We start from the raw sequence: 72089 nt of genomic DNA on the forward strand, positions 1-72089 counted from the left end.
TCTCTCTCTTTCTTAGAGTATTTATCTCAATTATACAGATTGCTTCTTTCTCTCTCTCTCTCTCTTCTTTCTTTCTATCTTTCTCCTTCTTTCTCTCTTCTTTATTTTTCTCTTTCTCTCTCTTTCTCTCTTTCTTTCTTTCTTCTTTCTTTCTTACTTTCTTTCTTCTTTTTTTTTTGAGACAGAGTCTCACTCTTGTCTCCCAGGCTGGAGTGAAGTGGCATGATCTTGGCTCACTGAAACCTCCGCCTCCCAGGTTCAAGTGATCCTCTTGCCTCAGCCTCCCAAGTAGCTGGGATTACAGGTGCTGGCCACCATGCCTGGCTAATTTTTGTATTTTTAGTAAAGACGGGGTTTTTCCATGTTGGCCAGGCTGGTCTTGAACTCCTGACCTCAGGTGATCTGCCTGCCTCAGCCTCTCAAACTGCTGGGATTACAGGCATGAGCCATGACACCTGGCCAGATTATTTAATTTCTATGATACCTGTATAGGAGCTTCAGAGCTGGAAGATCCCTAAAAAGGTTAACTTAAGCATTTATATTTAAGATTATCGATCTATGACATAGGATCCTTGCAATATTTTATGGCTATGAAAATGTCTTTATTCTATTTACTATATAATGAGATAATGACAAACTTTTACAATGTTTTTTATATTTTGTCACTTTATCTCCTAATGAATTGCCACAGAGAGGCTTTTATGATTACTTAGCTGAAAAATATACCTTTGAATAAAATGTCTGAAACTCCATCTAATACTAGGATATACTGGAAAATTGCAATAACCCTGGTCATGTAAGAGCTTTCTTGATATAGGGACAAAAGATGTATTTTTATTTTTGTGTTGGAAGTTAATGACTTTATATTTAAGAAGCCATATGTATGTATGTGTATATGTATATATTGCTACAGAAGGACTCCTCACAGACTAGGAACTAGGCTGCCATTTGGGAGATTTCTAAATAGCATGGGTGAGGGTGAGAATGGCATACCTGGAACATCATGTTCTTCTCTTTAGCTTCAGTCTACTCAACATTTTCAGAGTTTTTTGCATACGATGAATACCCTGAAGAGCAGTATGATATCCCGAAGATAATATTTTGAATATCCTGAAGTGCAGGAAACTGCCCAAGATTACTGTGTGAGTTACAGAAAGATTTGAGTGGTGCTAGGGGTTAGCAGGCATGTTTCAAGGACATAGAGCTCCAGGCTTTCTCTTAGTATAATCTGGCTGTAACATCCCCTTTTTCTGATGTTCTCTTTCATAGCAAAATGTATAGTCTTGGCAAATCATTTTAAATGTCCAGTTGATAGCTGGAATTGGTAGCATTATTTTAAGACAAGCAATAGCTTTTTGTATTCCCTTTTGCATTTTCAAGTCTCTCTTTGTTTCCAGGAAAAAAGCCTACTTGATCGTGGTGAATTAACTTATTGATGTGCCGCTGAATTTGGTTTGCTAGTATTGTGTTGAGGATTTTTGCATCTATGTTCATCAGGATATTGGCCTGATGTTTTCTTTCTTTGTTTTGCCTCTGCCAGATTTTGGTATTAGGCTGATGCTAGCTTCATAGAATGAGTTAGGGAGGAGCCCTTCCTTTTCGAGTTTTTTGGGAATAGTTTCAGTAGGATTGGTACCATTTCTTCTTTACATATCTGGTACAATTCAACTGTGAATCCCTCTGGTCCTGGGCTTTTTTTGGTTAGTAGAGTTTTCTTATTTAATTACTGATTCAATTTCAGAGCTTGATATTGACTTATTAAGGGTTACAATCTCTTTCTAATTCAATTTTAGGAGATTGTGTTGTTCCAGGAATTTATCAGTTTCTTCCAGATTTTCTAATTTGTGTGCATAGAGTTGTTCATAGTATTCTCTGAGGATCTTTTGTATTTCTGTGGGATCAGTTTTAATGTCATTTTTGTCCTTTTTGACTGTACTCATTTGGATCTTCTTTTTTATTATTATTTTTTAATCTAACTAGCAGTCTAACAATCTTATTTTTTCAAAGGACTAACTCTTGGTTTCATTGACCTTTTGTATAGATTTTTGCACCTCAATTTCATTCAGTTGTTCTCTAATTTTTGTTATTTCTTTTCTTCTGCTAGCTCTGGAGTTGGTTTGTCCTTTGTTTTCTAATTCCTTGAGGTGCAAAGTGCAGGAAGATGAAGCTAGACCCTTGCTTTTCAGCATATAAGAAAATTAACAGGATAGATTGAAGATTTAAATATAAGACCACAAACTATGAAAATCCTAGACCAAAATCTAGGAGTTACTTTTCTTGACATTGGCCTTGGGAAAAAATTAGCTAAGTCCCCCAAAGAAATTGCAACAAAACCAAAAATTGACAAGTGGGACCTAGGTAAACGAAAGTGCCTCTGTACAGAAAAAGAAACTATCAAGAAGGGAAACAGACAACTTACCGAATGGGAGAAAATATTTGCAAACTATGCATCTGACAAAGGTCTAATATCCCAAATGTAAATAGACTTAAATAATACAACACACAAAAAACAAACAGCCCTATTAATAATGGGAAAAGGACATGAATAGATCCTTTTCAATAAAAAGACATACAAGCAGCCAACAAACATATGAAAAAATGCTTATCATCACTAATCATCAGAGAAATTCATACCGAAACCACAATAAGATACCATCTCATGCCAATCAGAGTGGCTACTATGAAAAAGTCCAAAAACAACAGATACTGGAGAGCCTGTAGAAAAAAGGGAGTGCTTGCACAGAGTTGCTCGGAATGTATATTAGTTCAGCCCCTGTGGGCAGAATTTTGGAGACTTCTCAAATCACTTAGAACAAAGCTACTATTTGATCCAGCAATCCTCTTTCTCTCTCTCTCTCTCTCACTGTATATATATATTTAATATATTTTATATGTATATAAAATATATAAATAAAATATATATTATATAATATATATAATATATTAATAGATATATATATAAAATATATTTTATATATATAATAGATTATTCCAAATAGATTATGCCAAAAAGACCAAAAAGGCACATACACTTGTATGTTCTTCTCAGCACTATTCAGCAAAGACAGAACCATACTATCAGAATCATACTATCAGAATCATACTATCAGAATCATACTATCAGACACTATGCAACCAAAAAAAAAAAATAATGAAATCATGTCTTTTGCAGCAACATGAATGAAGCTTCAGGCAATAATCCTAAGAAAATTAATGCAAGAACAGAAATCCAAATACTACATGTTCTCACTTACCAGTGAGAGCTAAACATTAAGCACACATGGACATGTACATGGGAAAAATAGACACTGGGGACTACAAGAGGTGTGAGGAAGGGTGGGGGGGATGGGTTGGGAAACTACCTGTTGGGTACTATACTTACTACCTTGGTGAAATAAACCCACGTAGCAAACCTGCACATGCACCCTCTGTATCTAAAATAAAAGTCGAAATTAAAAAAAGAATGAAAGGGAGCAAATAAAGCTGATGTTTATAGGCCCTCCCAAAATTTCTGGCTTATCACATGCTTTCAAAGATTTTATAAAATCATTTTTAAATTTAATAATTTTTAAAATTTGGAATGGTTATAGATTTACAGAAATGTTGAATATCGCAGAGTATAATTATACCTCATGCTATTTTCCTTATTGTTATATTACTATGGTACATTTGTCAAACAAATAAACTAATATTGATGCATTATTACTAACTACCTTGCAACTTTAATTCAGATTTCATTAGTTCTTCCTTAATGAAATGGCTTACTCAAGTTGTCTATTTTTTTCATGGCAGTTATTTAATTTATTGCCGTTATGTTCTTTATGTTCCCAAAAAGCTCTTTGTAATTATTCTGTAAATAAATACTTGAAAATACCTGGTGAGCTTCCATTACTTAGAGGAAGTGGTGAAATCTATAACATAAATACAGTGCATTTCTAGTTTTTATCTCTTTAAGTGAATATTGACTCCCCCCCACTCTGTTCACATCTGTGCATGATTTCTTATTTATTTATTTGACATGTAAAACTTGTAAATATTTGTCATGTACAACATGATATTTTGAAATAAATATGTCTACATAGTAAAATGGCTCAGTTGAGTTGATTAGCGTATACATCCGAACCCTACCAGCCTCTCCCTCTTATTTCATTAAACCTATACTTTCTTGTTTGCATGTTCTATCCTACCTCAGATTCTGGTACACATATGAGATTCTGTAGGGGTACAGGGTCTGCATGGTGATAAGAAAATCTAGGATAATAACCAAGATTTCTCATACTACAACCCCACTCTGCGCCTTAGGCCTTGTTCTAGTAGAAAAACTTGTTCCAAGATCAATTATCAATCTTAATTCCAATTTTTGCCCAATCCTGTTCCACTGTTTGAACCTCTGAACCATGTGCAGCTTCCTCATATTTCTATGTCTCTGAACATGCTGCTACTTCTGCTGGAATTATTGACCAACTTTTCACCTTCAATACTCTAATTAAAAGTCTTGTTTTCAGCCAGCTTTCAGCATGGTTTTACAAGGAGTTATTTAGTAGAGACTACACTTGCACTTTCTCTCCCTAATCATATTCTCCAACTGCTTACTCAATCACTTGTCCAGCATTTCCCTCAGGGTTTTGATGATGCATAAAGATTGCTGAGAGTTTCTTCCCTTTGGCAGCCAGGAATGTAGAAATCTTTGTATACCAAGGTTAGAAGCTATGGCGTTGGTGTAAACTCATAAAATACTATCTTTCTGAGGGAGAGAGAGAGAGAGAAAGAAGAGAGAGAAAGAGAAAACAAATTCAAGACTGCTTTTTAGGCTGTACAAGAGGAAATGTGGTATGTAAATAAAAGAAGTATCATTATATAAATCTCGGTCTTTTAGTGTGCATATCTTGTTATCAATCACATTTTTATTTCAAAGGCTTTTCTGATCCAAGATCTCGGATTGTTCAAATACATGCGGTGGGACCACACTCAAGAAAAAGTCCAGGGTAAGCTTTCCATCTAGAATGATACCTTAACCACCAGTGAAAGAGGCAAGGTCAATTTTCATTGATTCAAATTATATTCAAAGGTAAATTATTTACTTCTGTAAATTCTTCACCTGCTTTACAACATCTGTTCTAGTAATTAATTTAAGAAATAGTATATTACAATTTAAAGTGTGTATCAATATAATTTCAATTGGAATTTAGTCCTAGGTTTACTAGGTTTACCACCATCTGTAAACTTAGATAATTTAATTCCCTCTCTGTACCTTATTTGTTTCCCAATGGTTAGATGAGTGTGAAAAAATCAAACAATCTCTAAAATCCTTTATACATAGATAAGTATAGGACTTAACATCAATTATGCTTCAGTCTAAGATGATTTAGGGAGGTCATTTAAAACTACTGCTGTAAAATAAATGGTTTTATGTCAGGAGTTGGGTCGTACTCCTCTTTTTATATTCACAGTGCAGTACCAGACACAGATAATATGTTTAGTAAGTATTAAGTGAAAGGATAAATTAATATTGGTACTTATGAAATATAAATCAAATAGATGATACCTTAAGCAATCTATACATTGTGCTATGCTAACTCATTTGCAGATTTTTTTCAATATTTTTCTTTATCTTTCAGCTCCACAAAGATTAGTAATTGTTTCCCCAATTGGGGCCAATTAGAGGAACAAGAGGGGATTAATAAGTAATAAAATAATGTCAGGTAACAAGAGACATAAAAACATGCACATGTGTTATAATGTCTCTACGAGGGATATTGAAGTCAAGAACACTATTGCACGAAAAGTTTTCCATGAGATAGAACTTGCTGTTAGGAAAGAGATCCAGAATAGTATATGGCTGCCCTTTGTAAATCCCTCATGAGAGGAACTAAGACAATCTCTTTCCCAGAAGATTCCAAGAGTTGCATTCTTTGAAATTGTTCTATTGGAAATAATTTATGTAGGCTCATGGAGTTAAACAAAGGAGGAAACATTTTTCTTTAACTACGCAAATCTTATTTCAACCAATATATATTCTTTAGCATTGTCTTAGAGAGATCAAGTTTAACCTAAGAACCTGGGTAGACCAGTAGAAACAATCCACCCCATAGAGGCTCTGGTTCATAGAGTTGAGATGTCTGATACTGGAGTTCTTGAAATTCTACCCCAAAAATGATCAAGAGTTAGTTTGACAGATTGTTTATTGCTTTTTTGTCCATTATCTAATTTTAGTTTTACCATGGATAGCATTATCTCACAGGGGAGGTTAATAGATGTTAGAAAAGTTATGTTAATGTTACACAGCCTGAAGAGGCAGAGCTGTGAGTTGTTCTATCTTTAAATCCTGTGCTGTTTCTCCCAGCAAAGATAGCAAAAAGATCTTGGGTCCTAGACTTTGATTAATTTGATGAACTCCTCAGGAGGAGTCTAGATAAAGTTGAGTTGTCACCACTCAGGGTGAATAGAGCAGCTGCCCAAACATCTTTGGGCATCCATGCTTGAACTCTTTAATACGTCTATGCAAGGATATAGAATGTACTCTGTTGCTGCTCCAGTCAAAGGAGTATATTTGAGAGGGTAGATGTGAGCAGTAGACACAGTCTAAGATTTGGACAAGCATGAGCATGCATATAGGTGAGAATCAGGAGATTAACATAGTAAGGAGGTTAGTGTTCTAAGACGACTCCTATCCAGGCTTCTGTCTCTCCTTCCAATCAACATTTTCTCTGATAGCTAAGATGCATAATGATAATTATATATTCACTTAAAGTACATTATGCACATAAGTCCTTTACATGTAATATATATTTAATATGTATAACACTCTATATAAATGTACTATTCCTATCCACATTTTACACTTGAGAAAACTGAGGCAAACGGAAGTGAAGTCACTTGCCTAAAGTCATAAAATTAGTAAATGGTGAAGCCGAAATTTGAATGTAGACGAGTTGGGGTTCCAGGCGTCTTCTTTTTCACAACTTCTCTCCCCCACCTTCCATCGCAGCTACTCTCCTCCTGTGACTGGATCTTTCTTTATGGCACCCCAGTTAATTCAGTTGCTAACTTTTAAGCTTAACACACAAGACTCTGTAATCTAGACTTGCCTTCTTTTCAGCCTCATCTCCTGACACTTTCCTATGTGGGTTCTGTGTTGAATCATGTTCAACTTGCTGGCACTCCCCAAAGAGGCTGGTGTAATGATTTTTACCTTCACATATTCTATTTGCTAGGCCTGGAAAGTTCTTCCTGCCCTGTCTATTCTTCTGTGCCCACACCCTGCAATCCTCATCATCATCAGGTTAACTCTAACTCATCTGTCAGAATTCCACTCAGTGACAGAGTTTGAAAAGGCAATCCTGTCTCTGCTGGGCTTCCTTCCTGAGCCCTTTCACGGAGAACTGTCACAGTTTACATGTGGACCTCCTCCACTTGATTGACAGTACTTGCCAAATCAAATAATGACTGAATTAACGATCAGTATCACATCACTTGTTATTACATCTCCACTGTAAATTTAATTTGAGAAAAGTTGGGTACAGACTGTATGCTGTGCTGATCTTGCCAGTTGTAGCTATAGTCTTTGTCTCTAAATAGTGTATATAATTAAAAAAACTTTTCATGATTAGAAGAAAAGGAGTCTTTTGATTAATGTATAAAGTTTAAGGCTTTCAAATGAAAAAGATATTTGGTGGCTTTGATGCCATCAGACCCAGGATATGCATAGTAGTTAGGAAAATAGATCCTGAAGACCCATTGCGTAGGTTCAAATACCAACTCTGCCAATCACTAGATCTATAACCTTGGGCAAGTTACTTACTCTTTCTGTGCTTCAGTTTCCTCATTTCTGAAGTGGTAATAGTAGTGATAGACTACTTTATAAGATCATTATGGGAGTTAAATGAGCTAAATTTAAAACATCTAGAATCAAACTTGGCATACAGTAAGTACAATATGAGTGTTTTTTGTTTACCTAAACATTTTTTCAGCGCTCATGATTTTGCCAACTGGTGATGACTGAGCACAATTTGGCTTTGCTGGTATAGGGCACAGACTATTAAAAGATTTTAGGAATGTGAAACATATTCTCCAATTGAAGGACTTTGCACGATAAGAAAGCAATTGTTTAAATTCAGTTCTTTTTGTGGTGGCAGGTTCCTGTAATTCCAACTACTTGGGGGGCTGAGGCAGCAGAATCACTTGAACCCAGGAGGCGGAGATTGCAGTGGGCCGAGATCGCGCTGTTGCACTCCAGCCTGGGTGACAGAGTGAGACTTCCTCTCCAAAAAATAATATTAATTAAAAAATAATAATAAATTCAGTTTTTTATGGGAAATTTATCTATCTATCTAATCTTTCTATCTACCTATGATTTATTTAAAGATATGTAAGTTATGCGTGTTCTGGAAAAAGAATACCAGAATTATACCAGTCCTTTCGCTGAAAATTATATTGGGCAATTTGCCTCTTTAATCTTTAGTGCTCTGCTCCATAAAATGGAGATAATAAAAATTATGATAGTGTTGTGAAGATGGAATTAAGTAACATATGCAGAGTTTAGCACACGATTCTGTGCATGGTAAAATACTCAGTAAATGTTAGCTACTATTAATGATATTTCTTTCATGGAGATTGGCACATATTTTTATAGCTATTATCTCAGAAATAAAATTGTATATGTTTTTAATATTTTCTAGTAGTTACATTATATAGCTTTTATATAATAACTAAATGCACCAAATTACAAATTGTGCTTACTAGAGAGATTCCACTTGATAGATTCAAATTAAAAGGAAACACCTCATAAATTCAAAACATGTTCTATAGATCTCATTTTAATTCTGAAACACCTTTGTGAGGTAAAAAATTTTATCATTCATCTTCTATAGATGAGAAAACTGAGATCCAGGGAAGATAAATAGATTTACCCAAAGTTATAAAGCTGATGAGGGCACTCAAACTTACACCACTCAGCTTCTGGGCAGTGCTCTTTCTGCTATCCATGCAGAAAAGAGGTATTCTGAGTAAAGACGGAAAATAGCTAGTAATTTTCATATTTCAGAAAAGCCATTTTTATTTCGAGAAACTTCAGATCTTGTCTAATATTAATCTCCTTTAAGAATTTTTTCCTGATTATTTCTATCCTTTATTTTTCTCTGTATGATGCAAGCATTCCTATTACAGTTTATAAAATGGCTTCAGACACTTATTTTTAAACTATCATTTCTAACATTATCTGTATGATAAATTTCATTCCTAGTTTTTCCTGTGATCACAAGGACAGAGAGTTATCTGTGTGTTTTTCAAGGCAAAGGGATTGAGGATGACAGGGACCTGCAAAGGGATTGAGGATGATAGGGAACTCAATGAGAAGTTTTAAATGTTTCAACTCTTCAGAGCAACATAGAAAAAAGTATTTCTCTGTATAAATTGATCACTTCTCATGTATTCCTTATTGGCAAGCACAATGGAATTTTCAACCAGCAGGTCCAGGCATATGATTCAAACTTCCTCAACGTTGATTTATAAGCACTAAAAATGACTTAATTTTTACTTGAATTGAGACTTTTTTTTTCTAATTGAGAAATTGGAAACTGAGTCTTCCTTTCTTGATTAAACAAAATGTTACTTTTCTATAAGTGAGTAGTATATATTATACTTGAAGGATTCTGAAATTTTATACATCAGATCATATACTCTGACTTCATGCTTTTATTTACAGCCTCAAAAAATTAATTAAATAAACAAAGTTTTCACTCCAAAGTAAATTTCTGACAAGAGAAGTTGGAGGTGGGGGGAGGGAGAGCACTGATTAGGTAAAAACATTAAATTCAATAAAAAAGACTCAGATTCTCTAGGTTCTTGTATGGAAGAAAGGAACTATAAGACTAATTATGAAAGAAATTCAAATGTGAGTCAATAATGTGGAAATCAAGCTAATAACAAGAAAAATACTCATGAACTATGTTCAAGAAATATGAAGAACTTTCTCTACCATATTTAACATCATGTAGGTATTTTCACAAGACTCTTACTGATAGGCTTTACCTTGCTTACAATGGTTTATAACATGTGTTTATTTTTGCAGAGAACCAGAGTCACTCCACCAGTCCTGCCTGGGGCCCCATGAAAGTGGCCAACAATGTCACTGAGTTTATATTCCTGGGACTTTCCCAAGATTCTGGAGCGCAATTGATGTTCTTTGTCTTATTTCTCCTCTTCTATGTCGTGATCGTGGTGGGAAATTTGCTCATTTTGCTTATGGTCTTTTCTGACCCCCGACTACACACACCCATGTGTTTCTTCCTCAGTAACCTGTCTTTTGTGGACATTGCCTATTCCTCGGCCGCAGCACCCAAGATGATTGCAGACTTTGTTTCTGAGAAAAAGACTATTTCCTACTGGGGCTGTATAACTCAGATGTTTACCTTCCACTTTTTAGGTTGTGCTGAGATTTTTGTTTTGACTGTCATGGCTTTTGATCGCTATGCTGCTATCTGCCAACCCCTCTGTTACACTGTCATAATGAGTGCTAATGCTTGTACTGTGCTGGCATCACTGTCCTGGTTGGGGGCCCTGGGTCATTCCTTTGTTCAGACCCTCATGACCTTCCAGCTGCCCTTCTGTAATGCTCAGGTTATAGACCATTACTTTTGTGATGTCCACCCAGTCCTAAAACTTGCCTGTGCTGATACAACTCTGGTAAACATGCTGGTAGTTGCCAACAGTGGTCTCATCTCCCTAGGGTGTTTCCTCATTCTTTTGGCCTCCTACACAGTCATTCTGTTTAGTCTTCAAAAACAGTCTGCAGAGAGCCGACACAAAGCTCTCTACCTGTGGATCTCATCTGACTGTAGTAACTTTCTTCTTTGTTGCGTGTATCTTTATTTATCTCCATCCATCCACTACTTTCCCATTGGATAAAGCTGTGTCTGTGTTCTATACCACCATCACCCCAATGTTGAACCCACTCATCTATACTCTGAGGAATGAGGATGTAAAGAATGCCATGAGGCAGCTATGGAGTAGCAAGATCTCCTTGAAGGAAAAGCAGAGAGGATAGTTTGTCAGAATTGCAAAATCAGAGAATTAGTGGATACCTTCAATGATCCCTAATTTATTAATAGTTAAAAAAAAAGTTCCTAAAATGCAGCTTTTGTATTTTGTCTAACAGGAAATAATTTGAGGCTATTTTAGACAGGCTAAACTTAAATCTTTCCATACTTGGCAAGGTTTATCCTCTCTTCTAGAGTAAAAAAGTTAACACTCCTACTCAATATCTCATTTAACCTCGTTAGATCCCTTCTATTCACATCAAACTCTCAAGCTACCATTCAATAATTTAGAGTGGGGTTATAAGAGAAAGATATCCCTGATCATATCTTCTCACCATATCATGTCTCTTCAAAAAAGAAGTCTAATTTACCAGAAGCTGCACCTTGTTCCCTCCTTCTTTCCTTCCTTCTTTTGTTTTCTTTTTCTTCCTTCTCTAGTCTTTTCCTATAAATATTGCAAAATCTAGTCACGGAAACAGATTTGCAAGGAGATAATTATAATGCAATACAACAAATGCAGACATAGAAATATATATTTCCTACAATGAAGTGGGTTAGTATAAATCAACAAATTGCCCAAAGCATGGTTTCTGTGCAGGAGAAAAAATAGAACTTTACATATTTTGAGGTGGATAGCAATTTCTTTAAAGACCCTCTTGGAGAATTTGAATACTCTTCTACCCATTACTATAATACTATCTTTACTGAAAGAAATCTTACTTTTTTTGGCAATAAAAATACAGACTAGATTAAAGCAACTAAAATGAGTTGATATTTGTACCACTGAAATGACTAAGGAGATGTAATTCTATTATAAATTTTTAGTTGAACTTGTCTTCAGTTCCTTAAAACAACAAAATGGAATAGGCACATTTTCTTTTTGTGGTATTCTTAGTAAAGTTGAAAAATAGATAAGTATTCTCAGTATTCTGGAAAACACATTTTTCTTCTGAGAAATTTTCTTAGATCTTGTCTCATGACTCATATTGTTCAAGAATTCTGCCCTGATAATTTTTATTCAACATTTATTTTCTATATGCCTTAAGCAATCCTGTATGCAATTTATAAGATATCACTTACATTTTTCTCTTTTTTAATGGATTTTTATCTGAGATCTACAACTTAGGGGGAATATAAGTGATATATATTCTTTTCTACTCTTCATGTATGGAATAGAGGTGCTTGCACAGTAGGTACTTGTCAAAATCTATTGATTGTAACTCCAATTTCTATTTTTTTTCCTTAGTAATGGGGACCTGACATTATTTATGGTGGCCCAACTAAAATATTGCATTGACTTGCCTCAGGCTCTTTTAAATTTCAATTCAATAATATAGAATGACCTTATAAGAAAAAGATATTCCTTTTGAAGCCAAGTGGACAATCTTATGTTAATAGTAGTTTGTTGGTGGGGCTTTTGAAAAGTCTTTAAAATGGTTTGTCTACTCAAGCCCTCTCATACATGATCACCATTAACATTTTGATGATTAAAATTTCCTTATAGTTATTGCATGTCCTTATAGTTATTTTCATATTACTTTCCCTTTGCAACAGGGTCTTTCTATCTTTTTTTTAACTCCTGATTTTTTAAGATAAACAACAAACACACAAATTATATTAAAAATGATAGAATACATTAGGTTTCCCTTTCCCTCCTAAGAGCAAAGTATTAACAACAACAACAACACTTGCTGTAGGAAAAAAATGGCTTAGACCCACAGGAACAAAGGAACAGGACAGCAGTTAGATGCAGAGAAGAGATTTCAACAAAAGTTTGGAAAAGGTAAGATAAAAAAGTAGCAACTGGTTTAGCAGGGTTGGGAAGGCTAAGTCTGAATTACCAACAAGAGGAATAGTGAGGAAAAGGGGAGAGATTCACTTCCTGGAATCCCTACAATGACTGGGATGCAGGATGCCAGGTCAGGGGGAGGTGAGGTTCAGGGCTGCTAATGAAGATTAAGAGAATGGAGCAGTTCAGTCTTCCATCCTCTTTCTGCTCCCAGATGCTAATGGTAGCCGATGAGTCACAGACAGAATATTGGCACCTTTGTTGAAGAAACTGAATGTTAATGTCACATCTGCCTTCAGAGATTACAAGTGAAATGGCTACTTTTCTACTGCAACCCTGACCGGAAGCCTGCCAATTAGTAAGCTGGCTGAAGAGATCAATCTAAAATTACATAAGGCTTTTGAAAAAAAGAGAAAAGTAAGCCTTTAAAAAAGCCAAAAGGAAACTGGTGGAATTATAGGTAATTCAGGGAAAAAAAAAAAAAAAAACAACTGTAAAAAACTGTATCTTATCATGAATGAAAGAAAATATTTGTAATCTTTAAATAAGAATATGGTGCATTGAAAAAATATAGAAAAATTATTTTTGGAAGGTAAATAAAATCAAAAAGAACAATAAAAATTAAAACAAATTAATACGACATTAAAAGAAATAAAACAAGTAGTCAAAGAAGTCATAAAAGCACTGTCTCTATGAAAGTAGAATGAAAATGTCAAAGAAACAGAAAACATGAAAGATGAAAACAAGAAACACAAGGAATCAAGTTGGGGCAAACCATTCAACTCACACATATTCCAGGAGGACAAATTAAACAGAAGGATGGATTTAAAAGAAACAATGAAATTAAATTTCTTAGAACAGAAAAGCTTAATTTTCTCGATATGAAAGATTTACTGAACGCCCAGCACAAGATTTTAAAAAAATCCCAAGGCAAGTTATTATGAAATTTTATCACCTTAACAATTGAAAATATTGTAAAATCATTAAGAAAAAACCACATAGCTCATAAATGAACAGAAATTCAAATGGCATGAGTGTGCTCTGTAGCAAACTCATCCTTAGAATACAGTGGAAAAGTTTCTCAAGCTGATTTTCAGCCTAGAATTCTATACAGAACAAATCTATCAGGAAGATAGAATAAAGCATGTTTAATCAGGCAAAAATTTATAAAGTTTGCATCATAAGTACTCTTTTTTTTTTGAAAGTGTGGGATAATGTATCCCAGCAAAACAAGAGGAAGAAATGAGATCAATAAATTAATATATGCAATGCAGGGTGGCTAAAGCCACTTTACAAAAATCCCAATCTCTTTTTTCTTTTTTCATGTGAGTCAGGTAATACGTGTATGTCATAAGATTTGAGGGAGCTACGTCTCACACAGGAGTGCAAAAACTCAGTCATCATGCTTATGAACCACAAAGGGATCAAAAGGCACTTTTAAGATGACAGATGTATAGTAGGCATAGGAGACAACAGAAATGGATGAAAGCAGAAGATGGAAGCCCTCCAGGTTCATAAAACAGAAAGGAGAGGGTGAAAATTTATATTATCTCATATATTGAAGCATCTTAGTTGTAAAGCTACAGTCAATAGGATGAAACAAGTTGATACACTCAAGGAAGGATACATTTATAGAAAATTATATCATTTAGAGTTCCAACAGGAAGTTAATGGCACACTTAATATAGGATAATTTGATAAAGATTTATTTAAAGAGATGCTGTCTATGAGTTTATAGGTATAGAGTACCACACAGGCCAGTGCTATAATCAGGGGTAAGATGCGGTGGAGATGTTTACACCATTGTGCCTGAAGGGACTGAGAGAGGGAGGAAATACGGAAAACCCAAAAAGAGGTATTTATCATAGCCATTTGAAAGGAGGAATGACCTTCAGTGGGAGGTCAACCAGCATGTGGCCACAAGTTCTAGCTTATTCTCCTTCATTCCCCTTTTCCAGTTTTATTGAAGTATAATTGACAAATAAGAATCATACATATTTAAGTGTGCAACTTGATGTTTTGAAATATGTATACACTGTGAAATGATCATCACATTTAAGATAATTAACATATCCATTACCTCACAGGGTTATGTTTCTGTGTGTGTGGTGTGAACCCTTAAGATCTACTCCCTTAGTACATTTCATTTGTCCAATACAGTATTGCATTGTAATACAGACACCATGTTGTGCATTAACTCTACAGAACTCATTCATTTTTGCATAACTGAAACTTTGTAACCTTTAGTCCATATCTCCTCATTTCTCTCTTCCCTTTCCACTTCTGGCAACCACCATTCTACCTTCAGTTTGAGTATTTTAGATTCCACATATAAGTGAGATCATGCAGTATTTGTCCTTCTGTATCTTGCTTTTTAAAGGCTGAATAATACTCCATTGCATATATATACTACAATTTTTTTCAGGCTTTATTGAGGTATGATTTACAAATAAAATTTGCATATATTTAGGGTATATGCCTACTTATGAAATGATTACCACAACCAAGCTAATTAACACATTCATCATGTTACATCATTACCATTTGTGTATAATGTGTGTATATGTGTGTGTTAACACTTGAGATCTACTTTCTTAGCAAATTTGAAGCTACTGTACATTTGGTCTCCAGTACTTATCTTGTAGCTGAAGGTTTGTACCCTTTGATGAACATCTTCTTTTTCCTGGAATTTCCCAGCCCCTGCTAACCACCACTCTACTGTCCATTGCTATGAGTTTGATTTTTTTAAATATTCCACCTGTATGGGATATCATGTAGTATTTGTCGTTATGTGTCTGGCTAATTGCACTTAGCATAATGTCCTCCAGGTTTATCCATGTTGCGGCAAATGGCAGGATTTCCTTCTTTTAAAGGCTGAATAATCCATTGTGTGTGTTTGTACCACATTTAAAAAATCTATGCATCTGTAGATGAACACTTAAGTTGTTTCTATATCTTGGCTAGTGTTACAATGCTGCAGTAAATTTGAGACTGCAGATGTGTCTTTAAGATAGTGGTTTTATTTCTTTTGTATACATACCTAGAAGTAGGATTGCTGTATTATATGAGAGATTTATTTATTTATTTATTTTTTGAGGACGCTACATACTGCCTTCAATAATGGTTGCACTGATTTATATCTCTACCAAAAGTTTACAAGGGTTTTGTATTAGTCCGTTCTCACACTGCTAATAAAGACATATCTGAGACTGGGTCATTTATAAAGGAAAGAGGTTTAACTGACCCACATTTCAGCATGGCTGGGAAGGCCTCAGGAAACTTACAGTCACAGTCATGGTGGAAGAGGAAGCAAACATGTCTTTCTTCACATGGCAGCAAGAGAGAGAAGACTGAGAACTGAGTAAAGGATAAAGCCCCACGTAAAGTCATCAGATCTTGTGAGAACTTACTCACTATCACAAGAATAGCATGAGAAAACTGCCCCCATGATTCAATTACCTTTCACTGGGTCTCTCCCATGACATGTGAGGACTACGGGAACTAGAATTCAAGATGGGATTGGGGTGGGGACACAGCCAAACCATATCAGGTTTCCTTTACATCCTTGCCAACACATGTTATCACTGGACTTTTTGATAAAAGGCAATCTAACAGGTCGTTGGTGATATCTCAGTGAGGTTTTGATTTGTCTTGATGATTTCTGATTTTGAGCATTTTTTCCATATACCTGTTGGCCATTTGTGTGTCTTCTTTGGAAAAATATCTATTCAGATCCTTTGCCCATTTTATGAAATCATTTTTAAAATATCTTTTGCCCATTTAGAATCTTGTTTGTTTGCCATTTGGTAGTATGAGTTCTGTATATATTTTGGATATTAACTCCTTATTGGATGTATGGTATACAAATATTTTCTCCCTTTCTGTAGATTTCCCGTTCATCAAACAAATAAGGATGAGACCAATGTCCAGGAACTTTTCCCCATGTTTCCTTCTAGGAGTTTATGGAGCCAGGTCTTATGTTAAGTTTATAATCCACTTTGAATTAACTTTTGTGATTGGAATTAAGAGAAGCATGGATTCTTTGCATGTGGATATCCAATTTCCCAACATCATTTATAGAAGAGTCTGTCCTTTACAGTGTATATTCTTGGTAACTTAGTTGAAAAAATTAGCTGACTGTATGTATGTGAGTTTAATTCTGAGCTTTCAATTCTGTTTTATTGGTCTGTATGTTTTTATGCCAGCAACATCTGTTTTATTACAGTTTTGTAATGGAGTTGAAATCAGGAAGTTTAATACCTCCAGCTTTGTACTTATACTTAAGATTGCTTAAGATTTTCATGCTCTTTTGTGGTTGCATATGAATTTCAGAATTATTTTTTCCATTGCTGTGAAAAATATTCATTGCCATTTTGATAGGGATTGCATTGAATCTACAGATCATTTTCATAGTATGGACTTTTTAACAACATTAATTCTTCCAGTTCATGAATATGGGATATGTTTCACTTATTTGTGTCTTCCACAATTTATTTCATTAATGTTTTATACTTTTCAGTGTACAGATATTCTACCTCTTTAGTTAAATTTATTTGTAAGTATTTTATTCTTTTTGATGTGCTCGTAATAAGTTTTTCTTGACTTTTTCTTTCTATAAATCATTATTGGTGTAAAGAAATGCAACTGAATTTTTCTGTTGATTTTGTAGTCTGCAAAATTACTGAATTTGCTTATTAGTTCTGACAGTTTTTAGTGGAGTCTTCAGGATTCTTTCTACATAGGATCACGCCGTCTTCTAACAGAGACACTAACTTTTTTATTTGGATGCACTTTATTTCTTTTTCCTAATTACTTTGGTTATGACGTCCAGTACTATGTTGAATGGAAGTGGGGAGAGTGGTTTTGTTCTTGATCTTTGAGGGAAACATTTCAATTTCTCATCATTGAGTATAATGTTTATCATAGGCTTCTGATATACAGGCTTTATTGTGTTGAGGTACATTCCTATAATTAATTTGTTGAAAATTATGTATTGTGAAAGAATGTTGAATTTTGTCTAATGATTTTTCTGCATTTGTTTTGATTATCTCATGGTTTTTATTTCTTATTCCGTTAATGTGGTGTAGCACATTTGTTGATTGTGTATGTTGGATAATTCTTACATCACAGGAATAAATCCTACTTTGTCATGATGCAAAATCTTTTTAATGTCCTGGTATGTTTGGTTTGCCAGTAGTTTGTTGAGGATTTTTGGACCTTTGTTCACAAGGGATATTGACCTATAATCTATTTTTCTTGTTGGTGTCCTTATCTGGGTTTGGTATGAAGGCAATGTTGGCTTTGTAAAATGAGTTTTAAAATATCCCCTCCTCTTCAACTTTTTGGAAGGATTTCAGAAGGATAGGTATTAGTTCTTTTCAAAATATTTGGTAGAATTCAACTATGAAGCCATCGGGTCCTAGGATTTTCTTTGATAGGAGATTTTATTATTGATTCAATCTCCTTACTCATTACTGTTAAGATTTTTTATCTCTTCATGATTCAGTCTTGTAGGCTGTATGTGTCTAGGAATTTATCCATTTCTTCTAGGCTATCCAGTTATTGATATTATCTTATGATTCTTTATATTTTTTGTAGTATGAGTTGTAATGTCTCCTTTTTCATTTTGGCTTTTATTTATTTAAGTCTTCTATTTTTTCTCAGTGTAGATCAAGTATTGTTGATTTTATTTATATTTCCAAAAATCAGTCTTAGTTTCATGATCTTTTCTACTGTTTTTCTAGTCCCACTTTCATTGATTTCTTTTCTAATCTTTCTTATTTCCTTTTTTTCTAACTTTGGGCTTAGTTTGTTCCTTTTTTAGTTCATTCAGCTGTAATGTTAGGTTGTTAATTTGAGATCTTTCCTCTTTTTTTTTGTAAACATTTATTACTATACATTTCTCCCTTAAAACTGATTTTGCTGCATCCCATACCTTTTTGTATGTCATGTCCGTTTTCATTTGTCTCAAGATATTTTTACATTTACCTTTTGATTTCTTTTTTTGGCCCATTGGTTGTTGTTTAATTTCCATATGTACATGAATTTTCCAGTTTTCCTGTTATTATTGATTTTACTTTCATACCATTATGGTCAGAAAATATATTTGATATGATTTCAGTCTTCTGAAATTTCTTAAGACTTGTTTGTGGCTTAACATACAATCTGTCCAGGAGAATATTCTGTGTAAGCTTGAGAAGAATGTGTTTTCTGCTGTTGGATCGAAGATTTTGTGTATGTCTATTAGATTCATTTAGTCTGAAGTAGTTCAAGACAATGTTTTCTTAATAATATACTTTCTGGATGATTTAGCCATTGTTGAAAATCAGATATTTAAGTTCTCTATTAATATTGCATTGCAGTCTATCTCTTGCTTTAGATTTGTTAATATTTGCTTTATATATTTAGGTGCTCTGATGTTGGGTATATTCATATTTATAACTGTTCTATTATCTTGATGAATTGACTTTCTTATCAATATCTAGTGACCTTCTTTGTCTCTTGTGACAGTATTTAAAGTCTATTTTGTCTGATACACATGTACCTGCTACTGCTCTTTTTGGTTTTCATTTTCATGGCATATTTTTGTTTTTTCTCCCTTTACTTTTAGTCTATGTGTGTTATTAAAGGTGAAGTGAGTTTCTTGCAGGCAGCGTTTACTTGGATTTTATGTTCATAAATCAATTCAGCCACTCTTTGTCTTTTGATTGACAAAATTTGCTTATTTATAGTTGGTAAGTAAAGATTTATTATTGTCAGTTTATTAATTGTTTTCTGGTTGCTTTGTAGATCCTTTATTCCTTTATCACTCCTTTGTTGTTTTCCTTTGTGATTTGATCATTTTCTTCAGTAGTATGCTTTGATTCTTTTCTGTTTATCTTTTGTGTATTTACTATAGGTTTTTAATTTGTGGTTGCCATGAAGCTTACATAAATATTCTTATTGTTTAACCAATTCATTTAAAAACAATGACATCTTAACTTTGATTGCTAAAGAAGCTCTGTACTTTTACTTCCCTTCTCTTACATTGTGCTTTTGATGCTACAGTTTACATTTTTTGTATGTCTTAAGAATTTATTATAGCTAGTCATTTTTCATACATTCTTCTTATAACTTTATAATGATGGTGTGATTTACACCACCACCATTATAGTGTTTGAATATTCTAAATTTAACCATATATATACTTTACCAGTTTTATATTTTTATATGTTTTAGTGTTACTAATTAGCTGCCTTTTATTTAATCTTAAAAATCCCCCTTTAGCATTTCTTGTAAGGCAAGCAATAGTGAAGACTCACTCAACTTTTTTTTTTTTTTTTCGAAAAAAGTCTTTATCTTCTTCATTTCTGAAGGACAGCTTTGCTGGCAAAATATTGCTGGTTGGCAGTTTTATTTTTCTTCCATCGCTTTGAATATATTATTTCATTCTCTCCTGATCCTCAAAGTTCCTGTTGAGAAATCCACTGATAGCTTTATTTGGGTCCTTCTTTATATGACATGATTCTTTTCTCTTGCTGCTTACAAGCTTCTCTCTTTGTTTTTGATTTTTGCCAGGTGGATGATAATGTATGTTTGTGGATTCTTTTTTTGGTTGAATTGACTGGAGAACTTTAGGCTTCATCCATCTGGATGCTCATTTCTTTCCTGATATTTGCTAAGTTTCCCATGATTATTTCCTTAAATAAGCTTTCTATCTAATGCTCTCTATTTTTCTTCTGAACCTACTATAATTCTAATGTTAGCTCTCTTGATAGTATTCCATGGCTTCTGTAGGTTTCATTCATTTTTTTTTCTTTTATCTCCACTTACTGGATGATTTAAAATGCTCGGTCTTTGAGTTCACTTATTTTTTTATCCTGCTTCATTTCGTCTGATGTTCAAGCCTCTATTACATTTTTTTAGTTTAGCTATTGTATTTTTCAGCTCCAACATTTCTGTTTGGTTCTTTTTAAAATATTTTCTGTCTCTTTATTGAGCTTCTCATTTTCTTCTTGGATTGTCTTCCTGATTTCATTAAACTATTTATTTGTGTTCTCTTGTAGTTCCCCGATTCCTTAGGTAATTATTTTGATTTTTTCCAGGCAATTTATAGATCTCCAATTCTTTGGGGTTGGTTACTAGAAATTAATTTTTTTCCTTTGGTGGTGTCATGTTTTCCTGCTTCTTTGTGATCTTTGGGTGTTGATTTTGTCAGTGATTGAACCTGCTGGAGTCCTCTGTGGAGTTAAGTACTATAGTTTGTGCAGTGATCATTGTGGGTTCCTTGGTAGTGAAAGCAGTGTGGTATGTGCAGCTGATAATGGCAGGAGACAGACAGATTCCTAGGCAGACAGGGATAAGTCCCTGGTGAATCTCAACCTTCAAGCCAAAGACAACCTGAAGCCTGAAAACCAAGCCACCAGTTCAAGGTGGAGTGCATGACCCAAGTGAGAACTTCCTCAGTGCCTTTTAGTCAATTAAACGGTGCTTTTTCCAGGCCTGCCCATGAACCAATCAGCACAGATTCCTCCACTCTGAGCCCATAAAAAGCCCAGACTCAGCCTCACAGATGGCTCTCTGCTTTCAGCCCCACTCTTACACAGAGGGCTACCCACTTTGGCTACTCTCTCGTTGTCAAGAGGTTTTCTGCCACTCAATAAAAATCTCATCAGCCTTGCTCACTCTGTGGTGTCTGCATGCTTCATTCCTGTTGGTTGCAGGACAAGAATCCAGAATCCACTGAATAGTGGGTGTGAAAAGAGCTGTTAAGACACACTCCTGTTCACCAAGCTACAGAAGTGGAAAAAAAAAAAAATGCTGGGTGCCACACATCCCCAATTGCTGAGCTGTGGGCAGCAGGACTGAATGAGCTGTGACACATCCCCGTTTGCTGAAGCGGCCAGCAGTGAGAATGAACAAGAGCTGTAACACTTCCTGGGGGCTCAGACCTTGACTCCCAGAGCAAAAGCTGTAACACCTCTTCGGGCTCCACAGTTGCTGGCATCTCTGAGTTTTTGGGCACTGCTCCATCCCCCTTATCCAGATGTCAGCACTCAAGGCAGAAGTCAGTCATAGCATGCCCAAACCAACCATGGGTGTGCACTGAGCTACGGTGGGTGTCATGGGATCTGGGCAAGTGAGCATGAGTGGAGCATAGCCTGCCAGGCCAAATGAGCAGAACGAGTTCAGAGGGCCTGAGTGAAGCCTCAGCACAGGCTCTGCTGGCCATCGAGATTTCCACTTGGCAAAGTGGCCCTCAAAGAATCCTGTGTTACATCCATGAGGGCTGTTGAGGTCCTCGGTATAGAAGGCTACTGGAATTCTGCTCAGATCAGGCTATTGGGGACTGCATTGATTCCTACCAAATGACTGATACTGATAGACCTCATCATTTCTCTTTGTTACCAGCAGTTTACAGATTTCTCAGCTATGTTGGTCTCCCTAGCAATCTGGGATGGGTGAAACTTAAACTGGTTTTTTGGGCAATGCTCCAGTAGGCTGGGTAAAATGGTTCACTCCACTCTCCTTTTCTCTGCAAGGGGAACTTGCAAGCTGAGCAGTGACCTCTCCATACTGAGCACTGCCAGCCTGAAGGAGATGACACAGGCAAAATGAAACTTTTTTCTACCATTTTTTGTGGTTATTCTTGAAGTTTTTCTGTCTGCTCTATTGTTTTAACTTCTGAAGTAGATTCCTGATCTCTGCTAGTTATTTTCATTTGTGGATATTTGCCCAATTGTTGTTCCTTGTGGGAGGAATAAAGACTGAGATCACCTACTTTGCCATTCTAGCTGATGTCTAACACATTTTCTTTGTTCATCTGTCTATGGACTTTTAGGCTGTTTCCATATCTTGGCTTTTGTGAATAATGTTGTAGTAAACATGGGTGTGAAGGTATCTCTTTGAGGTTCTGATTTCAATTCTTTTGGACATATTCCTAAAAGTGGGATTGCTGAATCATATAATAATTTTGTTTTTAATGTTTTGAGGAACTGACACATTATTTTTCATAGTGACTGCACCATTTTCTATTTCCACCAACAGTGTATAGGAGTTTCAATTCCCTAAATTCTAGCCAACACTTCTTTTGTTTTTTGATAATAGCCGTGCTAATAGGCATGAGGCAATGTCGCATTGGTGTTTGGATATGCATTTCCTTGACAACTAGTGATGCTGACCATATTTGCATATACCTGTTGGCCATTTGTATATTTTATTTAGAGAAATGTCTTCAAGTTTTTCACCCACTTTGAAATTGCATTATTGTCATTATTATTTTTGCCATAGTATGACTGATTTTTAAGTGCTTCTTATATAATGGAGTTATTTAAATTTATTTTTTTGTTTATTATTTTCCTGTTAAATTTGTCTTTATTTTCTAGTAATTTTAAATTGTTTTAATTTCTAACATTTTCCCTTATATTTGTGTTTGCCATTGAAAAGTTTTAAATTTCATTATCAAATATGCTATAACTCTTTTCTTATTGTTTTTCCTTCATGGGGCAGTATATACTTAAAAGTTTTTATTTATTCCAAAATAATTTAAATAGTCTCTCTATATTTCTAGTAATTAAAAAAATTACTCCTTTGCAATTTATGTTAAGTATAAGTTATAAAATATAATTCTTTTTAAAAATCTGGTTAACCATTTGTTCCAGCACAACTTGTTGTGTCCTCTGGGACAATAGAATTGAAAATGCATGTCATACTCTAGAGAACACATATTGTACATCGTAGCATTTTCCACCCCTAATCCTGGGAAATTCACCATTTTTCTTACTTCTTCTGTGAAACTCAAAAGTTGTGTTTCTATGCTCTTTGGATGAAGTGCAAATCGACTTTTAAATTATTCCCTCAGAGCTTATGTTCCTACCTGGCTTCCCCTTGCCTCCAGAGGATTGATTTTTGCAGTTACAGCCCATGCTGCTAGTTAGTTTACTGTTACATCAGGGCAGAAACTGATATATACCAACATGTAGAGGATAAAGTCCTCCACTGTGGGTGGTGGAAGAGGCTTCTTCTACCTCCTCCCCATAGTTCCTGAAGGCACTAAGACTGTCACAGTAATTGTTAGGTGGAATGTTGTTATAACATTTACATAAACCATCCTATTTTTGAGACAGTAGGATAGATATAATGATGGGAATAACTATGTAAAATGCTCAGAGATCAGTGGTAAGAAACAGAAAGCAGCATGTAAGGAAATGTCTTAGGGAAATGTGATGATAGTGTAGAGCAGGTCTTAGCTGTAGAGTGGGTGAAAAATTGTTCTCAGCCTTGATCTCAATAATTACAGCATTTTAAAGTCAGGGTTGAACAGGGCATTGAAGAGACAGCTTGGTCATTTTATACTCATAGGATGAACCATTTGTAAACAAGCTCAGAGAAGGCTTTTTCAATTTATGGGTCTTCAGAGTGTGACAGATTATTAAAATAAACTTCCAAAATTTTGAATCCTTTTACTCCTGGAAGAAAGTCAGGAAAACCTCAAAATCTTTAGTTACTTCTTCTTATAGTTATTCAGCATGATCTCTGTGAAGAGGATGGGAAAGGTGAGGCTTGAAATATTTCATTTCAAAGGGATTAGTGTTAGTAGTAGTAAAAATTTTGAAAATAAGTACAAAAGCAAAAAAGAAACTTAAAAGCAAAGAGACTCTTACTTGAAATAAATGTGGGTGAAATATGTATTTTAACAAAAAGGATTCCAAAAAGCAAAATTAGGAATTATGTAGCAGAGTAGGGAAAGACTAAATGAATTAATAAAAACAATTAGATGTTGTGGTGTTTAATTTTTGTCAAAGTCTATTGATTTATCTATTCAATAAAAAAATCCATGTAATCATCCCATCCATCCATCCATCTATCCATCCATTTAACAAACACATATTGAAGACCATAGCATGCTAGGAACTACTTTAGGCAGTAGATATATAAATGAGACATACTCCATGACCTCAAGGAGCTCAGAGTTTCTGTTATATTTTGCAAAATACAAACTGAAAAATTACAATGTAATGAGTTAAAATTTGTGCTGGAGGTGTAAACAGAGCACTATTATGGGAGCCATAGAAATATGACATTTTTATGGAACTTATATATACAAAATTCATACAAAATTTCAGGCATTTTAGAAAACAAGCTTCTGAGAATAGCTGAAGGATTTAAAAATAGTGATACATCAACAACGTAACAGGACTGTGGGTCTGGGAAAAATGTGGGGAGCATTATATGCATTAATCACTACAATACCTATGAAGTAGGTACTGTTACTATTTCCATTGCACTGATGAGGCACACTGAGGCAGAGGTAAGTGAGTTGTCCAGGGTTACATAGCTAGTAAGTGTTCAGCTGTGGTTAGGATGAAGGCACTGAGAAATAAAATAAAAATGAAACCCTTAGCTCCCCAACCTACTGAATGGACCCTCTCTTGGTCAAGGGCACCCCAGAGTAACCTTAAAAGCTGAGTTTTCATCCATGACAAGATAGGCGGTCAGACGTGCCTGCTTACATCCCCGCCCTCACTTAACTGCCATTAGACTTTCCTACCTAAGTGCAAAATAGAAACAAGCTCTTTTGAAAGACTCCACTGCTGATATCAACCAACCACTGAAGCTCTCCCTGTTTTTTTGTGGTTTTAACTCAGCAACTAACCAGCATTCCTTCCTGATAAGAGACCAACTATATGATACTCATGAAGGTGCATGAAGCACAATTGTGCATGTGCATGGTTGTCCTTTCATAAATATTCATAATTCCTCCTATAGCTTATTGAGCATATGCATTTGGCCACCTCACTCTGTACATATTCCTTTTGACACTGTCTTGAAATATTTGTTTCTGGCTCCTGGCCAGAGGCTATATTTCCCAGCCTGTCATAACAGCCACCCTGCAGGCTGCACTCTATGAGAAATAAAGGTCCTCCTTTCCAAATTTATGAACCTCATCATTCTTCAGTTGACAGCACTAACACCCCATATCTAAGTGTATTAAAAGAGAAATAAGCAGCAAATATATATAATATAATATATATTATAATATAGAAATATGTAATATATGTAAATATGTAGTTATGATTTATAAATATATATAATTTATATTATATATAAAATATATTTTTAATATACTTTAATATATTCAAGTAAATTAAAAGAATATATTAAAATATATATTAGTTGTATATAAAATATTTTCATATACTTTAATAATATATTAATATATATTACTATATATTAATTTTAATATACTTTAACATATTAAAGTATATTATTAAATATAATATAATAATAATAAAGCATATTAAAAGAGAAATAAGCGGCAATGATCTTCAAAATAGTCTAATACTGAGATCAGCTCTTCTCTGATCCTAATGGTTTCTTCTTGCCTTGTTTACTGTGGGCAACAATGCATACAGAAAATCAATGTAATAACTACATCTTGATATTTTCTGCTACTCATTTATTTATGACACTCGAGGTCCCCGGGTTTCCTATACCCATCTATATGGTGAAGATGCTTCTGTATACTCCTTCCTCACCATCCCACAGAATAAGTGAGCTCAATATCCTAAAAATAGGAAAATTAATTCGCATTATTTCTAAGAAGTGTTGTATATATCCACAGTGGTGATTACATCACTGTTTCTCCCTATTGCTACCCAAATCTTTCTTAATATACCTTTCTGAGAATTTTACTCTCAACCTACTTTTACTTTAATGGAATCATAGGATTTTAGAGGTAGAACAATTCTTAAAATTCTAGTTAAAATCCCTCCTTTTGCTATGAAGAAACTGTCATAGAGGAAGATTTCACAACCTCAACATCACGCAGATTCTTGTTTTCCCCCAAAGCATTGCTTCTCTTGAGGAGATTTCACAGTTCCCTCACCTACAGGGAATGCACCTGTACTCCTGGGTATTTCCATAGTCATCCTCTAGGTACTACGTCCCTATAGATTAAGAATGGGAATTTTCTAGATGTTGTTAAAAGAGGAGCAGAAGCTTAGGAAGAGTAGGTGGGTGGATGTAAGATGAAGTAAATCTTCTTAGGCAACTTATCCAACCACTGCTCTAAGAGTAAGCACTGATTTGAAATAGACATCCCCTCCTCAATGGCAACCTTAGAAAAAAATGCCCTAAGTCAATCTTCATGAGTGGCTTATCTCCCCCAAGAATTTCCCATAAACATAATTGCTTTGGGTTTTCTTGGCACAATTCCCAGCCTTTCTTGGGGTGTTACAGAGCATACCCAAGTATGTATAGTTTATTTAGCCCAATTTTATTAAGGACGTGGTATGTGCTGGATGAACCTCATTTTAGACACAGAAGATAGGAAAACAATATTTTTAAATTGCCATTGTGGAGTTCAAATTCCAGCTGCCTTTGGTAGTATGACAATAGCAACCTATGATCCATTGATAAATCCTGCCAGTTGCATCTCCTGAATATTTTCTAAACAAATTATTATTCTCTCCAAATAGTTATTGCTGTATTGTTAGTTTAAGCCATATATATACATATATATATATTTTTATTTTTCCTGTAATGTTGTCTTACTCCAATTTATTCACATAGCAGCCAGGGTGATATTTCTAAATTGCAAATTGTACAGTAAAACTCTCCTGAGTTTTATTGTAAAACATATTGAAAGAAAATTGGAAATCAAATTTTATTATTGTGGGCTACATTACTTGGTCTTTGACTAAATCTTTATTTTGTTCTTACGCTTCTACTAGTTTTGGGTCTTCTACAGTTCTTAGAAACTCTTTCATGACACAAGGCCTTTTCATTTACTATTCTCTATTCCTAAAATGCTTTTCTTCAAACTTTCAAAGTTAGAAAAATGTCACCAATTCAGAACCTTTTCTAAAATACTCTGTCACACACATACCACCCCCATCATCATTTACTCTACCATTGCCTTCTTTTTATATCCTGCTTGTCTTTTAGCACTAGTAGCAATTATTTTATTTTACTTATTTATATTTTATTTTATTTTTATTTGCTTGTTTACTTATTTATTGTCTGTCTATATTTTCAGAATGGAAGTTTGATGAGGCAGAGATTGATTCTTCCTTGTTCATTTTTGCGTCTCAGCAGGTAGCATATAGTAGATACTCTCTAAATATTTGTGGGATAAACAAATGAATAGTTTATAGAAGTGACACAGAAGCTGTACATTTAGGAATTGACTTTTAATATCACATGTAGATAGCTTTGTTTTGACATGCTTTAAATGCAAGTGCTGGACAGAATAAGAATTGTTGCATGATTTATGGTATTTTAGGTAATGGTTATGTTAATGTAGGGAAACTAGGTGTTTGTTCTTCCTTGAGGAAGTGACATGGTGTAGTGGTATATGTGTGTGTGTGTGTGTGTGTGTTATGAGTAGTGGCTGAGCATTACTAGCTTTGGGAGTCGGGGGTTTGATTGGCTGCCTGACTATTGGATTGAGATGCTCCAGCAAAATATTTCTTTTCCACTTGACACTTGTGAAGGGAGGAGGACAGAGACACTCATCAAGGAGTGTGGAGGGATGAATCCTTTGTATTTTTGTCCTAAGGAATAAATGTGGTTGATTTTGGTTCTTAATGAAAAGTATACATCATTAGTTTCTAATTTTATGACATATCTTGAACACTGAGGTACAAAAGAAAATCTCTTTGACACTTTTTTCTGGTAAAATCACCCTTTCGATTCCATAATACCTGATGTATGTTTGTCTTTTCAAGACTTCAACACTAATTCACCTAAATTCTTTCTAGATTAGTGCCATTTTCTACTTCTGTTTTCGTGGAATGGGTATGGAGTAGAGCAGAGGAGGCAGGGGTGTTTTGTGTGACGACACTCAGAATCATTGCATCATGTCCCCATAATAATAAAAAAAAGCATATGGTCTTGTAATGGTATTTACCGCTTTGAAATATTCATTTCCTTTCAATAATAAAGGGACAATTATTTACTTAGGAACAAATAATCACTTCCATCTCGTCAAAAACTACATAGCATAATAGCAAAATATATAAATGAGGTGAGTAATCATAATATTTCAGATGTTTTTGGTAGAAATTTATTTGATTGTTGGAACCTCATAGTTGACTTATCAGTGAATGTAAATGAGTTAGTACACAACTAGCTCATAGCCCTCATAACTAATAACACAGCAAGTATATAATTATAAGCTATACTTGTTGTGTTATTAGTTATGGGGGCTATGAGCTGCCTCCTCCAGGTAAGTACAATAAGATCATTGTTTTTTGGAATCTTAGGAAATGTGTCATTCTGGATAACCTTATTATCTTTCTTTTGATTAAAATCTTCCTAAACCAAATTTTAAATTTTTCAATCTTATTAAATATGCTTAATTAACTCACTGAGGTCCACACTGGGCAATTTATGGACATGGGGAAATTGATCCCTTTTCTAAATAGTCCCACACTACTCAATTTCTGAGTATTTTTACCTTTCTTCCGCTTGCTACCAGATTCCTGGAAAACACTGTTTTTTTGTGTGTGTGTCTGCTTGTAGTAAGCCATCCCTTCTTCAAAATACAATGCTTCTATAAGATACTGAAATTCATTTATCTATGTTTGTTAAATTATGTATAAATTGAGTCAGTAGGTTCCAAAAATGGTGCATTTAATTTCTTTTCTCAGTAGTATACAGAGTGCCCATAAGTGTTTGGACACAGCCACATCTATTTGGTTTTACAGAACCTTAACTTTTTAAAAATTCCTTTTCATATTTAATTTTTTTAAGTAATAGGAGAGGCAATATCATAAAATATCACATCAACAGAAAAGAAACAACTCTTTTGTATTTGATGTTGGTTACAACAAAACTTACTTTGGTGTGGCAGTTTTTAACCTTACTTAAAGAAAAGCATATTTGGTAACGTGAACTCTAATGTCATTTTTATTTGACAAGTTTTGTTCTACTTAGTGGTGTCAGGTTCAATACAGAGCAGTAAGCAAAATTTTAAAAATAATATTATTCCCATTGTCACCTTGAAACAGCAGAGCAGATCAGCTGAGAATCAAATTGGGTAGCAAGCATACTCATTTCTCAGATCACTACACCTACTTATGTTCCTGCAATGGTGAGCAAATTTTATACTCAATGTAGTATCAGGTATTGATGAATCTGGTCACAGCTAGAAGAATTTTTTATATAGGGCCTTGCATAGCTGTATATTGTGGCTGGTTACCTGTTACCAAGGATTAAGCTGTACAGGTTTTGGTTACGGTTATGGAAAAAAATGTCCATTCACTACTTATGAAGCCTTGGGATCTCTTTTCTGTATCACAACTAAAATACTGCTAGATCTGTATGTGTGCTATTAGAATGCAAGCCTAAGTTTCCAGGTTGGCAAGATTTTGCAACAAAAAAAAGATCTAGAAAAAAGAGGCCACACCTCTGATTGCCAGTCTAAAATTTGGCTACACTAAGAAGTACTTTCACATATTGCTTACTAATGTAGATGTTTGGGGGAAGAAGTAGTGCATTGCCGAATTTCAGAAAAAGTAAGATTTTTAACATTAACAAGCTGAGATTTGAGTTTCAAATATATGCCACACTTCATATAGTTTTAATGTTTCCAATTTATAAGTTAATCACATACTCTCTCCCTCTTGGTTTATCAAATATAAAATGGGCAACCAAATGTATCCTCATGTAACCTGTTAGTGACAGGGAACGTATGACAATTTTGAAAGCAGTGATATAACTCTAGGTAAATGCTATGTGGACTAATTATAGTTTCTTTAATTTTCATAGCTATATTATGAAAAGAGTAAATTGAAGAAATGGAAACTGCAAATTACACCAAGGTGACAGAATTTGTTCTCACTGGCCTGTCCCAGACTCGGGATTTCCAACTAGTCCTATTTGTTATATTTCTATCCTTCTATTTGTTCATCCTACCAGGAAATATCCTTATCATTTGCACCATCAGGCTAGACCCTCATCTGACTTCTCCTATGTATTTCCTGTTGGCTAATCTGGCCTTCCTTGATATTTGGTACTCTTCCATTACAGCCCCTAAAATGCTCATAGACTTCTTTGTGGAGAGGAAGATAATTTCCTTTGGTGGATGCATTGCACAGCTCTTCTTCTCACACTTTGTTGGGGCTTCGGAGATGTTCTTGCTCACAGTGATGGCCTTTGACCGCTACGCTGCTATCTGTCGACCCCTCCACTATGCTACCATCATGAATCCACGTCTCTGCTGTATCCTGGTGGCTCTCTCCTGGATGGGGGGCTTCATTCATTCTATAATACAGGTGGCTCTCATTGTTCGACTTCCTTTCTGTGGGCCCAGTGAGTTAGACAGTTACTTCTGTGACATCACACAGGTTGTCCGGATTGCCTGTGCCAACACCTTCCCAGAGGAGTTAGTGATGATCTGTAGTAGTGGTCTGATCTCTGTGGTGTGTTTTATTGCTCTGTTAATGTCCTATGCCTTCCTTCTGGCCTTGCTCAAGAAACATTCAGGCTCAGGTGAGGATACCAACAGGGCCATGTCCACCTGCTATTCCCACATTACCATTGTGGTGCTAATGTTTGGGCCATCCATCTACATTTATGCTCGCCCATTTGACTCATTTTCCCTAGATAAAGTGGTGTCTGTGTTTCTTACTGTAATATTCCCTTTACTTAATCCCATTATTTACACATTGAGAAACAAGGAAGTAAAGGCAGCCATGAGGAAGTTGGTCACCAAATATATTTTGTGTAAAGAGAAGTGAAAGATAGATTATACATTTTATAGTCCTCCTGAGGATCATTGTCCTAAAGCAGGAAGTATTTGCAGTAATAATGCTGCATTCACTTCCTCCTTTCATTTGTGTTCTTAAAATTTTACTATAATTTTTCTCTATTAATTCCTCTTTATATTGAAAAGATAGAGGCATTAAGATGAAAATAAATTTACTCACACCTACCCTGAAATTCCTGACAGATCATTATTAGAATTTGAGATATAATAATAATCTGCTAAAGTACATTTTAACTAATTGTTTATTGAGTAACTACTCTGCAGAGGCTCTGGCTTTGAGGGGAACATGTTGAGAAAAATAAATAAGACATGGAGACGTGTCCATTACAAATATGAAGTAAATGGCAAGCATATGGGTGCAGCTAGCTTCAAGTTAGCAAATAAATATTGTTGTCATGTTTCAGTGTTGGCTCAGTGGAATGGTATCTGGTAAACAACTGCTGGGTCTGAAAACAGATTATTTGTCCTTTATCTCCTCTTATTTCCAGAGTTGATGGAAAATGAGGATTCATTTATACAAGGTATTTCAGTTTATATTTCAGGTGATGTCTATTCAACAGTTTGGAGACAGAACTCAAAATTTTATCACATTATGAAAACAATTTTTATGAATTCAAAGCAGAGTATAATTTGGCTGATACATGAGATTCATGTCATTCCAGATGAAGCCTCCAGGCAACTAGCAATTTTTATAGCCAGCCCCTACTTACAACATCCTTCAGAGTGAAAGCAGGCTTGGGGAGAAAGCTTCTAGGTTGACTGGGATTGGTAGACATCTAGCCGTGTAATTTTTTTCTAAACTATCATCTCCTTTGCCACTTTTGTATGTTTTCCATAATTGCTAATTCTGCCTCTCATGTTAGACTTAAATTGGCAGGGTGCTGTTTTTGTTAGTACTTAATTCAGAGTTCTTTCCCACTGAGAAACCTAGATGTATTCGTTCCCATGATCCCTTAGAGAATTATTAGGGACTGATTTCCTGTTCTCAAGCACTAAAAACTCACTCTCCAAGCTTCAGAATGTAAGAGGTAGATTAGAACATTTGATTTTATATGTTTTTTTACTTAAATTTATTAGTTTTTTATTTCAAAACTAGGGAATCTTTTCATTGAAGGGCAAGAATGCATTGGGTGTATTAAGCTTTAGTCTTCTTTTTTAAATTTGATAATGTAATATGGACTAAATTTTAAGTGAATTAGATCCTTGTCAACATTGGGAATGAATGTATAAAAATAAATGGTATAACTATTCCTAGAGTTACTATTTATTTACAGAGATTTTATTTATTAATTGAGGAGGTAATTTGTGCCAGACCCAGTGTACCTCGGATGCACAGGATGGAATGGTGGTACACAAAGCTTGTTTTTCGCTTTGGGAATTTTTCCTTATGGTGACCTTCTTCGATCTTCAATGCTGTGTTACTTCTTTTCTAGGAACCCAAAGGCACGGATTGATGTTATGAGTCCTGATTTTTGAGTTGACTTCTCATCACCTGGAAGTGAATAAAACAGTAGACTTCTCTAACATTTTGTAACACAGCATGAAAAAATATAAAGTAAAAAAGATTTATATATATAAAATATAAAATGATGAGTTATGTTTCTAAATCTTTTATCATCTTACTGTCATTTCTCTGTATTTGATCTAGCTAGACTTCTATTCATTGTGTCACTTGTCTTTCATCAAACTAGGACTGATGTTCTTGGGAAAGAGACCACTGATTTGATATGCTCTTCAAACACCAGCACACTGTACCATAGAAGGATATTTACTGAAAATATTGAAGCTAGTAATACAAAGGAAAAAGCCATAAACATAGTAGTGTGGTAACTAATTGCTTACTTAGGAATATTATCTGAAATTAGAAATTAATATCAGTAAAGAAAAAGGGGAACTTTTGGCAAACTCTAGTAAGTAATAACTGAGCCTGATTCATGGAGGACATAATTGGAATAAGGACTGAGAGCATTTTCACCCCTTGGAGGACATTTGGAAGTGCCCAGAGACATTTGTGGTGGTCACAACTGAGGACGTATATTGCATCTTGTACTATTTAGACATCTTACAATGCACAGGACAGCCCCCAGCCCCTGACTCACACATGAATTATCTGGCCCAAAATGTCAATAGTGCTGAGAATAAAGAACTCCATCAGGCTGAGAAACCCTGACTTAAATAATGGGCAGGGATAAGGCAGGTTAGTGTAGAAGAAATAGGTGCTAACCTCATATGCAACGTTGTCTCATTGAATATTGTTTCCAAATAGCTCAGTATCCTCAGCAGTCAAATAGAAAATATGTCTCAGGACTCCTTTTCCCTATATAACTCCTACATTTTCTTTCAGTTACTTTAAATGTCTTTTAATCTCTTTTTTTTCCCCCCTTCAGTCTCTCCTACTCCTCCTTCTTTCAAAACTGCCGCTGAGCTACTATGTTTAAAATCAGCAATATCCCGATTGAGTAAATTATCTTTAGTTCAGTATTGTGATTATACTTTCAATTATACACTGACTTGTGTGAGATTTCAGAACCCAAATCTCATTCATCTTCTGGCTTTTTGCTAATCTCAATATTAACCAGAATTTTATTATTACATCTGGTTAAAAAAGAGCTTTATTGCTCAAACAAAATTAAAGATTTTTGTTTTTTTAATGACTAAAATAATATATATGCATTAAAAGTTGAAAACATATGAATATATAAAGAACAAAACAAGTATCACTGGTAATCTTTTTTCTCAGGGATTTTCTTTAACAAGGTTTATAAAGTCTCACCCCTCCAGCTCCATTGTAAGCAGGCCAGTTGGCCTATCATGCATTGTTCCAAAATATAATTACCGCTAAATAGAGGTCCAGGTGAAGACAAGCTACAACATGCTTTACATAAATAAGTGTAACCCTCAGATTTTATATCCCACAAAACTGGCATTTAAATAAAAAGGCCACGAAGTTTTAAATATGCAACAAAAATCTGAGAACGTTGTTTTTAAGAACTCTTTTGATGAAATTACCAGAGAACAAATTACATTCAAACATGTGACTAGGACAAAAGGCTGGGTATACACACACACACACACACACACACACACACACACACATATATACACACAGTAGTCCTCTTTTATCCATAGGAGATATGTTCCAAGACACCTGTGGATGCCTGAAACCATGGATAGTACCAAACCCTATATATACTCTGTTTTTCTTATACATACATGCCTATGATAAAGTTTAATTTATAAATTAGGCACAGTAACAGATTTATAACAACTAATAATAAAATAGGACAATTATAACAATATGCCAACATTACTACTATTGCACTTTGGGGCCATTATTAAATAGAATAAGGATTACTTGAACACAAGCACTGTGATGCTGTGTCTAACTGATAACCAAGGTGGCTACTAAGTTACTAACATGCAGGTGGCATGTATAACATGGATACACTGGACAAAGGGATGACTCATGTCCCTAGAAGAATGGAGAAGGAAAGCTTGATATTTCATCACGCTACTTAGAATGGGGCATAATTTAAAACTTACGAATTGTTTGCTGCTGGAATGTTCCATTTAACATTTTTTGGACTGAAGTTGACCATGGACAACAGAAACTACAGAAAGTAGACACTGTGGATAGGAGGGGGCTACTGTATTTAATCCAATATTAGGCTTATTAAACTATAAACCTAAGACTGAAACTAAGGTAAGCAAGGTAGAACTGTACAAAATGCTATCTGCTCTGACAATGCAGAAACCATAGAACTGTACTCCATTTCCATCCTGTGGATCTCTCACTAAAAAAAGAAGAGAAAATATATGTTTTGGATAAACATCTTTAAAAATATAAAACTCGGAAACCAGAGAAATAAATGAACAGAAACCAGCTTTTACTGTGAAGACTTACATTCTGTTTTCAAGCCTGGTGGTGGGGCTGCAGATGGATAGCAGACAGAGCCCAGGATTCACACCATGGTATATTCACCCAATGATATATTCCAAAACTACCTAAGGTCCCAAAGGATATATATTCTTAGGGTAGTATAAAATAACTTTTAAAAAAATCCCACCACCTCAAAAACGCAAAAGAGAGAAAACAAAAATTAATGAAACACAAGTGGGATCACACATTTTTTGAGTTTGAAATTCATCACAAGTTGATAATTTTGTTCACTGCATGCTAATAATTTTGTTCAAAGTTTCTGGTTCCAGACTTGTAACGTCTCTTTACAGAAAGAAACACCAGTATCTTCTGGAGGTTCTTACATTTATTCCAGGACTTAGAATATTCTGTAGATAGACTTTCAAAAAGTAAGAGGTGGCCGGGCGCGGTGGCCCACGCCTGTAATCCCAGCACTTTTGGGAGGCCGAGGCCGGCGGATCACGAGGTCAGAGATAGAGACCATCCTGGCTAACACGATGAAACCCCGTCTCCACTAAAAATTACGAAAAATTAGCAGGGAGTGGTGTCGGGCACCTGTAGTCCCAGCTACCCAGGAGGCTGAGGCAGGAGAAGGCCGTGAACCCGGGCGGCGGTGGAGGTTGCAGTGAGCAGAGATGGTGCCACTGCACTCCAGCCTGGGCAACAGAGTGAGACACTGTCTCAAAAAAAAATAATAAGAAAAAAAAAAAAGAAGAGCTTACAGTCAGACATGAGTGAATACACAATAAAGCAAGGCTCTGTGAGGGAGAATCAGAAGAACAACACAGAGAAAGACCAAAACCACCAAAGAGATATAGAATGTAAATTAAGTAGATTTGGTATGTTTAAAAAAAGAAGGGAATGAAAATATGAAGAGGGACAAAGACGCTGTAAAAATAAACAGAAAATCTTAAGAAAAAGAGAAATTCAGATTCAGATTAAAAATTCAACAAATGTATTTAGTTGTAAATTAGAATCAGTAACTTAGCATATACAGCTAAGGAACTGAATTATGCAGGGAAGAGACATACTGGTATGAAGAGACTAAGATATTGAAAATAGAACACAACGATCTAAATATATCTCATTAATTTCAAAGGAAAGGGTAGATAAAATGTAGCGGAGGCTATATTGAAGAAATATTGCTGACATTTTTCCAAACCTAATAAAAGCCACAAAACTTCATAATCAGGAATCCCACCAAAATATTAATAGGATAAATGTTTTAAAATACACATTTAGGGGGCAGGTGTGGTGACTCATACCTGTAATCCCAACACTTTGGGAGGCCAAGGCAGGCAGATCGCTTGAGCCCAGATGTTTGAGAGCAACTGAACAACACGGTGAAACCCGGTCTCTACAAAAAAATGAAAAAAAATTAGCCGGGGTGGTGATGCCTAATTGTAGTCCCAGCTACTCTGGAGGCTGAGGTGAGAGATCAATGGAGCCTGGGAGTTTGAGGCTGCAGTGAGCTATGATCCCAACAGTGCACTGTGTGTCAGCCTAAGCGACGGAACCAGACTCTGCGACAAGAAAAAAACAAAAAACAAAACAAAAAACAAACAAGATGCACATTTGGGCACATAATAGTAGAACTGCAGATCAATAAAGACAACTAAGCAGACGTTGAAAGTAGAGATCATCTTCAAGGGAAAGGCAGTCAGGATAGTATCTCACTGGTTTCCTTCCTTCCTTCCTTTTCTTTCTTCTTCTTTTTCATTTTTTTTTCTTTTTGTAGTAGAGTCTCACTCTCTGTATCTCATGCTCCAGGGCAGTGGCTCGATCTCGGTTCACTAAAGCCTTCACCTCCCAGGTTCAAGTGGTTCTCCTGCCTCAGCCTCTTGAGTAGCTGGGATTACAGGCCCATGCCTCCATGCTTGAGTAATTTTTGTATTTTTAGTAGAGAAGGGGTTTCGCTATGTTGGCCAGGCTGGTCTTGAACTCCTGGCCTCAAGTGATCCACCCGCCCCAGCCTCCCAAAGTGCTGGGACAGGCAGGAGCCACCACACCCGACTGATCTAACTTCTTTAACAACAAAAATGTAAACCAGTGAAGAGTTATATTATGACAAGAGAAAATAGTTTTTATCTCAGTGAAACTATAATCAAATAAAGGCATCTTCAGAGCTGAATTATACTCCTAAATGTAGTAACTAGAAATATAAAGTATCTAGAAGAAAACATAGAAGAATATATTTGCTTACAAAATTGGAATAAGTAATGATTTATTAAGCAGCATAAAAGCAGCTATAATCATAAAAAGTGATCAAATGAACCTCAAAAAATTAAAAATTACTGCTCGTCAAAGATACACTATCATCAAATTAATAAGGAAATCATACACTGGCAGGAAAATTTTGTCTCTCTTAACCTCCCTGTTTCTCTCTGTCTTCAAGTAAAGAAAAATCAGCAAAAAATGTGAACAGACATTCCAGAAAAGAAGATACAGAAGTGATTAGCAAGTTCACGAAAAGATGCACGTCATTACTCAGCAGGGAATGGTCCAAAACACACGATCAAGTGTTCAGGCAGAGCACGCTCCCACTACTCTGAGGAACAGGACAAAATAGCAGAGAAGGAAAAGAGGAAGGGGTTTATCAAGTGCCCCAGGAACATATAACATATTGGAGACTAGACACGTCCATAAAAATGACTGTTTCCCCATTGCCTGTTATTGCTGCCTGGTCAGTGGACCAGATTCATCCATGGCACTAGGAAGGCAGTCAGTTCTCATCCCCATCAGAGGAATCTTTCTAGAAGCTTATATAGCCAATTACCAATACATCCTCACCATCACGTGCTCTCTCCTGGACCCCGGATGCTCTACCAACATGGAGAAATATATTGAGTGCCTCCAGGTGCTCAGTCCCAGGCACTTGACACTCTAGACTATACAGCAGCACTGGGAGGACTCAGCTTTCCGAGCTCCACAATTTTATGTTGGGAGTCTGTGGCAACTACTGACAAAAACAATGTAGCTGCCATCAAGATGTAGGCCTTGTCTGCTGCACCAATTATTTTAAAGGTGCCTGGTATTTATTTTAATCGGGAATGGTAAGACACACAGCCATGGAAATGACTGTCACGAAGGAAGAAGTTTTTAGACTCACAAATCCCTACAAATAAGAGGTTGGTTAGGTGAGTGGGGAAATGGGAAAAATGCAGGTAAGAGCCTTTATCATGGTTTCTGTGGAAATAAATGGATGGGGCATGATCAGCATGTTCAGAATTGGCTAGATTGAATAATTCCAGTGGGTTCCGGAGGTTAGGGGCTGTCTCTAAGTGTCTGGTACTTGGCCCTGGGGTGATTAGGGAAGGGAAATAGTGGCCTGGAGTGTAATAGCTCTATAGGTGCCTGATAAAAGAAGTGGCTGGAGTATGGGTTCTGGATAGGTCGCAAGTGAGGCTTTTACCATCTCTAGGAATTGGCTAGCCATAGGAGGGACAGTTCCTCCAGTGTTAGGAAGGCACAAGACATCAAAGCGTTAGAAATGCAGAAAATATAATGGCATAAGTAAAACACAACAGCAAATGCTGGTGAATTAATTGTTGGAGTAACTTGAACTCTCATACATTGATGTTGGGAATTTACAATGGCTAACCACTCTGAAAAACTTAATAGAAACTTCAGGTAATTTCAGGTAGATGTAAACAAACAGCTACCTTATGACCTGATAATCCCACCCGTGTTTAGCCAAGACATGTCTATGAAATGATTTACATTAGCATGTTAATGAAAACCTTATTGGTGGCATAAGATTTGAGACAACCCAAATGTCCATAAAAGGATAAAATGATAATAAACAAACTTAGGGTTAAGTATATAATGAAACATTAGTCCACAGTAAAAAGAAACAACTACAGAAAATGCAACAACGCACATGAATCTCTAAATCACAATGCTGAGTTTAAAACCAGATACAAAATAACACATGTCATATACTTCTGTTTTTATAAAATCCAAGAAAAGGCAAAACTAATCTGTGCTATTAGGAATTAGAAGATGAAAGCTCATTAAGATGATAGATGGGTGGGGTGGATGGCAAATATCACAAGAAACCTTTCTGGAGGGATGGAAATATTCTTTATCTTGTTTGGAATACTAATTTCTAAAGTGCATCTATTTAACAGAAGTTACCAAGTTGAACACTTAAATATGTGTATTTTAATGTATATACATTATATTCTAAGAAATACAACCAAGAATTTATTTTCATGCTTGCTTGTAAATACACATAAATTTCTTGAAGGATACAAAAATTAATATTAGCTTCCAATTTTGAGGTATGGGGTGAAATGGGCATGTAGGGACAGATATAAGAAGGAAATTTCTCACTGTATGAATTATTTTTTATTTAAAAATGTGAATATGTTAGGTATTCAAAAATTAAATACATTTTTTAAGTCAAGTATGTTTAAAGCACACTGCCTAATTTCCAACCTTATGGTTATGCCATTAAAATTTCTGAGTTACTCTTGCTTCCATACCTCTCATATGCAGTCCTTCAATAAGTCCCATTCATCATCTCTCCAAAGTTTATCTTTGGTATAAATTCTTTCTTCTGTCTTCTTTTTTACCTCTTATCCTAACCTACCATCATCTCTTATTTATATTAATAGTACTTCAAATGCTCCCTACTGTTCCCCTTGCCTCCACTTCTTGCATTCTATAGCCCGTTTTTCACTCAGTAGCCAGTGCAACATTTTAAACATGTAAATCAGATAGGAACACTCCTCTGCCTGTTACCTCTCACACATAGTATGTTGACCGATTGCCATTTGGCCTATATCAGCTCTACCTCTCTATCTTCCCTAACAATTTTTTCCATTTGCTCACTACTGTCTTGCCACACTAGCCTCCTTTCTGCTTCTCAATGCACCAGTCTCTCCCTTCATGAGCTTTCAACAAATCTATCTTCAGATCTTCCCAGAGACGGTGTAGTTCTGTCATTCAGATCTTAACTGAAATGTTGTCACCTTGTCAGAAAGGCCTTCTCTGGCCAGCTCACTTGGAATAGTAGTCTATTCTGCTCTCTTATATTTTTATCATAGCACTCATTACAATCAGTTGTTTTCTCTCTGGTATGTTTGTTCGTTGTCTGTTTCCATGCTTTAGGATGTAAAATCCCCAGGAACAGGGATATTTTCTGTCTTGTTCGGTGCTGCATTGTAGACACTACAATACAGCCTGGTTCATGGTTTTAGCTTCTAAGATAGTCTAGGGAGACAAATCTTTCCTAGCAGGAATAACAAGCCTTCATTCTAAGGATTAATTTAGATCATCAGACTATCTGCATTTTAAGTATTGTGGAAAACATTAGGAAGCAAAGTCCCTAATTATGTCTATAATTATGAAAAAATCATATTTCAAAAAGTCTTCGGTAGCAAGAAAGACTGTAATATACTCAAAGACGGGAATGTTTTTCCATGTGTTTCTTTACTTATATCACTTGTTTTCTGTTTCTTTTAAGAAAGTAAACACTGCATTTATTAGTTTATTTGGTATATAGTTTTGCAAAATATGCATTTTTGTGCCTCTCTGTCTTTTTTTATTTCCTGTTATTCCATTACTGTCTTTGCATATGTTCCTGTTCTTGCATTTCTCCCGCCCATTTTTTTTTTACCTTTATGATTTTGTGTATCTCTTTCTCCCTTTTTCTTTTTTCCCCATGTTCCATTTTTCCCACTTATTATTTTCTGAATTGGACATAAATTAGAACAAAATATTTTTGATTATGCATTATGTTTGTTGAAAAATTGTTTAGTATTTTAATTTTTAGAATAAAAAATCTTTTGAAATAAAAATAAATCTACTGAAATGTAATTATATTGTGTTCTACTATAGGATTATTAATTACTTTTCTTCTGTTTAGTAATATTTAGCTTAAAAACATAGTTGTCATTGCTTTAGTGGAACATAGGAAACATTTATTCCTAAAATGAAAACAACAAATGCCAAGACCACAATAAGATGTATTTAAGAATACATCTCTTTGTGAGGAATTAGTCCTTCAACATGCAGTTCTCCTCTCCAAGAAGGATTATGCCAAAGAGTCTTTGTGAACATCGTTTATTTTTCTTTGACTGTTTCTTTGTCACCAGAAAGATACTGAATTTAACATACTACTTACCTGACCACATTACTTCCTTTCTTGATATATCAATGATTTCCTATTATATACTTTTTAAAAAAAATAGTAACATAAGAAATAAAATAACCTCTTTCGGCTTTCTGCCCACATGGACCTAATAAACATGTTGGCTATTCTGTAATCTCTGTCACTGATAGAATGTTGATTTTAAAACTTAGAAGTGACATAGTGACTTTTAAATCATATATACTTCACTATTTATATATAACATGTTTCTAATCTCATTCTCTGACTACATTTTGTTGGCATTTCCACAATTCCCATTGAAAGTGTTTTGCAGCTTTTTTAGCCTTCAAATTCCCAAAGTGTATTATTCTCCATTGCATCACAAATTGATTGCATATTTCAAAGTGTAAGATATTCCTCTTTGAGAAGAGATATTTAAGAATGAAATCAGGAAAAATCAGTTATTGTTCCTTCTATTAGAAGGAGGTTATATCTGCTGTCTGAGAAGAACATTAGATTACTAGAGAGGTAAATGTTTTTGCCATTCTCTGTATTTATAAGGAACATAAAGAAGGAAGAAATGGAAACAGATATTGTAACACCTCAGGTGGGACATCTGCTGCCTTGAAATGCAAAGATCAAAATTATAACAGAAATAGATTAATATGTTGAATCTGAATTCAATAACACAGTAGCACCTTTTACCTGTTCTTAATAATATAGCTTCAGTTTCTCCTAATATTTAGAATTAATTTATTAGCAATATATAAAGCCTTTATTAACATTGCCTAGGGAATGTTTATACTTGGTCCTAAACCTATATCTGTTAACTGAAAGACATGCGGGAACAGAAATCATATCCAATGCAAAAATGCCAGAGTGCAGAGAAAATCTTCACCAACTTCACGATTTTGCAGGAGACTAGCTCTGTCTAGTTCCCACACCTGCTGGGATGAGAGGTTCTTCTACAAATAGTCTTACCATATACCAATCTGGCTGAAGTGAAGCCTCCATAAATTCTTTTCTTGTAATCTCTTAAATTTACATAGCTACCATTACCCTAGTAACTCATTTCAAAGGCAGTGACAGAGGATCTATATTATATATTTACTTGTTAGAAACTAAAGGCCCTCTTAATATCTACATTTTTTCCTTGTTTATTTTTGGTTTAGTTGGACTTCAATATGCTAATTATTGCTATCATTCTCATCTTATTATATTCATAAATCAACGCAGTGAGATAAAATAACTCAGGCTAGGGAGATGACCTTCCCAAGATCTCAGGGTTAAAAAAATTGCAGAATGAAGAATTTAAAACCAGATAGACTGATGCCCAAATGAGGGCTTTTTAAATGACATCCATTACTTTGCCTAGAAATCATGGCATTATAAACATTGGTATCAGTTAATGATTTCATGATACTCTTTAACTTTATCCACATTTCTCAGAACACACAAAAAATTAGTGATTATATAGGTTATGGGTAACAAACTAGATAGCACATATTAATAGGCATCACATTCTTATTCTTATTTTGGGAACATTTATAAAATGTGTTTTTGCTGGTAGGGCGGATTAATGAGAAATTTCTTGCAAGCATAAAGGTGAATGGTGCCACTTTTATTAAGATCAGTTATAAACAGACAAAATATTTGAGGTAATGGGAAATAATATAAAAGTATTTACAGAGTATATTTTAAGGAGGATACTATTCAAGGAAAGTAATTTAGTACTGAAAGGTGGGTTAGTTATTTTTAACTCTTAGAAAAATTGGAGTGAAGAAACTTCATGTGCTGTCCTTACTATTGTTTCAAAAGAAAACAATAGTGATGTTTCTCAGAATTAATGGGAAGGCAAATATGAGATCTAATAAAGGAGAAGTAAATAGAGGAGACAAGAAGAGAGAGTGGAGAAATATTGGAAACTGCAAGAACATTGAGAAATAAAAGCAACAAAGGAGAAAAATAGAAGAGAGATAAGAGGAAAGCAAGGGGAATAATTAGAGAACAAATATGAGAGAGAAAAAGCGAGAAGATAAAAATAGAGAAAAAGGAATCAACTTAAGTAAAAGTGTAACTTAAAAAATGAAGTGTAGAAATATTTAGTGAGATGGGAGTGGAAGGCCATAAAATAAATATTTTAAAAGGAGGTATGAGGAAGTATAAAGAAAAATGAGTGAATTAGTGCCTGTGGATGGGAATCAAGTCCCCAAATACCTGCTCCATGAATTTTCTAACAAGAGCCTAGACTCTAAGCATGAGTACAGGGCAGTGTACAGGGCAGCCTTTAGCTGGAATGCATGTGTGCCCCCACCCATTACTCTTTCCTCTTCTGTGCTGCTCCAGCATTGTCAGGAACAGATGAAAGTTTGCTTCTGTTGAAATTGAAATATAGGATAGAGAAAATGGCAGTCATTCAGATTTCTATTTCAGCTTCCACTGACAGTGATCCTTCTAATATATTTATGTTCTTCTAATATAGACAAGACCAAGCTTGTCTTTGCAGGAATTTCTGTGCTTTTATTTTGCTAGGACTTAATTCATTTTACCTAGAGGAATGTCCACCTTATGAATATATATTTTTGGTCTCTGGATCCATAATGAGCATGATGTGAGCACTGTTGGTATAACAAAAGAGCTGAGAGGGAAGTACACAAAGGGAACACAGTGAATCAAAGATATTTGGTAGTAGTGGGTTCCAGATGTTACAGAGTCAGTAGGAGAACAGAAGTGGATGACAGAGAATAAAATGCAAGGTACAGTGCAAGAACCTGAAACTCCCAATCTCAGAGATACTTGAAAATTTCTCCTATGACCCAAATACATCCTCAGTTTTTGGAAGAGTGTGAAATAAACAACTGCATAATAACATGCAAGATGCACACAACTTAAGAGTAAGCAGAGATGGATTCCTGACTTTTCTATTAGCAGGTTTTATATGCACAGAAGGAATGATAAATATTAAGGTCAATAAGTGGCCAAGTGCCAAAAATGTCCATCTTATGAATGTCCATCTTATGAATACTTATATTTGGTCTCTGGATCCATAATGAGCATGATGTGAGCACTATCGATATAACGAAAGATCTGAGAGGGAAGTACACAAAGGGAACACAGTGAATCAAAGATATTTGATGGTAGCAGGTTCCAGATACTACAGTCAATGGGAGAGCAGAAGTGGATGACAGGGAATAAAATGCAAGGTACAGTGCAAGAACCTATAATTCCCAATCTCAGAGATACTTAAAAGTTGCTCCTATGACCCAAATACATCCTCAAATTTTGAAAGTGTGAAATAACAAACTGCATAATAACATGCAAGATGCACACAACTTAAGAGTAAGCAGAGAGCGATTCCTGACTTTTCTATTAGCAGGTTTTATATGCACAGAAAGACTGATAAATATGAAGGTCAATAAATGGCCAAGTGCCAAAAATAAAAAAAAAGAAATAAGAAAAGAAGAAGAGTATCATATGTAAAATTTTATGCTTCTGTTTTGGTTAGGATACAATACATGTGTTTGTGTGTATTTATGTGTGTCTATGTGAGGTACATACATGTGATGTAAGATACTTTTTTTTTGAGACAGAGTCTTGCTCTGTCACCCAGGCTGGAGTGCAGTGGTGCGATATGGGCTCACTGCAACTGCCACCTCCCGGATTCAAGCGACTCTCATGCTTCAGCCTGTGAAGTGTCTGGGACTACAGGCTCCTGCCACCACACCTAGCTAATTTTTATATTTTTAGTAGAGACAGAGTTTCGCCAGGCTGGTCTCGAACTCTTGGCCTCAAGTGACCCACCTGCCTTGGCCTCCCAAAAGGGTGGGATTACAGGTGTGAGCCACAGTGCCTGGCCTAAGTACTTCTTTCATAATTCCCAATTTTGACCATACCTGAAAACCTCTGCTATTAATTAATACATTAGGGTTAGATATATTTTAAAAAGCATATCTTTTGATGTTTCAAATAGATGTGCCATTATAAATATTTTCTTTGATTTCTTAATTTTGGACTTCATTGTTTTTGTTTCTTTCCCTCTCCTCTTACACACCGACTCCTCATTCAGTTAGTTAATGAACCTCTTTCCCTCTACTCTGCACTTCATATTCCACATTATTTTAAAACAAATGTGCCATGTAACAGAAGCATATGAAATATTTTTCTGTATCACATTGTAGTGTTTTGTTCTAGCTCAAGATCTTTAGCTTTTAAATTTTTTTTACTTCAACCACAAACCATTTTTTCAGCATGCATCAAAAACATATGTATCTTCTTTATGCATTTCATATTTAATTATACCATGATTCTATATAAACTGTAAAATGTTCAAAAATAAAACTTCAAAGAATAGGATACAATAATGTAATTGTAGAAATTCTCCTATTATTGCTTTCATAGCAATAAATTATCATGCACATCCCCAAGCGTGAGCACAGTCTCAATTTGGAGGCCACTGTACAGAGAAGCCTCAGATCTTGTTTTCTCCAGAGTGACCAAGAGTCTTTTTATTTAGATGAGTTCATTTGGTTGATATTCTATAGAGAAAAGGGAATTAATTACTTCTGGTAAGTACAGTTGCCTTTATAAAAGTTTTCAGATAAACATTCCTAAGGTAGCATTTATATAAAACAAATTGTACCAATTGCTGTATGGTTCAATACTCAATAAGTTTTGACAAAAATAGGTACATAATAACCATTATAATTAAAAATGGAACATTTCTGTCCCCTTGAAAAGCTCTGTCATTCTTCTTTGCTGTCAATCCCAGCTCATCTTCCATTCAAAGTAAAACATGAAGACCTCAATAACTAGGGTTAAGTTTTTTCTCAGTCAGAAAAGTTTTCATATGCCTCATACAAATCAGGAACAAATTCAGAGCAGAAGCATCCAAGTCTCACATGAGTGAGCACTGAAACAGAAGCACAGGACTGAAACGGAAGGAAGAGTGTGGCTTCAGGACCCGGGAGCTGGCCATCACGAAATGAGAAAGCATAAACAGTAGAAGTGATTTCTTAGGTTGCTGAGATAGAATGATAGAAATGTGGCATACCTTGTGTTTAGTTCAAGAACTATAATCTAGATGTAACGCCTGAAAATAAACTCTTTTATTGATATGCTACAGGCAGAAGAAATGAAGATAGCAAACAACACAGTAGTGACAGAATTTATCCTCCTTGGTCTGACAGTCTCAAGATATTCAGCTCTTGGTCTTTGTGCTGATCTTAATTTTCTACCTTATCATCCTCCCCGGAAATTTCCTCATCATTTTCACCATAAAGTCAGACCCTGGCCTCACAGCCCCCCTCTCTTTCTTTCTGGGCAACTTGGCCTTCCTGGATGCATCCTACTCCGTCATTGCGGCTCCCCGGATGTTGGTGGACTTCCTCTCTGCGAAGAAGGTAATCTCCTACAGAGGCTGCATCACTCAGCTCTTTTTCTTGCACTTCCTTGGAGGAGGGGAGGGATTACTCCTTGTTGTGATGGCCTTTGACCGCTACATCGCCATCTGCCGGCCTCTGCACTATTCGACTGTCATGAACCCTAGAGCCTGCTATGCAATGATGTTGGCTCTGTGGCTTGGGGATTTTGTCCACTCCATTATCCAGGTGGTCCTCATCCTCCGCTTGCCTTTTTGTGGCCCAAACCAGCTGGACAACTTCTTCTGTGATGTCCCACAGGTCATCAAGCTGGCTTGCACCGACACATTTGTGGTGGAGCTTCTGATGGTCTTCAACAGTGGCCTGATGACACTCCTGTGCTTTCTGGGGCTTCTGGCCTCCTATGCAGTCATTCTTTGTAGCATACGAGGGTCTTCTTCTGAGGCGAAAAACAAGGCCATGTCCACGTGCACCAACCGTATCATTGTTACATTCTTCATGTTTGGACCTGGCATCTTCATCTACACTCGCCCCTTCAGGGCTTTCCCAGCTGACAAGGTGGTTTCTTTCTTCCACACAGTGATTTTTCCTTTGTTGAATCCTGTCATTTATACCCTTCACAACCAGGAAGTGAAAGCTTCCATGAAAAAGTGTTTAATAAGCACATAGCCTGAAAAAGGGCAAAAAAAAAAAAAAAAGAATAAAAATAGACTGTAGAATTTTATCTGAAATTGATTTGTTTATTTCCAAGTACTGCAATCATTGAATACCTCCCATTTGTCAGGACTATTCTAGGAACTGAAGAAAGAAATTACTGAGGCAGATAAGGTCTATCTGCTCTTCAAGAGATACAACCTAGTGAAAATAGACCGCCGTTAAGATAGAAAATAAACAGCATAGTTTCAGGAAGAGATACTGCTCTGTAAAAACTAAAAAGAAAAGTGAAATGATAAATTGTGACTCTGGATTGGGAGTAACCAATTTGTGTTTAATAATCAAAAGAGGCCTTGAAGAGCTGACATTTTGGATCATATCTGGATAAACTGAAGAAGCCAAACATGCAAACATTTGTGGCTATAGTATTCTAGACAGAGGGCACAGGTAGTGCAAAAACTCAAAGATGATGATGAACTTGATATATTTGAAGAATACAATAAAGTCCATGTTACCCGGAATATAGTAATTCAATGTGAAGATGATTAAACTTGAAGTTGGAGATACTGGTAGTGTCAAAGACATATGGTCTACATAGTAAATATGAGTTTTCATTTTATTACAATTACAATAAGAAGCCATTCTGTGGCTTTAAGCAAAAGAGTGATTCCTCTACTGAAGGGTCATAAATGACTTAGGGCTGTAAACTCAAGATTCTATGCAGATATCAAAGAGTTGGAAAATATCATTAAGAGGAAAATATTATATTTGTAAGTGCACTTTGAAAGATATTAAACTACCAATTTTTCTTACATAAATAAGAGAGAGTGGCAAAAGAAAGCTGGTTACCTTTACTGAAAAAGATGACAAAAACATTTTACTTTTTTTTCTAGAGCTTCTTTATTAATCCTAGCAAATTTTTATGACTTTTAGCTGTATGTTTGACCTTATTGCCAATTGATTTCACTATAAGTTTAATAATGACCGTCTTTTCGTAGACCAGTCAGGATTTTGTGTCAGAGAGAAGAAACCATTCTAGCTATTTGAAACAAAACATCATTTAATATCGAGAGTTAGGTGTTCACAAAATCGCTAGAAAGTCTGAAAGAGCAGACTATAGGCTGGACATCCAGAGATGCCTTACAGACTAACACAGGTGACCTATGTTGTCAGGGAAGTTGTTCTTGCTACAATCTTAGCCATCTGTTGGCTGAAAAAAACACTACAATTTTAGCCATGCGCCTCGGATCAAGTTGATGATCCGGAATCACTTTGGACCTCACGAATCGCCCCTAGTATAACAAAAGCCTCTCCTACTGCCTCCCTTTAACTAGCTTACTACATATTCAAATCTCAAGTGAGTACATTAAATGGGCATCATCCAAAACATCTGGAACCCCAAATGCAAGGGGGTCAAAAATTGAGTTTTAAAATATTTTATTTTTGATAATAACCAAAGTTTATACTTGGGAATATAAATTTTGTACATGTAAAAATATTCAGACTATTGAAAAAGTGGTCTGAATCTTCAAATAATCCTCTATTCTCACTCTGTTTATTGTATTGCTTCCTGTTTTACTGAGAAAGGTAGCAGGTGAGAATTCCTTAATCTCCCATCACTACCACTATACAACGTGCATCCGTGATTAAGTTTCCTTTAACTTCTCCTGAGACTGGGTGACCTGAACCTGCTCCTACAGAAGTAAACCCTTCCACCTGTGCACCAGATTCCATCCCCTCCCCTTTACTAAAGGCGATTACTCCGGTAACTCTCCTTTCTCTCATCTGTATGTAACATGAACTTTGTCCTCCCTATTGGGTGTAACCTTTAGCATGTAACCGCATTTCTTCCCTCCTAAATAAAACCTTCTTGCCACCTTTTCCCCTGTCCATGTCACTTCATGAGTCTTTGTGTCTCCACATGAATTTTAGGATTTTTAAAAATTTCTTTAAAAAATGATGTTGGGATTTTCACAGAGATTGCATTGAATCTATAGATTGCTTCAGGTAGTGTGGATATTTTAACAATATTAATTATTCTATTCCATTAACACAGAAAGTATTTCCATTTATTTGCATCTGCTTTAATTTCTTTCATCAATGTTTTACAGTTTAAGTGTACAAGTCTTTCACCTCCTTAAGTTTACTCCTAAATATTTTATTTTTTGGTTCTAATGGAAATGAGATTAATTTCTTAATTTCCCTTTTAGATAGTTCTTTTTTATTGTATAGAATTGAAATGATTTCTTTTGTAGATTTTTAAATTTATAAATATTTAATTGACAAATAAAGATCAAATATATTCAAGATATATGAAATGATAATTTGATATTCATATACAGTGTATAATGATTACCACAATCAAATTAACACATTAATCACCATCCATGTTGTACATTAGTTACCAAGAATGTGTTTATCTTATGGCTGAAAGTTTGTACCATTTGACCAACATATTCCCCTTTTCTCTGACTTCAAAACCCTCTGACAACCACTGTTCTACTCTCTCCTTCGATGAGCTTTTTTTTTTCAGATGCTACATGTAAGTGAGATCATATAGTGTCTGTCTTTCTGTGTCTGGCTTATTTCACCTACCATAATGTCTATTAGGTTTATCTATGTTGCTGCAAACGGCAAAACTTCCTTCTTTCTGTGGCTGAATGACAGTCTATCACATATATGTACCACAATTTTTATACTCATTCATCAATTGATGTACACTTGGGTTGTTTCCATATTTTGGCTATAGTGAATGATGCTTCAGTGAACATAGAAGTATAGTTATCTTTTAGAGATAAAGATTTCATTTCCTTTGGGTATATATCTAGAAGTGAGACTGCTGGAACATATGGAAGTTTTATTTTTTATTTTTTGAAGAACATCTATATTGTTTTCCATAATGCCTGTGCCAATTTACATTCCCATCAATAGTGTAAAAGGGTTCCCTTTTCTCCACATCCTTACCAACACTTGTTATCATGTGTCTTCTCATAATAGCCATTCCAGTATGTATGAGGTGATGTTTCATTGTGGTTTTAATTTGCATTTTCCCAATGGTTGATGATGTTGAGCACCTTTTCATACACATGTTGGCTATTTCTATGTCTGTTTTGGGAATATGTCTGTTAAAATCTTTGCCAATTGTAAAAATCAGGTTGTTTGTTGTTTTACTGTTGACTTGTGTACTTCCTGATATATTATGAATATTAACCCCTTATCATACATATGGTTTGCTAATATTTTCTCCCATTCGATAGGTGGCCTTTTAATTTGGTCAATTGTTTCTTTTGTGGTGCAGTGGAATTTTTAGTTGATATAGTCCCACTTGTTTATTTTTTGTTGCCTGTGCTTTTGTGGTCATATCCAAAAAATGATTGCCAATACTGTTGTCAAGGTGTTTTTTTCCTTATGTTTTCTTCTGGTAGTTTTACACTTTCAGGTTTTACATTTAAATCTTTAATTCATTTCCAGTTAGTTTTAGTATATGTCATAAGACAAGACTTCAGTTTCTTTCTTTTGCATGTGGATATTTAGCTTTTCCAACAGCATTTATTAAATAGACTTTTCTTTTCCGATTGTGTATTATTGGCATCCTTGTCAAATCTTAGTTGGCCATATATGTGTGAATTTATTTTTGGGCTCCCTACTGTGTTTCATTGTTATGTGTCATGTTTTTATAGTACCATACTGTTTTAATTAATATGGCTTTGTAGTAGAGTTTGAAACAGTGAGTGTGATGCTTCCAGCTTTGCTCCTTTTTCTCAAAATTACTTTGGCTATTTGGAGTCTTTTACAAGTATATACAAATTTGGTTTTGTTTTTTCCATTTCTATGATGAATGCCATTGGAATTTTAATAGGGACTTGATAGAATCTGTAGGTAATTTAATTATTTTAGATATTTTAACAATATTAATTTTTTTAAATTAATGTACATAGATATGTTTACTTTTAATTCTCTTTTTCCATTTATTTCATCAATGTATTATAGTTTTCAGTGTACAGAGCTTTCACCTCCTTGGTTGAATTTATTCCTAAGTATTTTGTTTTAATTTTTTATAGTTATAAATGGGATTGTTTTCTTGACTTCCTTTTCAGATAATTCATTGTTAGTGTTTAGAGATACCACTAGTTTTTGTATGTTCGTTTTTTAATCTGCAGCTTTCTGAACTCATTTATTCTAAAAGGTTTTTTTGAGGACATCTTTGGGATTTTCTCGATATAAGATCACATCATCTGCAAACAGACAATTTTACTTCTTCTTTTCCAATTTGGTTGCCTTTTATTTCTTACCTACTTACTCTAGCTAGTACTTTCAGTAAGATATTGAGTAGACTCGGTGAGAGTGGGCATCCTTATTTTCTTTCTTATCTTAGAAGGAAAGTTTTCAATTTTTCACCATTGAATATGATGTTAGGTGTGCGCTTGTCATATGTGGCATTTATCACTGTGGTAGGCTCCTTCTAAGCATAATTTGTTGGAAGTTTTTATCATGAAGGATGTTGAATTTTGTCAATGCCTTTTCTGCATCTATTGAGGTGACCATACGGTTTTTGCCTTTCATTCTGCCAATGTGGTATATCACATTTATTGATTTGCATATGTTCAAATATCACTGTGCTTGATAACAGTGAATTATCCTTTTAATGTGCTGCTAGATTTAATGTGTTAGTATTTTGGCATTTATGTTCATCAGAGATACTGGATTGAACTTTTCTTTTAGTATCCATCTGTGGCTTAGGTATCAGAGTAATGCAGGCCTTCTAAAATGAGTATGGAAGTGTTCCTGCCTCTTCAATTTTTGGAAGAGTTTGGAATACATTGGTATTAGTTCTTTTTCAAATGTTTGGTAAAATTTAAAAGCGAATCCATTAGGTCCTGGGCTTTTCTTTGCTGGGAGATTTTTGAAACTATTGATTCAATTTTATTCCTTACTGATCGGTTAAGATTTTTTATTTCTTCTTAATTTAATTTTGACAAATTGTGTCCAGAAATTTATCTATTTCTTCAAGGTTATTCAGTTTGTTGTAGTATAGTTGCTAAAACTTACACAAATTAGGGTTTTTTTTATAGTTTTTGACATATTTATAATGTCATGTATTCATTTCTACAGTATTAGAAGGAATAACTTCTCCACCCTAAATTGTTCTTCAACTTAAATTATTCGACTCTTCTTTCTTCTCCTTGTACTCTTGGTAACCACCAGTCTTTTACTGTCTCTATAGTTTTAATTTTTCTAGAATGTCATATAATTGGAGTCATACATTATATAACCTTTCAAAACTGGCTTCTTTCAGCTAGCATTATGCATTTAAGATTCATTCATGCTTTTTTTATGGCTTGGTAGTTAATGACCATTTTATTGATGAATAACATTCTATTGTAAATATAGCACAGTTTGTTTATTTGTACACTCATTGAAGAACATTGTGGTTGTCTCCAATTTTTGGCTGTTAGGGAATAAAGTTGCTGTAAACATTCATGACTGGGTTTTTGCATACACATGTTTCAGATCAGTTGGGTAAGTGCCTGGGAGTATGATCATATGGTAAGGCTATGCTCAGCTTTGTAAGAAACTTCCAGTTTGGTCAAGATGTCTGACTAGTTGCAGCCAGGTAGAGCAGCTGTCACTGTGGGACTGGGATGACTGGCACAGTCCTAACAGGTCCTCAAGACACAAAAGCTGGGCAGAAGCTGGGCGTGGCTACCGTGCAATGGGACTTGTTCCTCACCCCCAAGAACTTTGGGGAAATGGGTGAGTTGAACTGGCCAGGAGCAACCTACTCTTGCCACGAGCCTCTGGAATCCCACGAGGAGGAGACCCCTCAATCACCACAGACACAGGGTTGGCAGGGGAGGTGCTTAGAGGAGTGGTAGGAGCAGCACGCTAGCCGATACGGAGCCCAGAGGATTTGCTGCAGGAACATCTATAGCAGAGCACGGCCAGGGATGCCCATCCCTCCAGACTTGACTTGCTTCCATAGGAGACTTTAGCCCTAGGGGAACTGTGGGACATGAATTCTGCAGGGCAGTCTTGCCCATCAGACGGGGCAGATCCAACCTTAGTACCCCCTGGTCTGCTGACCTCTCCCAGTGCTCCAGCCTGGTTTTTTTCTGCTTGCAGTGCAGACTCAGGTTCCCTGGAGACCTGCATCTTAGCTTCTGTAATGTCAGACCATATCTGATTGGTGGAGAGCTCCAGTGAGGTGGCCCCTAGGGCCATGCACCAACCTGCCTGCTCCCTCCCTCTGCTGCAGCTTCTTCCAAGCCATGGCCAACTGCCCCTGCCCCCTGACATCATTTGGCTGGCCTGTATGTGTGCAGGTGGATTTTCCCTTCCCTGCCCCACCAGCTTATGTGAGCACGTGCACCCTGCCCTGCCTCTGCTGCCAGTAGAAGTGCACTCTGCTCCCCTTCCTCTGCCATACTGCCATTGCAGTCAGAGCTGTAGTGGGCACAGAGCCCACCAATCCTGCCTCTGTCTGTGACCTGCCCCTGTGCCAACACTGCCACCAGAATGAAACTAGGTTCTGAAAACAATGAACCCTCCCCTGCCCTGAGTAGCCACAGAGGGTGTACACACACCTGCACCCACCAGTGCCCTGCCCCCATACTAACACTACCATCAGTGCAACAATGCACACAGTCACCAGTGGGGACCTGTTGACCCCCTGAGTTATGCTGACTCTACCCCTGCTGTCAATGCCTTCATGGAGGCAGGCATCTCAGCACCTGCTAGCAGTCTGCTGCAGCTGGCAAGCATGCATCCTGCTTTAATACTGCCGGTGCTGGTGCTGCTGAGGGCACCTGTGAACGAGAACAGATCCCACTGCCGCCACGCTACAAAACCCTTTGACTAGCACCATTCCATCAACATGTAGGGACCAGCAGTCCAGGAGCACCTTAGCACCCCCATCACAGTCTGTTCATAACCTTGAGAAGTTAGAGAACAAAGTAGGGTAGGATACAAGCCCCCCAGAATTAAAACATGCAGTTGGGGAGATGACAGCTGAACCTTGGTCCCCAAAATCTTCCAGAAATGAAGCCAGTTGACTGAACCCACCTTATAACACAACCAAACCCTCAAAGTCATCTAATAGGATAAAAAAAAAACATCCAAAGGACAGGAACTTCAAAGATTGAAAAAACACTAGCCCACAAAAATGAGAAAAAACCAGTGCAACAACTCTGACAAGTCAAAAAGCCAGCATGCCTTCTTTCCTCCAAATGCCTCCACCAGCTCTCCACCAAAAGTTTTTAACTGAACTGGGATGGCTGAAGTGACACAAATAGAATTTAGAGTATGGATAGAAAGAGCATCAAGGTGCACGAGTATGTTGAAACCCAATCCAAGGAAGCTAAGAAACACAATAAAACAATGCAGGAGCTGACAGACAAAATAGATGCTATAGAAAAGAACATAACTGACCTGATAGAACTGGAAAACACACTGCAAAAATTTCATAATGCAATCACAACTATTAACAGCAGAATACACCAAGCACAAGAAATGATATTAGTGCTTTAAGACTGGCTTTCTGAAACAAGACAGGCAGACAAGAATAGAGAAGAAAGAATGAAAAGTAACAAATAAAACCTCTGAGAAATATAAGTTTATGTAAAGAGAACAAATCTATGATTCATTGGTGTCCCTGAAGGAGATGGGGAGAATGGCAGCAACTTGGAAAACATATTCCAGGATGTCATCCATGAGAACTTCCTCAACCTAGCTAGAGAGGCTAACATTCAAATTCAGAAAATACAGAAAACCCATGTAAGGCACTTCACAGGAAGATCACTGCCAGGACACATAATTATCAGATTTTCCAAGGTTTAAATGAAAGAAAAAAAATGCAAAAGGCAGCTAGAGAGAAAGGTCAGGTCACCTACAAAGGGAAGCCCATCAGACTAACAGCAGACTTCTCAACAAAAACTCTACAAACCAGAAGAGGTTGGGGGCCAATATTCAAGATTCTTAAAGAAAATAAATTCCAACCCAGAATTTTACATCTGGCCAAAGTATGCTTCATAAGTGAAGGAGAAATAAGATCCTTTTCAGACAAGCAAATGCTGAGGGAATTTGTTACTACCAGACTGACCTGCCTTACAAGAGCTCCTGAAGGAAACACTAAATAAAAAAAGGAAATATCATTACCAACCACTTCAAAAATACGCTGAAGTACACAGACCAATGACACTATAAAGCAACCACACAAACAAGTATGTATGGTAACCAACCAACAGCAGGATGACAGGATCAAATCCACACATATCAATAATAACCTTGAATGTAAATGGGCTAAATGCCCCAATTAAAAGGCACAGAGTGATAAGCTGGATAAAAAAGCAAGACCCAATGGTATGCTGTCTTCAAGAGACATGCAGTGACACCCATAGGCTCACATGCAATGACACCCATAGGCTCACATGCAATGACACCCATAGGCTCACATGCAATGACACTCATAGGCTCATATGCAATGACACCCATAGCCTCAAAATAAAGGGATAGAGGAAAATCTACTAAGTAAATAGAAAACATAAAAAATACAGAGATTGCAATCCTAATTTCAGACAAAACAGACTTTAAACCAACAAAGATAAAAAAAGACAAAAAAGGGTAATGACATAATGGCAAAGGGTTCAATTCAACAAGTAGTGCTAACTATCCTAAATATACGTGCACTTAACACAGGAGTACCCTGATTCAAACAAATTCTTAGAAACCTGCAAAGAGACTTAGACTCGCACACAATAATAATGAGAGACTTCAACACCCTACTGACAGTATTAGACAGATCACTGAGGCAGAAAATTAGCAAAGATATTCAGAACCTTAACTCAGCACTGGATCACATGGACCTGATAGATGTTTACAGAACTCTCCACCAAAAAGCAACAGAATATACATTCTTCTCATCACCACATGGCACATATTCTGAAGTAAGCCACGTAACTGAACATAAAACACTCCTTGGCAAATGCAAGAGAACTGAAATTATAACGACCATTCTCTTGGACCACAGCACAATAAAATTAGAAATTAAGACTAAGAAAATTGCTCATAACCATAAAATTACATGGAAATTGAATAACCTGCTCCTGGATGACTTTTGGGTAAATAATGAAATTAAAACAGGAATCAAGAAATTATTTGAAACTAATGAGAACAAAGATACAACATACCAGAATTTCTGGGCCACTGCTAAGGCAATGTTAAGTGGGAAATTTATAGCACTAACCACCCACATCAACAGGTTAGAAAGATCTCAAGCTAACAACTAAGTGTCACAACTAAAAGAACCAAAGAACCATGGGCAAACCAACCTAAAAGCTAGCAGAAGACAAAAACTAACCAAAATCAGAGCTGAACTAAAGGAGATTGAGACACAAAAAGAACATTCCAAATATCAACCAATCCAGGAATTAATTGTTTGAAAAATTAATAAAATAGACCACTAGCTAGACTAATAAAAAAGAAAAGAGAGAAGATCCAAATAAACACACTTAGAAATGACAAAGGGGATATTATCACTGACCCCACAGAAATACAAATAACTATCGGAGAATATTTTGAACATTTCTGTGCACACAAACAAGAAAATCTAGAAGAAATGGATAAATTCCTGGAAACATACACCCTCCCAAGACAGAACCAGGAAGAAATTGAATCTCTGAACAGACCAATAATGAACTCTGAAATTGAATCAGTAATAAATAGCCTACCAACCTAAAAAAGCCTTGAGCCAGACAGATTCACCTCTAAATTCTACCAGATGTACAAATAAGAGCTGATACCATTCCTATTGAAACTATTTTATGAAACTGAGGTTTCATGGATAGGAAGAATCAATATTAGTAAAATGGCCATGCTGTCCAAAGCAATTTATAGATTCAGTGCTATTCCTATCAAACTATCAATGACATTCTTCACAGAACTAGGAAAAACTATTTCAAAATTCATATGGAACCAACAAAGAGTCCAAGCTGCCAAGGCAATCCTAAGCAAAGGAACAAAGCTGGAGGCAACACGTTATCCAACTTCAAACTATATTACAGGGCTACAGTAACCAAAACAGCATGGCTACAGTAACCAAAACAGACACATATAACAATGGAACAGAATAGGTATATGATTCATTTGTTCCCAAACTATCTTTTCTCTATTAAATTGCCCTTGCACCTTTGTTGAAAATAATTGACTCTATTTCTGTGGGTCTATTTTTAGGCTCTGTTTTCTGTTTCACTGATTTAAATGTCTATTCTTTCACCAATATTGTGCTGTTATTTTATTGTATTTTATTTTGTTTTGTTTTATTTTATTTTATTTTACTTTATTTTATTTTATTTTTTGAGACACTGTTTCTCTGTCTCCTTGGCAGGGTGCAGTGGTGTGACCATGGCTCACTGCAATCTCAACCTCCTTTCTCAAGTGATCCTCCTGCTTCAGCCACCTAAGTAGTCAGTACTACAAGTGTGCACCACCATGCCCGAGCAATTTTTAATTTTTTTGTAGAGATGGGGGATCTCACTATGTTTCCCAGGCTGGTCTTGAACTCTTGGGCTCAAGTGATCTTCCTGCCTCATCCTTCCAAAGTTCTGGGGTTACAGGCATGGGCCACCATGTCTAGTCCATGATGTCTTAATTAGAGTAATTTTATAGTAAGTCTTGAGGTCAGGCAGTGTGAATCCTCCAAATTTGTTCTTTTTCTTTGGTATTGTGTTATCTATTTTAAGTCTTGTGCCTTTCCATGAAACTTTTGAGTTAGTTTGTTGCTATCTACAAAACCTCTTTTCTACTTTTAATGACTTCTGTGATTTTATTGAGCTCATTCTTTTAATACTGGATAATCTCTCTATTGTAAGGCAAGCTGATTAGCAACCTTAAATCCATCTACAAAGTCCCTTTTGGAAATTCAGGTAACATATTCACATTATAATATTGTAAGGTCTTATATATACTTGGTCTATATATAATTTGTTGTTCTCAAGTCCCTTATATTAATTGTCAGTTGTTTTCTGTGCTTCTCCAATATTACTTAGATATTATGGTTTTATAATTTTTTTGCAGATTTGATCTTCAACAAAGCTGACACTGGGGAAAGGACACACTCTTCAATAGATGGTGCTGGGAAAATTGGATAGCCACATCCAGAAGAATGAAACTGGACCACTATCTCACTATATACAAGAATCAACTCAAAGTAGATTAAAAACTTAAACATAAGACCTGAAACTATAAAAATACTTGAAGAAAACCTAGGGAAAAATTTCCTGGACTTTTGTCTAGGCAAAGAATTTATGACTAACACCTCAAAAGCCACAAGCAACACAAATAAAAATAGACAAATGGGACTTAATTAAATTAGAAAGCTTCTGAGCAGCAGAAGAAAAAATCAGCAGAGCGAAGAGACAACCTCCAGAATGGAAGAAAATATTTGCAAACTATTCATCTAATAGTGGGCTAATACCTAGAATTTACAAAAAACCCAAACAACTCAACAGGAAAAAAAATAATTCCACTGGAAAGTGGCCAAAGGACATAAATAGACATTTTTCAAAAGAAGACATACAAAAGGCCAAAAGATATATGAAAAAACACTCAACATCACTAATCATTATAGAAATGCAAATCAAAACCACAATGAAATATTATTTTCCCCTAGTCATAATGACTATTACTAAAAATAAAAACAAAAACAAAACAAAACAAAATATAACAGATTGAAAAAGGAACTCTTCTACACTGTTGGTGGGAATGTAAACCAGTATAGCAACTGTGGAAAACATTGTGGAGATTCCTTACAAAAGTAAAAATAAAATTACCATTGGAACCAGCAATTTACTACTGGGTATTTACTCAAAGGGGAAAAAAAATCAATATTTCAAGGGGATACCTGCACTCGCATGTTTGTTGCAGTACTATTCACAATGCAAAGATATGAAACCAACCTAAGTGGGGGTTTGGGCTTATGAAGCTGATAGTAAAAAGACTCAGGGTTTGTGAAGTTGGTGAAGGATTTTGCAAAGCTCTTCAAACTGCATGCAGAACTGTTGACCAGTGAGGATGGCAAGGTGGACAGCTCAGCAGCCAGGGATGTGCTGGTGCGCAGGGGCAGGAGCATGATGTGCAGGTGTACCCAGCAATGTTTGGGGTACTCAGGTCCCAAGTGGTGCTTGGAAGAGGTGATGAAGCTCTGAAGTAATTTCTGAGCATGATCTATTATCAAGCCAGTAACATACAAAATACAGAATATTTCATGATGATATCCTGCAATAAAAATCACGAAAAAATAAAACAGAAAACAAAACAAACCAACAAAAAATGTGGTGTGTATACACAACGGAATATTATTCAGCCATAAAAAAGAATGAAATAATGTCATTTGTAGCAACATGGATAAAACTGGTGTGAAATAAACCAGGCACAAAATGATGACTATCCCATGTTCTCACTTATATGCAGGAGCTAAAATAATTTCATCACATGGAGGTAGAGAGTGGAAAAGTAGATAACAGAGACTGAGAAGAGTGAGTGGAAAGGGCAGGGGAAAGAATAAAGAGAAGTGCATTAAAGGATAAGATAGGAGGAATAAATCGAATGTTTCATAGCAGAGTAGGATAACTATACTTTAAAAAGTATTGTACTGGAGTGACGAACACCCTCAATATCCTGACTTAATCACTATGCATTACATACATGTAATAAAATTCCACACATATCCCATAAATTTGTACAAATAAAAAAAGTTTAAGTTAGCTAAAAACCAAAATATAAAGCAAACAAACAAAATGAAATAATATTTCTAATTCTTGACTACTTTAATCTGATCTGCCTTCAGACAAATTTTGAAAATTATTTTGTGAACTCAAAAATATCTCATGGTTTATTGAATTTTATTTTATAGGAGAGAAAATGTATGTGTTGAACGATGTTGCATTTTTCTCCAATACCATAATAAGTATTTAAATTTGTCAACCTTTTTCTTTTTTTAGAATAGTATAGTTTTTGTCATTTATAAACAACACATTTCTGTTTAAGATTATTCCTATTTACTTTATATAGCCTATTGTTCATCTGAATAGGTTCTTTTTGCCTACATTTTAACGTATTACATTTTAACATATTACATATTTAATATAATGTTAAATATATTTATTTAACAATTAAATATATTTAAGTTCAATATATTTAAGTTAAATATATTTAATTGTTGAATAATTTATAAGAAGGTTATTGAATTTATTTTCTCATTTTGAAATTTGCCCTTGTACTGAATTATCTGGGTTTACTTTTTAAAATTCTACTTTATAAAATTATCTTAAAGTAAAATGGACCTTTTCTTTGTTCTGGTAAACAATCCATTAATTTTAGCACATATATAGATTATGTAATCAGCACCACAACCAAGATATAGAACAGGTTACTAATACCAAAAAACTCCTTCATGCTCTCTCTTTCTGAATTATTTTTTATTTCTATTCTTTTTCTGTTTATTCTCTTGCCTTTTCCAGTATTCCTCTAATAATAATTATACCTGTTTTCCAGGATTTATACAGTTTTCCAGGATTACTCTAATAATTATTATATATCCTTCTATTTTGTTTTACAATAGGATAAATATTTTAGATTTACAGCTAGCCCTCTTTTTCTGTGTGTTCCATATTCTTGGATTCAACCAATAGTGGATCTAAAATATTAATAAAAAACAATACAAATAATATAAATACAGAAAGTGATACAGTATAACAACTAGTTACATAGCATTTATATTGTATTAGGCATCACAAGTAATCTAAGATGATTTAAAGTATATGGGAGTATGTGTTTAGATTGTATAAAAATATCATGCCATTTTAACTCAGGGATTTGAGCATCCTTGGATTTTGGTATCAGCAGGGATCCTGGAACCAATCTTCTGTGGATACCAAGGGACAACTAGAAAACTATTAAACCTTTATACCAGTTTTGTTAATTTTTTAAAAAGTCATTTCCTTTTTCTTCGTAGAAGGAAAAACATCTTAAAACTAAACTTGCTTCCTTATTTCAAAGAGTGCTAGAAATGTGGTCAGCTAGGCAAGATTTTCTTGGGCTCTATTGCCGGACCTGTGGAGAATGTAGGATGGATATGACAGTTGTGAAGAGTTCAGTCTTTGAGGTATTTGGGAAACAAGTTGTGCTTAGAGAGCAAGCCTCTAAATAAATGATTGACCTGCAGGCAAATATGGCAAGACCCTTGGCTTATGGTTTTAGGTTGTGAATCCACATCTGTATCTTCCTGGATAATCCATTATGAACACTTCAAAAATAATGATAATTATTATAAACATCTCTGCTATTATTTCTACTATATTTTATTAAGACTTTCCTTGTAGTAAGCGTTGAACTGAATGTTTAAAGTTTATTTCTGTAATTTAATTTTTACACTATTCGTCTAAGGTACTCCATACTACCCGTCTTCTCTTCTCCTGGCTATGTTGGACTTTCCAACGTCCCCCTTTCTATGATTCACCTATCCCTTGAAACAGCTATCAGTATTAGTTTGTGCTAATTTTTTAATGTATTGTCAGAAACTTTAATGCATGATTCTTCCTTTAAAACGCAACTTCCAGTAAGCAAGTATTTGCTGGAGACAAATTGCCTTAGCCTAAAAGAATAATTTTCCAATTATGGGATTTTGAACATTGGGGCATAAATATTTCCATAACTAAAGGAGTAATTTTTTGTTCCCCATATGCTCTGTAAATGACTGCTTCAATGTTTTCTTCTCCTAGGCCAGTCCCTGTTGTGCTTTTCTCCAATGAACATTGCTACATCACAGGTGTGCATTCCCACTTTAAATAGCAGAGACACACTTCACAGTTCTTGTTGCAACTCTGTGAAAATTTGGGTCAACATTTTAATGACTCCCACTGCAAGTAGATTATAGTGTTTAATCCCCGATCTAGTAAATGTCACTGCTTTCTAAGGGGTTTTATATAAAGACAGGAGAAAAATATACATCCATACTCTAGGCTTCTGACACTTGCTAAAGACTATGGTGATTTCAGTAGGCTTGTGAATCTCGGAGGAAATGGTGTTTTTGATGCTAGGTGCATAACTGGTAGGTCAAAAGCTAGATATGATAGTAAGGGTCTTCAGAAGCAGTTGTGGTTTGCATTCTTCAGATAGCAAAACAATTAACATTTATTTAATAATTATATAAAACAGAAATAATGGAGGAATAGTAAAGAAAAAGTATATATGACTTAAAGACATAAAAATGGATGATTCCATTAAATAGGGATTAGAGCATTCTTTCTGGTGATGAAAAGGAGAAAAAATATAAATATAAATTTATGTATATGTTTAAATCAATATAAGAATAGTTCCCATTAGTAAATAAATCGTCAGTAAAATAGAAATATTCAAATGTGTGAAGCTGAGGGTTTTCAATGCATTTAATATAAAAGGAACTTGTGCCATTTTCATATGAAAAATGCAATTTCAAACAGATGAAATTATTTTGGTAGTACATGGTCTTTTTCTAAATCCCTGAACTTAAATAGATTAGAATTTTTATTGCATATGTTATTAATAATATAACACACTGATTATTTCTGAACGGCATTCTTAAATTTGGATTTTGAAACCTAGAAAATTCCTTAAATTTTGCCCAGAAAATATGCTTCAAGCTTTACGTAGATCATCTAATATAATTCTCACAAGTAGAGGTCAAATCTTAGGCTACCGAGATATAAGTGAAGTCCAGAATACCGTAACTACTCTTAACCACTGGGCAATAGACTCCTTTTAAGAATTCTCGAATATCATTCTATGACAAAATTTTAAAATAATTTTTCTTTTTTTTGAGATGGAGTCTAGCTCTGTCATCCATGCTAGAGTGCAATAGCACCATCTTGGCTCACTGCAACCTCTGCCTCCCAGGTTCAAACAACTTTCCTGCCTCAGCCTCCCGAGTAGCTGGGAATACAGGCATGCACCACCACGCCCGGCAAATTTTTTTATTTTCAGTAGAGATGGGATTTCACCATGTTGGCCAGGCTGGTCTTGAACTCCTGACCTCGTGATCCACCCACCTCAGCCTCTCAAAGTGCTGGGATTATAGGCGTGAGCCACCGCACCCAGCCAAAATAATTTTTCAATATTGACAAAACAATTTAAATATGTGCAAATAAATGGAGATGTAACCAGATTTTCCTCCACATGGGAAAACATGAGGTCATCTAAAGGAAAAATATTGCTGAAGGTAACATTTATTTGTATTTTTATTTTTGAGATGGAGTCTTGCTTTGTCTCCCAGGTTGGAGTGAGTGGTGTGATCTCGGCTTACTGCAGTCTCCGTCTCCTGGATTCAAGCAATTCTCCTGCCTCAGCCTCCCGAGTAGCTGGGATTACAGGTGCCGGGATTACAGGTGCCCACCACCACACATGGCTAATTTTTGTATTTTTAGTAGAGACAGGGTTTCACCATTGTTGGCCAGGCTGGTCTTGAACTCCTGGCCTCAAGTGATCCACCCATCTTGGCCTTCCAAAGTGTTGGGATTACAGGCATGAGCCATTGCCCCCAGCCGTGAAGGTAATATTTAAAATTTTGATATTTAGTGTTCAATCACAGAATGAGTTAAGGATAGAATAATAAGGTAAATTGTAATTAACAGAGTATAATTCATTTCCAGTACATTTGCTTCTGCACAGCAACAATTAAAAACAAATTAAAATTTTTAAAAATGAATCAGATTTTTTTCCCATTTTTATTTTTCCACTTCTAACTGGACTCTGAAAGTTGCTGCAACAGAACAATTGCTATAATCCTTCTACTCGAAAGTCAGAATGTGTAGTCAATGTAAAATTTGTGATAATTATCCAAAAAAAAGCCAAAATTGTTTTGGAACATTTGTTTTAGTTTTTACCACAAATCAGGTAAGACTTTTTCTTTAGACTAGAAACCATGCCACTACTTTTAACTAAAAGCAGTCAGCTAATCTGCAAATTTAATCAGCCAATCAGTTAATTCAGAAAAATGGGGGCACATAATCATAAAACTTATTTTTTCACTGAATTGATACATTGGCACTGTCAGACAGTTAAATCTGTATGTGTATTGATCTACAATCTAAAATTTCAATAGTCAGTAGTCTCAGGCATTCATAATGCAAGATTTTCTTTTTTATTATTTATTTTCAAGAATTTTTGGAGGGATCATTGGGAATAAATTAATGGAAGAGAATGAAGAAAATAAAAGTCAAATAGTTCTTTTTTTTTTTTTTTTTTGAGACAGGTTCTCACTTAGTGCTCAAGCTGGAGTGCAGTGGCATGTTCTTGGCTCACTGCAGCCTCTGCCTCCACCTCCCAGGTTCAAAGGATTCCCCTGCCTTAGCCACCCGAGAAGCGGGTGTGGGATTACAGGTGTATGCCACTATGATTGGCAAATTTTTGTATTTTTAGTAGAGACAGGGTTTTGCCATGGTGGCCAGGCTGGTCTCAAACTCATGAGCTCAAGCCATCCGCCTGCCTCAGCCTCCCAAAGTGCTAGCATCACAGGCTTGAGCCACTGTGCCCTGCCCGTTTTTTGACTCTTTTTCCATTTCTTCATTCTTTGAGTTTATAACAATGATTTTATTGTTTTCTAGCATATTAATATTGACTACAACTTAAATATTAGTATATTGATATTTAAAAATTTTTGACATTGGTCCCCATGTTTCACTGACATAATGAAATCTTTTTTAGTGTACCTTGAAAACTTTTATTGAAGAAGGAATGAAATATTGCATTTTCAAAGATGGATAAGTTAGAATACAGGATTAGACAAAATTGCATTATCTATTATAATTAAATTATTATCAAAACTAGATAAATATTCAAATGTATAAAGTGAAATATTCAAATGTGTAATATAACAAGGGAATTCATATAGTTTTACATGTGGAAAAAGCAATTTAACTAAAAAGATGATTTAGATGCATATAGACTTGCAAATGCCTGATCTAACACTATATTTTTTTACTTAATTAATTTTAGTCTCATCAAATTTTCCAGTAACCCAGACAACTTTCCAGTTACCCAGCTAAAATTTCTGTAGTCAAAGGCTTAAATTTCATTAGGGTGGCTGGAAAAGTAAACCCTACCTGATCACAAAATTAGCTTTTATTTACTAGGACTAAGTTTCATTTGCTTTGTACCACACTTTTGACTATTTGGTAAAGACATTGATATTCCATAGGAAATAAAACTTCTAGAAGTTGGGAAGCACTGTAAATGAAAAAATTAATTTTGAAAAATAATTCTGAGTTCTTAATGTATCTTTTTGTTTGTTTTTCTAGTTTAAAATTAGCTTTGGGTAGAATGAAGAGGATTAAAGGAGGGAGATTCTCTTTTTAAAACATGTTTCTATGAAATAATAAATTACCAAAAGTGGAGAATAACTCTTGTAGGTTACAAGTATGCCTTTTGGTTATCAGTTGTCTTATGGAATTAAGAAATTAAAAATTAAATAATTTATCCCCCTCATAAGATATTAAATGGATCTTCTGAAATCATTATAGTAAAGTCTTAGTTAAGTCTAGTGTTTAACAATAGTTGATGCAAAATAGTCACATTTTTGTGTGTAAGAGAAACCTTTGAGAGTTCAACACTTCTTTTATTTTTAGTTTTATTTATATGCCTTATTCAGTAGAGCACACAAATGTAATGTAATCTGCCTCAATAAATGTGTATTATATAACTCGTTAAGTAGTATTCAGATAGGTATATAATTGTGTGGGCATGTGATGACTACAGCTCAACATGTACTGATGCTGGTCAAAACCAAGAGGTTAAACTTTTCAGATTATATCTGGTAGCAATTGTTAAGTGATTCCCCCCAAAAATGTTTACCCTGAGAATTTTTAATTGGATTCTAGGTAATCAATCTTTTAGTGAATGATAAGTTAATATGTGGTTGTAGAAATATCACATTTTCAAACTCTGTAATTTTGTTCCTTTCACAATTATAAAGCCGAGTCTGCAGATGAATGGAGGGGTTCAGCTATTCCAGAGTATCTGAATTCATGTTACTTGGACTTACTGATTCTCCTGAACTCCAGATATTCTTTTTTGTGGTGTTTTCTGTCTTCTGTTAAACGACCATGTTGGCCAACTGCCTGATTTTGCTCAGCGTCCTATCCACCTCACACCTTCACTCTCGCATGTACTTCCTGCTCAACAACCTGTCTCTCATTGACATGTGCCTGTCCTCCTTTGCCACACCAAAGATGATTATGGACTTTTTTGCTCTGCGTAAGACCATCTCTTTTGAAGGCTGGATTTCTCAGATCTTTTTTTTTGCACCTCTTCACCGGGACTGAGATTGTGCTGCTGATCTCCATGTCTTTTGACAGGTATATTGCCATATGTAAACCTCTCCATTATTCAACAATTATGAGCCAAAGAGTGTGTGTTGAGCTTGTGGCAGTTTCTTGGACAGTGGGCTTTCTGCATACAATGAGCCAATTAGCTTTTACCCTCTATTTGCCCTTCTGTGTTCCCAATGTTGTAGACAGTTTTTTCTGTGATCTTCCTTTGGTCATCCAGCCAGCTTGTGTGGATATTTATGTTCTTGGGATCTTCATGATTTCAACCAGTGGTGTGATTGCTCTTATAAGTTTTCTGCTTTTGCTCACCTCCTACATCATTGTTCTTATTACCGTCAGGGACTACTCCACAGGATCCTCCAGGGCTCTTTCTACCTGTACAGCACATTTTATTGTTGTGTTAATGTTCTTTGGACCCTGTATTTTCATTTGTGTGTGGCCTTCCACAAACTTCCTGGTAGACAAAATTCTGTCTGTTTTCTATACCATCTTCACTCCCTTTCTGAATCCACTTATTTATACTTTGAGAAACCAGGAAGTGAAGACAGCAATGAAGAAGAAACTGAATATTCAGTATTTCAGCCTTGGGAAAACTGCTCCGTGATGCTTCATGCAATGAATAGAGATCTCCTTTGTGAGATATAATATCAACAGTTATGTTCTTATAGCAATCAAAAAATTAAACTTGAATTTACCTTTCAAATCATTTAGTTTAAATTTATGAAAAGAAGTCAGGGATAAGAAATGTGTGACATCTTGACGAAAAGTTAGCGCAGTGTTTACAAACCTTTTGAGTTATGGGTCTATTTGATAATCTGGTGAAATGTAAAGGTTATTTTCATAGAAAAATGAACATATCATCAAAATTGTGAACATAAATTCAGGACTTCATAAACCTCTGGATCCTACAAACATACCTTGGATTAAGACTACTTAAAGAATCCTGAGATAAAATATGAATCTCCTGTTTTCTAATCCGGAATATTCCCATTCTGTACAGCCTTGTGGTACTCTGATGGTGTTTAGATTAATTTAGAACTGTAATTAGCAGTGTAGGACAAAACAAGTATAACACTGGAAATAGTTTTATGGGAAAATTTATACTGTGAAGAGATTGTTTTAGGTAATGTTCAACAATCTTGATTTAAGGGGTTCAGTTGTTTGAGTTCTGTGTCAACTTTGAAAATAAGAGAACAGTTCAAAGATTCAGAAATTTAACAATACAGTTTCTTAATAGGTGTTTATACTACTATCACACTTCATAATTAATATAGCAAATAATCAAATAATAATTTGTAAAGTTTAAATCATAGACCGTAAACTACTCAAATCTGGCTTTCAAAATCTGGCTGAAAATTATAAGTATGATGAATTTATTTATTACCAAGACTCAATGTTTGGGAAAAACATTAGCTATTAAATTAATCATAAGTTTTTCATTTCCAAAATAAATATTGCAGCATATTATTAGTCTTAGAAGAAGCTTTGTGTCTAATTTTCAACATAATGTAACCTGTGGAAAGAAAGGAAAAAAAAGAATTTAAGAAATACATAGCATGATTCTCCCTAATTTGGTATATTATTGATCATGTTAAATAGATTTTTTATTACAAGAGAGTCTTTGGAAATCAGCTAGCCAGTCCAATTTTCTAACAGCTGAAGTACTGAAGGTCCAGAGAATTCATAGAACTTGTTTAAGGCTGAATCACATGGACCCTGGAATTAAATCTTGATTTTGTCATTTCCTAGTTGTATTATCCCTGGGGATTCACTTTACCTCTAAAAGGTAAATTAAATATTTGTCATGACTGTTTCATGGGAAGTATACAGAATGGGTTCTAAAAATGTCATTTCTATTTCCCTATAACTTCTTCCCAAAATACATCTTATATTAAAGTAGTATGCCTTTGAAGAATAACTTCTTTCAAAAAAAATCACTAGCAGGTTGTATTCAATATTCTAGTTTTAGGATGTCTCTAAAACTGCAGCTTGTTAAGACATATGACAGAAAAACGAATAGAAGGTTTTCCAGTTTTTCATTAGTAATATGGTTGGGGTGACAAAAGTAGGTTAGATTGCATGGTATTTTGATATACTGATAAAAATGTGTCTACTTAAAATGACTGACGTATATAAAAAGAGTTCTGGAAGCAATCGGTCATCATAGATTTGAACAGCGAGTAGCATGAGAAAAACACGACTTTGCCTTGCAAAGAAAGAAATGGCATTAATAGTTTTGCCACTTAAAAGTCCAAGATAATTGTAAAACATGCTTCAACACAACCTCCAAGCCAAATATTTAACATTAAATAATGTGCAGAAGCTTATGAAGAAATGTAGTGTTGGAGCTAGATAGAAAACCACATTTTAAATTTGAAACACTAGTTCATTTTAACAAATTATGAACTCTTCCTTATGTCAGTTAAGCAAATGAAAAAAAAGGTTAACGTGGAAATGTACTTTTACCTCATTCTGACTTTTCTGCCAAAATTCTCACCTTTGTTTTTGAACATAAATCTCTGCCCCTGAAATGTCAATCTTTAGTTCAATAATTATTTGTTGAACATCTACTCTGTTTCAGGCCCTCGCTTGGTGCCAGAGATCCACTAAAATACAAAATCTGTTTCTCTGTCTTTGAGGGACGTGTGTCCAGCAATTAGTTAGATCAGTCTGTTGTAGGTGTCAATTCCAGTGTCATAAATTTCTTGTTTTGCAATGTTGAGCAAGTTTTTTTCAATGTTTCTAACCCTCAGTTTTTTTGCCTACAAAATGTGGTAATAATATTTAACCATGAGTAATGTTGTGAAAATTAAGCAAAAATACATGTAATATATTTAACAATGCTTGGTGTTCATTAATGCTTTAGTAAATACTAACTAATTATATTATTGTTATTGTTGCTGTTGTGTTAAACATGCATAAGATAGCAGGTACTAGAATATAAATAAGGGTTCTTACTTGAAATTAAATGGCAGAATTTCATACTGTAATAGGATGTATCAATTTACCTAGTATTAATTATTGTTAAAATACTGGATTTTTGTCAATTATTATTAGTCTTTGATGCATTTCTGTAGTTAGCATTGTCCTTTGTATGTGTTGGCCTTTGCATATTTTTCCAAAGAAGTATTATACTTTTGGGGTTTCTTATTTTGAATTGAAGAATATGCCAAGACTGCATAAAAGGGAAAAATAATAAATACACTGTGTTCAATAGGTCAATGCCTTGTTTTTTGTTTTTTGTTTTCACAACAATGATTTTAAATAAAATAAACATAGTTTAAATGTCTGAAGTATTTTGTCCCTATTCAAAAGATAGTAATGGAAATGCTTTCTTATATATATTAACTGAGAAGTAAATGACTTAAAAGTTATCTGTTGAATTTTTTAAAAACACATTAATAAACAAGGCAGACTTTGTCCAGATTTATAAAAATATAATAAATTGTTTATTTTCAGACATGGTAGAATGTACTGTTCAGGAAATTGTTAGACATAGAACCATAAAATTAAAGCATGAAGTAAGACATTTCATCTGACTAATAAAGCCCTAAAGCTGGAGAATAAATCTCTAATCTCTACCGGGGAATTTCTGGTAGTAGAGCTCATTTGGGCGGAATCAGTTAAGCCCTGAACTGTGCCCTCAAAGCCTTACTCATGGAGCCTAGTTAAAATTTCTGCATAAATACAGCATGTCAGATTAGCCATTCTTCAACATGTTACACATGCCAGCATCTGAATATGGCTCTCACATTTGCAGTTCCCTTGACTCTTCCTCAGACTGCAGTTTAGGTGACTCACTTTAGAGCCCTTGTCATCAAAGAAAGAAGATGAGTCAGAGGTACAAAGAGAAGAAATTGGAGGTAGAATGAGAGGAAAAATGGATGCAGTCAAATAAATAATTAGCTATTAATACATTCACAACTTTGATTCCCCCTTTTTTCTCATCCACTACTCCATACAATCCACTAAATAGTCCTCCTATTTTAAAAATATATATTGACTTAATTTATGTCTCTTCATCTCTGCTGCCATCTCCCTAGACAAGGCAGTCTCTACTGCACAGTAGTACCACCTCACAGTATACTATTATAGGGTGGTACGGACTCTATGAATAGAATCCAGGAGGTCTGGGAACCAAGGTGAAAAAAATCACACATGTATTTTTTACTAATATCTAATTGACATGTAACATTTCTTTCAATTATGAATGTAATCAGTATTATCAGTACTTGTGATAATGTCATCACAAATATATTTATGTCATAAAAAGCTGTTGCAGAAATCTCACAAGATTGTTAAAGATCACTATTTCATTTTACTTTTTAACTTTTAAGTTCAGTGGTACAAGTGTAGGTTTGTTACACAGGTAAACTTGTGTCATGGGAGTTTGCTGCACTGATTACTTCATCACCCAGGTATTAAGCCTACTAATCATTAGTTATTTTTCCTGATCCTCTCCCTCCTCCTACCCTCCTCCCTCTGAAAGGCCCCAGTGTCTGTTGTTCTTCTTTGTGTCCGTGTGTACTTAATATTTAGCTCCTACTTACACATGAGAACATGCAGTATTTGGTCTTCTGGTTCTGTGTTAGTTAGCTAAGGATAATGACTTCCAGCTCCATCCATGTCCTGGCAAAGGACATGATCTCATTCTTTTTATGGCTGCATAGTATTCCATGGTGTATATGTACTACATTTTCTTTATCCAGTCTATCATTGATAGGCATTTAGGTTGATTCCATGTCCTTGATATTGTGAATAGAGCTGCAATGAACACATACATGCATAGGTTTTCATAATAGAATAATTTATATTGCTTTAGGTATACACCCAGTAATGGGATTGCTGGGTTAAATGGTATTTCTGTCTTTAGGTCTTTTTGAGGAATTGCCGCACTGTCTTCCACAATGGCTGAACTAATTTACACCCCCTCCAACAGTGTGTAAGTATTCCCTTTTCTCTACAACCTCAACAACATCTGTTATTTTTTGACTCTTTACTAACAGCCATTCTGACTGGTGTGAGATGGTATCTCATTGTGGTTTTTATTTGCATTTCTCTAATAATCAGTGATGTTGAGTTATTTTATTTTATTTTATTTTATTGT

General features: G+C 35.3%; 3 protein-coding genes, 1 long non-coding RNA gene, 1 other non-coding gene and 1 pseudogene across 5 annotated transcripts; 4 read left to right on the forward strand and 2 right to left on the reverse strand.

Moving 5' to 3' along the window:
- The first annotated feature begins 6599 nt into the window (after window positions 1-6599).
- Window positions 6600-11044, forward strand: LOC129013204 (olfactory receptor 4S2-like). The gene is given in 3 exon segments (XM_054449700.2): window positions 6600-6615; window positions 10070-10805; window positions 10807-11044. Coding segments are annotated over 3 exon segments (990 nt in total).
- Window positions 11045-14149: 3105 nt separating this feature from the next.
- On the reverse strand, window positions 14150-14250 carry LOC134738193 (small nucleolar RNA U13). The gene has a single exon (XR_010123805.1). It is a non-coding gene; the product is annotated as a small nucleolar RNA U13 (small nucleolar RNA).
- A 16358-nt stretch (window positions 14251-30608) lies between these two features.
- LOC129012653 (olfactory receptor 4M1-like) lies at window positions 30609-31550 on the forward strand. Its single transcript, XM_054448563.1, has one exon. It carries the CDS (start codon window positions 30609-30611, stop codon window positions 31548-31550), a length of 942 nt encoding a protein of 313 aa, XP_054304538.1.
- Window positions 31551-32836: 1286 nt separating this feature from the next.
- On the reverse strand, window positions 32837-35596 carry LOC134738126 (uncharacterized). The gene is made up of 2 exons (XR_010123670.1): window positions 35484-35596; window positions 32837-33071 (listed from the first exon to the last, which is right to left on the reverse strand). It is a non-coding gene; the product is annotated as an uncharacterized LOC134738126 (long non-coding RNA).
- Window positions 35597-46726: 11130 nt separating this feature from the next.
- LOC129012654 (olfactory receptor 4N2-like) lies at window positions 46727-47674 on the forward strand. Its single transcript, XM_054448564.2, is given in 2 exon segments — window positions 46727-46776; window positions 46778-47674. Coding segments are annotated over 2 exon segments (915 nt in total). The 3' UTR covers window positions 47643-47674.
- An 18969-nt stretch (window positions 47675-66643) lies between these two features.
- LOC129013205 (olfactory receptor 4K2-like) lies at window positions 66644-67586 on the forward strand (annotated as a pseudogene).
- The last annotated feature ends 4503 nt before the right edge of the window (window positions 67587-72089 follow it).

The sequence above is a fragment of the Pongo pygmaeus genome, chromosome 15, assembly GCF_028885625.2.
Source record: "Pongo pygmaeus isolate AG05252 chromosome 15, NHGRI_mPonPyg2-v2.0_pri, whole genome shotgun sequence".
Lineage (NCBI taxonomy): Eukaryota > Metazoa > Chordata > Mammalia > Primates > Hominidae > Pongo > Pongo pygmaeus.

Bases quoted from the DNA above. Each gene is read 5' to 3' on its own strand.
- LOC129012653 (XM_054448563.1), top strand. From the start codon at position 30,609: ATGGAAACTGCAAATTACACCAAGGTGACAGAATTTGTTCTCACTGGC.